At 43.4% G+C, this 72089-nt stretch overlaps 1 protein-coding gene and 1 long non-coding RNA gene across 4 annotated transcripts in view; one reads left to right on the forward strand and one right to left on the reverse strand.

Moving 5' to 3' along the window:
• Nucleotides 1–19289: 19289 nt before the first annotated feature.
• LOC130540686 (uncharacterized) lies at nt 19290–39659 on the reverse strand. The gene is made up of 4 exons (XR_008954678.2): nt 38899–39659; nt 37237–37659; nt 20433–21397; nt 19290–20342 (listed from the first exon to the last, which is right to left on the reverse strand). It is a non-coding gene; the product is annotated as an uncharacterized LOC130540686 (long non-coding RNA).
• Nucleotides 39660–70164: 30505 nt separating this feature from the next.
• Nucleotides 70165–72089, forward strand: part of CCDC60 (coiled-coil domain containing 60) — a 204410-nt gene continuing 202485 nt past the window's right edge. For all 3 annotated transcript variants that reach the window (XM_003832402.4, XM_055096246.1, XM_055096245.1), the window contains exon 1: nt 70165–70763. In XM_003832402.4, the coding sequence (XP_003832450.2) occupies nt 70674–70763 (90 nt within the window). In that variant the 5' untranslated portion in view covers nt 70165–70673. The remainder of the gene's footprint in view (nt 70764–72089) is intronic.

The following is a 72089-nucleotide window of genomic DNA, read 5'->3' on the forward strand; positions in this document are numbered from 1 at the left end:
AACAAATGGAGTTTATAAATGTAACTAATCAGGAAGTTAAAGAGAGGTTAAACCTAATGGATTAATCAAGTTCTTCTGGGAAGTGGGGAGAAAAGGTAGGAGGGAGGGAAGAAAGGAGTAATGGGGCAGGCTTTTGTCTAGACTGATTGCAATTTTGTTATAAAACTTATAACAGCCTGGGTGCGGTGGCTCACGCCTGTAATCTCAGTGCTTTGGGAGGCCGAGGTGGGCAGAACATGAGGTCAAGAGATCGAGACCATCCTGGCCAATATGGTGAAACCCCGTCTCTACTGAAAATACAAAAATTAGCTGGATGTGGTGGTGCACGCCTGTAGTCCCAGCTACTCAGGAGGCTGAGGCAGGAGAATCGCTTGAACCTGGGAGGCGGAGGTTGCAGTGAGCTGAGATTGCGCCACTGCACTCCAGCCTGGTGACCGAGCATGACTCCATCTCAAAGAAAAAAAAAAGTATAACAAAATTTCAGCAATCTCATGTATGTCCGTATGCAACATCAGCCCCTAATCTTGCTCCACAGAGGCAACCACTTTCAGTATTTTAGGCTGCCTTTTCTGGTATTCATTTCCACATTTTAAGTAACACACTGATCTACTATTTATTGAGTTATCAACTGTAAGCATCATCTATTATATTTTCTATTTTTCTATGGAAGAAAAATTTTAATTATTTTACATCATGACCCCTCACTCACATAATCTAACTCTCTCTCTCTTTCTCTCCCCCACCCCAAATTCTTCCTCATAATATCTCAATTTTTGTTTAAACTAATAAATAGTGTTATTATTAGAATCAAGTAAATAATGTTAATTCCTTAGGTAAGTATTGTACTATGATTACATGTCTTTTCTTGTCTTTTGTTTGTTTGTTTTTTCTAGTGATAATAATTGCCTCAAAACCACAACGAGATACCATCTCATGCCAGTCAGAATGGCTAGCATCAAAAACTAAAAAAATAACAGATGTTGATGAGGTTGCAGAGAAAAGAGAAGGCTTATACCTGTTGGTGAGAATGCAAATTAGTTTGACCACTGTGGAAAGCAGTTGGAGAGTTCTCAAAGGGCTAAAAATAGAATTACCATTCAACCCAGCAATCCCATTACTGAGTATATACCCAAAGGAAAATAAACTATTCTACCAAAAAGACACTTGTACCCACATGTTTATCATGGCACTTTTCACAATAGCAAAGACATGGAATCAATCCAGGTGCCCATCAATGATAGATTGAATAAAGAAAATGTGGCACACATACACCATGGAATACTATGCAGCCATAAAAAAAAGAATGAAATCATGTCGTTTGCAGCAGTATGGGTACAGCTGGAGGCCATTGTCCTAAGCAAATTCACAGAAGAACAGAAAACTAAATGCCACAAGTTCTCACTTAAAAATGGGAGCTACGCATTGGGTACACACAGACATAAAGGTGGGAACAATAAACCCTGGGGATGCCAAAAGTGGGGAGGCAGAGAGGGAGGCAAGGGCCAAAAATACTACCTACTGGGCACTATGTTCAGTATGTGGATGCTGGGATCATTAGAAGCCCAAACTTTAGCATTGCACGATATACTCATGTAACAAACCTGCACATGTACTCCCTGAATCTAAAACAATAATAATAATTTCCTCTTGCTTTTATTTACTATGTACTCATTATTAGTTACTCCTAAAATCTACAATGCAAAAATCTCAATACTATTTTTCCACCTGCTCAAAAGCATCATAAAATCTACCAGCTCCTACTTTCCTCCCTCCCTTCTTGCCATCCTTCCTTCCTTTCTCTTCACCCTGCCCCATCCCCTTCTCTCTTCCTCCCTTTCTCACATCCTCCCTACCTCTTTGTCTTTCTTTCCTCATTCTTCTTCTTTCCTTTTCTTTTTTCCTTTCTCCTCCTCTTCCTCCTTCTCCTCAGTGTCCCTTGTTCCTCTTGCTCTCCTTCTCTTTTCCTGGACTCTCCATTCTCCTGCTTCAAAATGAATTGGTTTCATTTAAGGCCTGAAGCATGACTATTGTCTTGGGATTTTCCTTTGTAATTGTCCTGAGGTTTTCACTTCTCTCCTGGATCTCCTATTCAAATATCCTGTCACTTTTTTGGATTTCCCACTTGTTTTCCTGGAACACTTCCTTTAGCAACATTTTGAGAAAGGTACTTAGGAAATATTGGATACTTTGCAGATCTTAAAATATCCTTCTTCCATCCTTGAACTCAACAGACAGTTTCCCTAGATATATAATTGAACATTGAAAATAACATTTACTATGAATACTGAAAGCATTGATGCATTTACTTCAATCTTTGAATATTACTGATGCCAGTAAAATTTTTATTCTCACATACCAAGGTGATATGGTTTGGCTCTGTGTCCCCACCCAAGTCTCGTGTTGAATTATAATCACCAATGTTGGGGGCAGGACCTGATGGGAAGTGATCATGGGGACAGATTTCCCCCTTGCTGTTCTCATGATAGTGAGTTCTCATGAGATCTGGTTGTTTTGAAAGTGTGTAGCTCTTCCCCCCTTCACTTACCCTCTCTCCTGCTGGCCATGTGCTTGCTGCTTCTAATAGCATATGCTCATATGTGTTCACAAAGAGATGGTCTGAAATTGGAACTTATATTTAAATGGGAAGAAGAACATAAAAGTTTGGCAAATTTGCAGCCTGACCATGTGGTGGAAAAGAAAAAACCATTTTCTGGGGAGGAGTTCAAGGCTGCATAAATTTGCATAAGTAAAGAGAAGCCAAATGTTAATAGCCAAGACAATGGGGAAAATGTCAACAAGGCCTTTCAGAGACCTACATGGCAGCCCCTCCTGTCACAGGCCTGGAGGCCTAGGAAGGAAAAATAGTTTGTGGGCTGGGCTCAGGGCCCCTCTGCTCTGTGCCACCTCAGGTCAGGATGCTCTGCATCCCAGCTGCTCCAGCTCCAGCTGTGGCTAAAAGGAGCCAAGGTACAGCTCAGGCCATTGCTTCAGAGGGTGCAAGCCCCAAGTCTTGGCAGCTTCCATGTGGTGTTGGGCCTGCAGGTGCACAGAAGGCAAGAGCTGAGGCTTGGGAGACTGCCTAGATTTCAGAGGATGTATAGAAATGCCTGGATGTTCAGGCAGAAGTCTGCTGCAGGGGCAGAGCCTTCATGGAGAACATCTACTAGGGCAGTGCAGTGGGGAAATGTGGGGTTGGAGCACCCACACAGAGTCCTTACTGGGGCACTGTCTAGTGGAGCTGTGGAAAGAGGGTCACCATCCTTCAGACCCCAGAATGGTAGATTCACCAACAGCTTGCACTGTGTACCTGTTAAAACCACAGGTACTCAATGCCAGCCCATGAAAGCAGCCATGGGGGTTGCACCCTGCAGAGCCACAGGGCAGAGCTGCCCAGGGCCTTGGGAGTCCACCCCTTGCATCAGCATGCCCTGGATGTGAGACACAAAGTCAAAGGAGATGATTTCAGAGCCTTAAGGCTTAATGACAGCCCTGCTGTTTTTTGGACTTGCATGGGGCCTGTAGATGCTTGGTTTTGGCCAACTACTCCCTTTGGAACAGGAGTATTCACTCAATCCCTGTACTTCTATTGTATCTTGAAAGTAACTAACTTGTTTTTGATTTTATAGGTTCATAGGTAGAAGGGACTTGCCTTGTCTCAGATGAGACTTTGGACTAGGACATTTGACCTAATGCTGAAATGAGTTAAGACTTCAGGGGACTGTTGGGAAAGCAGGACTGTGTTTTAAAATATGAGAAGGGCAGGAGATTGATTTGGGAGGGGCCAGGGGTGGAATGATATGATTTGGCTCTGTGTTCCCACCCAAATCTCATGTTGAATTGTAATCCCCAATGTTGGGGGAAGGACCTGGTGGGAGGTGATTGGATCATGTGGGCAGATTTCCCCCTTGCTGTTCTCACAATAGTGAATGAGTTATCATGAGATCTGGTTGTTTTGAAAGTGTGTAGCACTTCTCCCCTTCACTTTCTCTCTCTCCTGCTGGCCATGTGAACATGTGCTTGCTTCCCCTTTGCCCGTTTGCTATGATTGTAAGTTCCTGAGGCCTCTCCAATCACGCTTCCTGTACAGCCTGTGGAACTGTGAGTCAATTAAACCTCTTTTCTTCACAAATTACCCAGTCTGAGGTAATTCTTTATAGCAGTGTGAGAATAGACTAACACACAATATATGTGACCTATGCTATTTTAAAATTTCATTTCTGGTCACCTTTTTTTTTGTTTCTTTTTGAGACAGGGTCTCATTCTGTCACCCAGGCTGAAGTGCAGTGACATGATAATGGCTCACTACAGCCTCAACTTCCTGGGCTCAAGCAATCCTCTGCCTCAGCCTCCTGAGTAACTGAGACTACAGGTGCGTGCCACCACAACTGGCTAATTTTTAATTTTTTATAGAGATGGGGGTCTCACTATGCTGCCCAGGCTGGTCCCATACTCCTGGCCTCATGCAATCCTCTTGCTTCAGCCTCCCAAAGTGCGGAGATTATAGGCGTGTGCCACCATGCCTGGCCTCTAGTCACTTTTAAGATTTTCCTTTTATCCCCTCTGTTTTAAAAATATCATAATGTTGTGCCTTTGTGTGGATATTTTTTCCCCTTTAGGATACAGATTACTCAATAGACCCTCCTAATCTGTAGTCTCATATGCTGTAGTTCTTGGATATTCTCTTGTACTTTGATTATCTCATTCTCTCCACTTTTTTTTTTCTGTTTTCTAACTCTATGACTCACTTACTCCTGTTTTGAATCTCAGACCAAGTCTCTAATTTTCTTACCTCTTCCCTTTTATTTTCCAGCTCTTCATTTTTTGTTCTACTTTATGGGAGATTTCTTCAACTTAACAACATTTCTATTGATTTTTTTAGCAGTATAATTCATTTTATTCTACTTTTAATCATTGTAGGTTGTAAACATACATATAGAAAAGTGCACAGAACAAATATGTAATCTGAATTATTTATAGTAAAACAAACACTCGTGTTCTTTTAAATTATTTCAGTAACTCATTCTTAACTCTCATTATCCCTTTTGGTGATATTCTTTTCTTATTTCATGGATGTAATATCTTCTCTTAACTCTACAAGGATATTAAGTATTTCTTTTGTTTCTATTTTACTTTATTTTCTGTTCCTATGTCATCTCTGCTTTCTCCAAGTTTCTCATTTCTGTTTGTTAACTTTGGTATCTGTATTTTCATGTTACAATTTACTTAAGTCTTGTCCAGTCCTAATATGTCCAGACATATGAATAGATTTAAAAACTAGAAAGCTAATTGGAATGTTTTACCTACAAGCAGGATACTTCAACCAATGGATCTCTTAATTAAGGGTGACTAGATAGGAATCTGTCCCATCTTCTTTGGTGGGTCACCCAAAGGTCAGCACCAAAGAGTATATAGTTGATTCTCCACAATTATTTACTGAACGACTGATATTTAATGCTGTGTTGTTTATACAGTGGAAAATTGAAACTCTGTAGCCTATTTTCTAACTTTGTATTCATGAAAATCTCAAACACAAAAAAGCATAGATAGTCTCATGTACCCATCACATTTGGCCAAGCTTGCTTTGTCAGTATCCCACTCTTGAGAGTATTTTAAAGTAAACCTCTGACAGCAGATCACTCCATCAAAAAGGAAGCCCATTTTGGCCAGCCATGGTGCTCATGCCTGTAATCCCAGCACTTCAGGAGGCCAAGGTGGGAGGATCACCTGAGACCAGGGGGTCAAGGCTGCAGTGAGCCATTATCATGCCACTGCAGTCCAGCCTGGGCAACAGAGTGAGACCCTGTCTCAAAAAAAAAAGAAAAAAAAGAAAAGAAAAGAAAAAGAAAGCCCTTTTTGACCTCTTGCCTTTGCATATGAGAGGAATATCTCTGGTTGGAACACAAGACTGTGGTGACTTTTATTCTTCAGTTACTCCTTGTATTAGTCCATTTTCATGCTGCTGATAAAGACATACCCGAGACTGGGCAATTTACAAAAGAAAGAGGTTTAATGGACTTACAGTTCCACATGGCTGGGGAGGCCTCCCAATCATGGTGGAAAGCAAGGAGAAGCAAGTCACGTCTTACATGGATGGCAGGAGGCAAAAAAAAGAGCATGTGCAGGGAAACTCCCCTTTATAAAACCACCAGATCTCATGAGACTTATTCACTGTCACAAGAACAGCATGGGAAAGATGTGCCCCCGTGATTCAATTATCTCCCACTGGGTCCCTCCCACAACACATGGGAATTCAAGATGAGATTTGGGGTGGACACAGACAAACCATATCACCCCTGGTTCCAGGAGTAGCTCTTAGTCTTTCTCAATAATGCTCCCTGCAGTGATTTCAGGCCTGACCATGGAATGTTCTTTGAAATATTAGTCCCAAGAAAATAATAATCAGTTTCAGAAGAATCGGGACCTATTCTCACCAGGTATGGATATTAAGGACAAAGGGCAATCCTGGTAGCAAAAACTTTTAAAATCTCTATAGCCCTCAGGAAAATCTCTGCTATCAGGACAACTGTCAATGAGATGTTTCAAGCTAAACTCCCAGGAAGAAACTTAAACCAAGTTTTGTGAAGCTTAATCTACAAGCTCACTTTGCACAATCCCCGTTACCTCTTTTGTCATGATAGCAACCCACATTCCATAATAAGTAGTAAAGGCATTATCAGAAGAGACAAGAGGCCTACAAATGTTGACTTCACCCCTAGTCATTCTCAATCCTTATATGTTTTCTTCTTCTTATGGTTACTTGGTATCTTGCGATCTGTAATAATCACCTGTTAGTGTTTGGAAGCATCTCCAGATAAATCAGGATGCTCATAATATCTTGACATCAGGCCAATTCACACCCAAATTTCTCAATGAACCCAATAGTCATGCATAAATCTAAGGAATTTAGTTCAGACTTTCTATCTACATCCCAATCACAAAAGCCTAAGATAAAATTGAGTGGAGGCAGGGCATAGTGGTTCACGCCTGTAATTCCAACACTTTGGGAGGCCGAGGAGGGTGGATTGCTTGAGCTCAGGGGTTTGAGAGCAGCCTGGGCAACATGGGCAACATGGTGAAACCCCATCTCCACAAAAAATTAAAAAATTAGCCACGCATGGTGGCGGACACCTGTGATCCCAGCTAATTGGGAGGCTGAGGTGGGAGGATCACCTGAGCCTGGGAGGCCAAGGCTGCAGTAAGCCCTGATCATACCATTGCACTCCAACCTTGGGTGACAGAGAGAGACCCTGTCTCAAAAAAAAAAGTGAATGGAAAATAGATTATTAGGAACAAACAGCCTCTCAGTTCTTCGATTCTTTAATCATAAAACAGGAGTGATATCATCCCCCTTACCTCTATCTACAGCTCAAGAAAGTTCCTATGAAAGAGTGACCACTAATCAGGCACTAGTCTGTACAGCAACCTGAGTGTTAGTTCCATTTTACAGAGGAGAAAACTGAGGCTCCAACACTCCTAGTACTTTATCCTAGTACTTTATGCCACAGCTAGAAAATATTGGAAGTAAGGTTTGAACCTGAGTCTCTCTTATTCCAAAGCCTTCACTTTTAATCTTTGTGCAGAGAGACTGGATGACGGGCTATGGTGATTTCCATTTGTAATTGAAATGATCAATTTCTCACCAATGTAGCTATTATTACTATTTTCAGCTCTCCTTTCAACCAGACACACCTTATCCCCATTCCAGCTGAACATAGAAACCAATCTTCTAACAGTGGACAAGCTGCAAGACGCAGCTTCTACACCTGCACTTCTCAAATAATCTATTATGAAAGACTGATTTTTTCCCATGCTTCATAAGCCAATGCTTGTGGTCTAAACCCTGTTCAACAAGATGAGTCCACTCATCACACACTTGGATGTTGTACAAATATTGAACTTCTCACAAAGTTTCTAAATGCTTACCCTCAATTACTCTTCATCTCATCCTGGAAAATAACAAATGGTTCATGAACCAGCATGGGCTCTATCAATGTCAGCTGTCATTCATGGATGGAGGGGGCATCCATCACGTGTTCATGCTTTCTAGCATCTATTCCCTCCCCTCCCAGCTTAACCTTCCTAACAGCTCTCAATTCCCATCTGAGAACTCATGTTACTCTGGGGAAGATGGTACCATCCCTGGATGCAGGCATGGGACATGTAACCCAGGAGAAACCAATCAATGGATTTCATCCCTCTGGCCTCAGTGATTGGTTCTGGGGTTGACATGTGACCCAAAATGGTCCAATTGAAGTGAATCTCAAAACAATTCCTTGGAATATTGGAGACAAGATGCTCTCTTCCTCTGGATTTGTGGTGTCTGAGAATGAGATCTCAGCAGCTATTTTTTCTACCATAATGCAAATCTCCCCCAGAGGACAAGGACACAAAGAATGGCAAACCTGAGAAGGCTAGAGAAATGAAGTCACAGCCAAGATCATATCATACACCTCTGGACCAATGCTACAACCCCCCTTACCTCTGAACATTTCTCTGTCTTTTTGTTGTTGTTAAGCCAGTCTGAGTTGGATTTTCTGTCAACAGCAACTGAAAACTTCCTTTTTTATTACTTGGCTGCATATATTTCTTCAACAAGCACCTATTAAGTGCCTACTTTGTATCAAGTACTGAGTTAGGTGTAGATATAGTGCTTCTCACAAAAGATACTGTAAAATGAGTCAGAGGAGGGATGAGTGGTTAATAGAGCTGGAAGCATTTAGACATGTCAACTGGCTCACTTTAAGAGAGTCCTGTGTAATTTTAAGGTAATATTTAAAGCATAGATATTTGCAATTTATTTGCAAATTATTAACTTTGCAAGTAAAAAAAAAATACAGTGATTTTAAGGTTATCCCTGGAAGAAGGACAACCTGACTTCCTTGCATTATGGTATCTGCTAATGTCATAATCTTTACCATTTTTACATACTACCTGTTCATTTTTATTTAATATTATTAAATTGATTCACTTACAGAACTTACATAGATGTATTTCAAGACAAAATTTCTATAATACCACTAAAATGGAAAACTAGTACCACTTTACATGAATAGAAGGCAATCATAAAATAAGTACAATGAAATTATAGAATGTTACTAAATACTGAGAATGGTGACCTGACAAATGCCCTGACCCTGTGGACTGCTGTCTTTTGCCAAAAGGGAAATTAGCAAGTGTCCAAAAGGTGTTAAAGACATGTTAGCACCCCAACTGAGACCTTCTCCTTGTTATGTTTGGAGGGACTAAAAGAACATTGAAAAAAGGGATCAATTTCTCACCAAGTATTTCACTGTTACTTAATGCTGCCTCTGCACACAACTATATATTACCTCCTTTGCACAAAATGTACTGCCCTTACCACTCTTTGAGAAACACTATTTTAACCAAATCTCATTTGATAGCTGAGCAAATCGAAGCCTGGAGAAATAATGGGACTCTCCTAAGGCTTCCTGATTTCCAGCCTGCTCAACTCCCCCGTATTCAATAATATTTTATTACTTTCATTGGATTTATTTTGTGATTACCTTCTAATTAAGGCAAGTGACTCTGGGTTTTTCTTATTTATGGTAATGATATCAAGTTTCCTTTTTAAGTAAGCTTTGGTTGCTTTTAAACCATCCCATTGTTGAGACCAGTTTGAAATAAGGCCCTTAGCAATGCCAATGGCCCCGTGTTCCCATCACTGATATGGGAGTTGGGGCAGGGAAGTGCTGGGTAAAGAAGGGCAGGGTCCCTGGCAAAGGATTCACCCTTGGGCCTGTGCCCACAGACCTAGGTGAGGACAGCCACTCCTGTTTTCATGCCCAAATGGTGCATTTTCTAAGACCACTCTAACCTGCCAAATGCCCCATCCTGTAACTATAAAAACCCCAAGACCCTAGCAGACACAGACACAAACAGCTGGAGGTTGAGAGGAACACACTGGCAGAAGCACACACCAGCAGACACCAGTAGACGCCGGCAGGCCATCTACGGTAGGACAATGCAGAATTCAGTTGGGGGCAGTCGGAGGGGAGTCCAGTTGCTGAGCATTCTGACTCCAGGGGAAGACCACCTTTCCACACCACCTGCTGCTGGCTCTCCATTCATCTGCTGAGAGCTACCTTCACCCAATAAAACCTTGCACCCATCATCCAAGCCCAAGTGTGATCTGATTCTTCCAGGACACTGGGGCAAGAACCTAGGGTAAAGAAAGCCCTCTGTCCTTGTGATAAGGCAGAGGGTCTAATTGAGCTGATTAACACAAGCTGCCTGTGGATGGCTACGCTGAAAGAGCACACTGTACCACACGCCCACTGGGGCTTTGGGAGCTATAAACATTCAACCCTAGATGCTGCTGTGGGGTCGGAGCCCGCGCTTCCCACGACCTGCTCATCTGCATGCTCCCTCTAGGGGTTTAAGCTGTGGGGCACTGAAGAAGAGAGCCACACCCCCATCGCACACCCCGAGAGGGGGATAAGGGAATTTTTCCTGTTTCACCACTACCACTTTACCCCCAGGCAAAGGCAGGCACAGGGATTTATACCATCCTCTACTGCCCCATGCTGGAATCCCTAGATATGCCCCATGATTCAAGTCCTTCCCTCCCCAAGCCTAGGGGAAAAAATAGAAGCTAGGATAAGTGATTCCTCTAAAGCAGGGTTTCTCAATCTCAACACTATTGACCTTTGAGACGCGATAATCTAGCTGCTCTGTAGATGTTGAGCAGCATCCCTGGCCTCTACGCATGAGATGCCAGTAACACACCCCCCACACACAAGTTGTAACAACCAGAAATTTCTCTAGACATTGTCAAGTGTCCCCTGGAAGCAAAGTCACCCCTGGTGAAAAACCATGGGCTTACTCATGGCTGGCAGGTTCCTATCCCAGCCCTCCAAATTTTCACAATAAACTTTAAATGCAGAGCAGTCCTTTGCCACTACAGTTGAGGTAATTTGAGATCACTTTTTTTTTAAGACCAGAATATTTTCTAAGAAAAAAGAAATAATATGAACTCTCCACCAGCCATAAAGTTTACTCTTTTTAGACAATTCATGTACACTCTCCCAGGTGAAGGAAGCTTAAGTGATAGCACCTTCAATGGGTCCCTTACATTTGCCCACTGCTGGGTCCTGTCTTAATATTACTGAGCAGAGCCAATACGTGGCACCTGCTGAAGTGGGCATTCCATTTTCTCATAACCCCTTGCACCTTGACTTTGGACATTTAAAACCAGGTGCATTTCCATGCCTCATTTTAATATTTGGGGTCCATGCACTGACTAAATGCTGTGCCTGAACAAGTTTGAGCAGGACTTAGTGCCCCAGAAAGCAAATGTGCCATTCTTAAAGGAATCGTTGATGTTAAAAAGTCAAGTAAAAGGGATAGCATCAATGAATGAATGAATGAAAATGTGTGTGTATTTTTTTTTTTCTTTTTTTGAGATGGAGTCTCGCTCTGTCACCCAGGCTGGAGTGCCGTGGCACGATCTCGGCTCACTGCAAGCTCTGCCTCCCAGGTTCACGCCATTCTCCTGCCTCAGCCTCTCGAGTAGCTGGGACTAATTGTTTTGTATTTTTAGTAGAGACAGGGTTTCACCTGTGTTAGCCAGGATGGTCTCGATCTCCTGACCTCGTGATCCGCCTGCCTCGGCCTCCCAAAGTGCTGGGATTACAGGCTTGAGCCACCACACCCGGACAACGTTTGTGTATTTATCCATTTATCCATGTAATACGAAATTATAGTAAAATGCTAATGTCATAGTTCGGGTTCCTGTAAAAACAGACTCTGAGACAAGGATTTGGGTTCAAAGAGTTTTTTTGGGAGTGATCCCAGGAAGCATTGTGAAGAAGTGGGGAAGTCAGACAGAGAAGGGAAGATGGCAGTCCAGGATATCTTAATGAGCTGGTCACTCTCCATGGACTGTTGGGGTTTAATCCTTCAGGATACTTCTAGTAGATAATGTAGAATATGCTTCAGAATTGTCCCTCCAAGGATCAAGGAAGCTGGGGTATTTGTCCTCACGGGTTGAGGAACACTCATGAAGTGTCACTCCTCCGGTGCTTTCTACCTGCTCTGAGAGGTATCAAGCACACTACCATGGCCCATGGACACCCTCAGGCTGAGAGATACTGGAAAGCATCACAGCCTACTGGAAGTCATCAGAGCATCCAAGAACTGCGGCAGACAATTGAGGCCTAGGGAGTGCAGGTTGAGTACCAACTGCACCTCCCAACAGCATCTGCCTGGAGTAGGCACATGTGGCTGCAAAAACACTGGGGGGATGAAGGAAAGCTCCCACCCCCTAGTTTAGGCTGCAGGTCTCTGGAATTATTTTAACAGCCTTCTAATAGTCTTCCTGTTCCCCTTTGTCTGCTCTCCACTTGGCAGCCAGAGTGAGCTTCCTGAAACACAAGTCTGATTATTTCACCCTTAAAACTCCTCAGTGCCTGCAAGATAAAGTCCAAACCTTTCAACGCTCTAACTTTATTTACCTCTGTGGACTTATTTCTCAGCATTCCCATGCCTTCTCAGCTGAACCTGAAGTTCCCAAACAGAGCACCTACTAACTCTCAGAACTATGCCAAACATGGGGGATGAGAAGACAATATGATACGATACACTCCCTGCCTTCAGTGATGTCATTGAGAGCTATGATGTGGTCTATCAGGGTCAGGGGGTGGAGGATGTGCAGGAAGAACAAGATGGAAACGAAGAATTCCAGTCCTGCATATACCCAGGAAGCTACCATGGGAGGCACACATTACATAGATGTCATCCATATACAGAGATTTGGTTATTTTAAGATTAACCCTTTCTTGTCTGGAGTTAGCTAAGAGAAAGTCAGGGATGGGAGACAAGGCTGCTAAGTTTGGAAAAAGAATGTCTCCCTGATGTGTGCAACAGGTAGCACAGGGCACTGGGAACAGGGGGATGTACTGGAGGGAACCAAGAGGGAAAAATCAGAGTTGCAGGGCTATGTGTTTTTCTCAGCAGCCTTTACAGCCCCAGATGACAGCCTCTGCAGTCATTGTCTATGGCCCCTCTACAGCCCTCTTGGAACCTTCAGAGCTCAGCAGATGCATAGACCTTCAGCTGATTAGCCTCAGAGGTGACTCGGCGGCTCCAAGAGGCTAGAAGCAAAGAAAGAGCAGGGAGTGTGGAGGTGGATGGGTCTAATTATGCAGGAGCCATTTTCTGTTTACATAAAAATACCTTGTGTAATCAGTGGTGATGAGCAAGAGGAGGAAAGAGCCTGCCTGAGAGTCTGAGGATGTTATGATCAATTAAATACCATCTTTCCAAATGTTCGCAGAGGGGAATTTTAAGATGGAACTGATTTTAATTTGACAAAGAAAACCTGAAGCGCTTTTCCTTGGGGCTCCAAAATGCATGCATATTGGCCTAGCCTGTGTCACTTGCTTCACTAAGAGTATATATTCCCTTCATGTTATTACTCCTGTATTTTCAGGATGAGTAAACAAAACAGAAGAAACTCTCTTTATATGATAAGTGCCTACTCTGTGCCAAGTGTTTTGCAAATATTATTTATAAACATTGAAAACCCCATAAAGGTGGGTGTTACTATTAACTCCACTTTGTGAGCAAGGAAACTGAGACATCAAGAGGGGAAGCGACTTGCAAAATGGAGGTCTAGAGTCAGTTTCACAGCTATGTAAAGTTGGTATGACTTCCATGTATCTATTTCCAAAGTCAGAGGCAGGGATGGGGATCACTACTATCCCACAGGACAGAAGCAGAGCTTGGAGCAAGGCTAAGAAGGTCCTGGACTCTGCCTCCAACTTCACTGTAAGGTTAGGCTGGACTAGATGATTAAAAGCCCCTCAAAACTACTGCAATCTTTGCTTGTCGGTGGGTTTGGACATGGCCTCGTTGCTTATGAGAAGTAGACACTCCTGGCAATAGAGCAAGGTGGAGAGTATGTGCATTTTGGAATCAGACAGGTCCCATTTGCAAGCTGGGTGGCCTTGAGCAAGTTGTTCAACCTCTCTGAGCTCCAATTTTCACACATATGAATGAGAGGTATTTTTTTTTTTCTGAATAATTAGTGCAAGATTCAGTGTGATGATGTCCATTAAGTGTCTGGCACAGAGTGGGTATTTATCAAAGTTATGCACCTTCCTGTTTCCTCCATCGTTCTTTCCAGTTCAACCCCATGCTTGAAGTCCTAATCATGCAGTAATACCTGCCTCATGGAGCTGCACTGTGTTCAGAATGGGTGCAGGTCTGTGAGCCTAGCACAGACACATACAGAGCTCATAGAGCACAATGAATAGTAACACCTATAATAAGAATTATTCTAATTATCATTGTTTAAAAATATACCCCTATCATCCAAAGATAATCCCTGTTAACATTTTCCAATATACCCTTGCAGATATACTGAGTGAGAGATACCATGTTACACATATTCTCTTCCTTACTTCACCCACTTAATTTGCATTGTGAATTTTTTCCTGTGAATAAATATGCAGCTACATCGTTGCTTTAAGAAATTCTGGCTGGGCACGGTGGCTCACACCTGTAATCCCAGCACTTTGGGAGGCTGAGGTGGGCAGATCATTTGAAGTCAGGAGCTCGAGACCATCCTGGCCAACATGGCAAAACCCCGTCTCTACTAAATACAAAAAAATTAGCCAGGTGTGGTGGCGCATGCCTGTAATCCCAGCTACTTGGGAGGCTGAGGCAGGAGAATCTCTTGAACCCGGGAGGTGGAGGTTACAGTGAGCCAAGATCGTGCCATTGCACTCCAGCCTGGGCCACAAGAGGGAAAATCCATCCCCCGCCCAAAAAAAATAAAAAGAAACTCTATAGTATTCTGGTGTGTTTACAAATCCAAACCTTTGTTGTTGGATATTTACGTTTACATTCTTTTTGCTCTTGTAAAGAAAGCTGCAATAAACACCCCTGTAGCTAAACACATTTTTCTTTGTATTCATCAAAGATACTGTTTTAATGCCCAGAATGCAGGAATGTCATAATTTATTTATTTATCTATTCATTTATTTAAACCAGTGTCCTACTGCTGGATATTTAGATTATATACAATTCTTTTGGCTTTCATAAATAATAATATGAATGCCTAGATACCACATCTTTACATCTTATCTGATTATTTCCTTGGGATAAATTCTTAAGAAGGGCAAAGAGTGAGATCAGAAAAAATTTACATTTTTAAGGCTCTTGACACTCTCAGTAAAATCACTCCTGGAAAGGATTACGGGAGTTTATTCACTCACCATCTTACCCAGTCACTTGCATTCATTCAACAAACATTTTCTTTGTTAGGAGAGGCTTCTAACCTTCTTTTTCCTCAGCACAGTCATGCAATGATGCAACTGGGACCCAGCTAGATCTGTACCGGGCAGTCTGGCTCTGCTCCTCTTTAGCCTGTGTGATTTTTGGCAAGTCCCTTCACTTCCCTGAGACCCTGCTACTACCAGCTCACCAGCCTCCAGGTTTATTGTGATGATCACATGAGACACTAGATTTGAGAGGGCTTTAAGGGCTGAACAAACAGAAGGGACTTATTGCTAACACAAAGCAAATTTCTCATGCGGTATTCTCATTATTTTGTTTTTGCACAGAACTTTAGGTTTGCCTTGAGACTTTTTATTAGGTTTCCTTAACTGTCCCCTGCTGTGGTTACCAAGACACAGATCGAATATAATTTCTTAAGGAGGAAACAAGTCCGGAGAGACTCGGTGGCTTTCTCTAGGCGCCATGAGCCTCAGGACTGCTACCGAGCCCTTCGTCAGACTGCTGTCTGGGCCATATTTCCTTTTTCTATATCAGCAACATAAAAATGGCTGTTACCCCAAAAAGATGCAGTTGTATTCATAATGAATCTGATGGTGCCAGCGATTCAAAACATAAAGGCAATTTTCCATTTAGTGCTTTGTAACCAAATAAAATGCAGTGACCCTTTCTTTGTCTTTCCAGAAGATTTGGAATCTTCTCTGAGGGTTGATAAAGAGTAGAGGGAGGAAATAAGATTGTAGATTCCTTGAGCATTCAGATCACTACTTATTTCTGTATGCAGCAGAGCACCTAGCACAGAATGAGGCCCTCTCCAGAGGCAGCAACTGAGCCATAGAATAGGCATTCATCTCAAAGCTTAAAACCCAGGCTGGAATCACAGTAGGTCACTTACTATCTGATCAATTAACACATAACTTATTAGTTGCCTACTAGATGTCAGACATTGCACTAGGTGCTGTGCAGCTTTGAGCAAATTAGTTCACCTCTCTGAGCTTTTGTTTCTTCTCCTGGATAATTACTGGAGAATCTGGAGAAAGGCCTGGTCACACAGTAGAGGTTCAGTGACAAATGACACAGCAACACTTCTTTGTTCAAATGTGTAATTGTGCGTGATTTATAGAGACACCCATGAGGTGCACCCCAAAAACTTTGACAAAGGGAAGTGTGATTGCCCTCCCAGAGTAACTCTTCAAAGCATATAAATAAGGCAGGGAGAATAATTCATGTCACATATGCCTCTGTCATCCTTCCCTCACCCACAGCAGCCATTGCTAATCAAACATGTCGATCTTTGCTGAAATCCTTCTAAAGGAATTTCAGCCAGTTAAAACCAACAGAACAGGGTTGACTAATGTGACGACTAGCCAATCCCAGATTTAGTCCATCAGAGCACAATTATTTTCAGTAATTATCCTCAGGTAATTTTCTTCCTGTAGTTGCTAAAACACAATGCCCCTTTAAAGACAATGTTATAGAAGTACCATTTCCTCTGCACTGAAGGTCATCAAAACAACCCATTTAAAAGTGACCTTGTAACCCATGGGCTGCAGAAGTAGCTTCTTATACATATCAGGAAATGCCACATACCCCTCAAGCTGGAAATCACCCAAAATTGGGTTTATAAAGGACAGGGGTTTTGTTTCAGCTGAATCCAAGTGTCCTTATGTTCTGCCCTTCCTCTCCTCCTCTAGAGAATGTGTTCAGTCTTATGTGAAATTCGCCTTTTCTACTAGATGTTTGACCTTAGACAAGTTGCTTAACCTCTGTGCCTCAGTTTCCTCAACTGTAAAATGGAGCAATTAACAGTATCTGCCTCATAGGGTTGATAAGAACACCAGATTAGATATTATGCGGAAAGCGCGGGCCCATGGCATCTGCTCAGTAAGCTCTAATTATTAGCTATTATTATTAAGCACTTACCAAGTGCTACGCTTCATTGAGCATTAACTGTGTCTTGAAAACAATCCTATGAGGTAGGTTTTGTGTTATTAAAATTGTTAAACCAATTGTTGTTGATTGATTTGCACAAGCACATGGTGTTTGCTGATAGAAAAGCATTTAATGAGAAGCTGGTTTCGTTCCCATGCCCACACGATCTGGAAGCCACAGTCCCGTGATAGAAGAATATTACGTGGTAAATATGACAACGTTAATTGTACATGGCTTTAAACAGGTGGTGCAACAATTACGTGGCAGAGTCAAGATTTGAACTTGTTTCGGTTCCATGCACCATGAGGCCTCCCCTGGTCCCCTTTTCACTACTCTCCCCCTCCACCTACCCCCTCGACACTTTATTAGGAAACAAAGACACAACCATAAGATAAACAAAGCCAGCATGTGTGCTGTTATTGTGTGCCAGGTAATCTCTTATATGTTTACTTCCCTGACTTATGTGATTGTCACAATAGCCCTGTGAGATAGGTATTGTTAGTATTCCCATTTTCCAGGAATCCTAGAGACACTCCGAGAACTAAATGAAATAATGGCACCTGAAAACGGCATTTTTGGCTTAAAGCGCCTCCTGCCACTCACTAGCTGTGGAAACGTAGGTCAGTTACAGAACCTCTGTTTCTGTATCTTGAAGAGTAGTTAGCTCCACCTCACAGGACTGTCATTCATTCATTTGTTCACTAAACATTTATTGAATGTCTAATGCAAAAAATTGTGCTGTATACTGGATCTACACTGGAAACGAAAATGGGCATCACGGCCAGACATGGTGGCTCATCCCTGTAATCCCAGCAATTTGGGAGGCCAAAGTGGGAGGATCACTTGAGCCCAGGAGTTTGAGACCAGCCTGGGCAACATAGTGAAGCCCCATCTCCATAAAATATAAAAAATTAGCCAGGTGGCTGGGCGTGGTGGCTCACACCTGTAATCTCAGCAATTTGGGCGGCCGAGGCGGGTGGATCACTTGAGGTAGGGAGTTTGAGACCAACCTGACCAACGTGGAGAAACCCCATCTGTACTAAAAATACAAAATTAGCGGGACGTGGTGGCGCATGCCTGTAATCCCAGCTACTTGGGAGCCTGAGGCAGAAGAATCGCTCGCACCCAGGAGGCAGAGGTTGCGGTGAGCCGAAATCACCCCATTGCACTCCAGCCAGGGCAACAAGAGTGAAACTCCGTCGCAAAAATAAATAAATAAATAAATAAAATTTAAAAAGTAGCCAGGTGTGGTGGCACACACCTCTAATTTCAGCTACTCGAGAGGCTGACACAGGAGGATGGCTTGAGCCTGGGAGGTCAAGGCTGCAGTGAGCCATGATCGCACTATTGTAATCCAGTCTGGGCAACAGAACAAAACCTTGTCTCAAAAATTAAAAACAAAAAAAAAAAAAACAAGCGTCACCCCTGATCTTAGGGAGCTTCCTGTCTACGATTAAATGAGATTTTTTCTGTATAAAACTCACAGCACAGAGCCTGGCAAACAAAACATGCTCAATACAAGTTAACGTTATTATTAGTATTATTTCTATGGCCCAGTTGGGATTTGAACAAAAGTCTTTTTGACTCCAAAATCTTTTCCATAAAGATAGCGTTTTGTAGGGGGCCTGCTGAGATAGGAATAGAAGGGAACTTAAGGATGTTCAGAACAGACTTCAAATGCTAGATTTTTAATACATAGAGCAGCAAGCTACTGTATATATTATACTTCCAAAGCATTCTTAGATCTTCTCATTCTCTTTCTCATCATCCACCCCAGCCTGATGTGCACATGTCTTTACATTTCCGTAAGCACACCCCTCTCCATGGGAATAAATTTATTTCTCCCCTGAATGTGGACCCCGTGTGTTTGATTTGCTTGGAAAGGTGTGGAAACCACCCAGACACAGTGCTAATGGGATGTGACAGAACTCACAGCTTCTCCAGGCCTGGAAGGAAGAATGTTGACAAAGGGGAGCTTAATGAGCTTCCACCCACATTTCAATTATCCTAACAAGCTGCCAGAGGAATCCCTGTTTGCTGTACTGCATTCTGGAAAGTTTTGACAAGCCCAGGAGGAATCTATCCAGGCTGAAGCTGAGGGTGCCTAAGGAAAAGAAAAACAGTCTTCCTCCGGAAGGGATGTGCATGGATGACAAGGCCAAGCCAGCAGTCAGCTTTGTCCCCTGATATTTGAGAGGGTCCTCTGCTCAAAAAACACTCCCTCATTAGCTACCCAGTACAATGTATCGGTTACCATAATGCTGCGTAACAAACAACCACAAAGCCTCAGCGCGTACGGTAACCATCGATTATTTTCACTCACAAGTCAGTGGGTCAGCTGGGCAGTTCTGATCATCTGAGCTGAGCTTGGTGGGGTTTGCATATATTTCTGTGGTGAGGCTAGGTGGCTCTGCCAATCTTGGTGGGGCTTTCTCACACATCTGGGACAACTGAGCTGATTCTGCTCTTATTCACATAGTCTGTCATTCCGCCCACAGGTTTATTCACAGGACAGCAGGAGGACTCCAAGAGACAGGCCAAAATCATTCAGGGTCTCTTGTTCCCAGGCTCAGAAAAGGTATAATGTTCCTTCTGCCACATTCTGTTGGTCAAAGCAATCACAAGACTAGCCCAAATCCAAGGATTGGGAAATAGACTTCAACCCTTGATGAGAGGGGCTAACAAGCCATGGCAAAGAGTGTGGATACCATTGATGAGGTCCATCAGTGCAGTAAATCTCCCACAACAATGTAAAAGTTACAAAGCACCATGGACTGAACAGCAACTGTATGCATATAACAGGATGCTAAAATGGAATATTTGGGTCTTGGTTTCAGTTGAGGCTCCATGGGCCAAAAACAAAATGAAATGTTCAAATACCTGACATTTCCAACCTTGCAAAGGGTCTAAATGGAAATAGTTTTCTGACTCTTGGTCCAACGGCCATCTCTGAAAAGGCTGAAGTTGGAAACTGGGGAGAGGATTTTTCTGGAGAAAGTAGTCCAGTATGAAGTTAGTCTCAGTCCCCTTGGAAGAGGAGAGAGGCAATGACTCCTGACCACAGCCTTGCCTGGTGAGAGGAACTTACAGGAAATATCTCTAGTTTGCTGTGAATTCCCTGAAGTCTGGGGAGACTGGCATCTGATTGAGACCTGAAAAATGTATAGATTAGTCAGACCATGGCTGGAGTCTATCAAGATCTCAGGATGAGGATTGAGGATAGCACTAGAAGCAGGACTTACCCTGATCCAGGTGCCAAGGATGCATGAGCTTCCCATGAGTCAAGCAGATGTGCAGAAACTGGAATGGAGGTGTCTTAGAAGCATCCCACCTGAAAGGAGTAGAAAGAGGTACTCACAGCTACCACCTGGCATGGGATCTGGGAAAGAGGCACCACAAGAAGGGAACTGAAGAATCCCCACCTGAACACAGTTCTCAGGTGAACAATTGGGGGACTGTGCAGCTTGGACGCCACTAACAGGGACCTCAAAGAATCCACAATACACCTCAAAGAATTGACTCAGCTTTGATCACTTGCCAAACCTGAAGGAAGTTTAAATACCTGCCAGGCAGAGAGCACCAATGCCAAACTGTGACACTACTGGTCAAGAGAGCCCTTATCTGCCCTCACCTCTCCTCCCTCTGCTCCCTTGGGCCTTTGGCTAGCAATCAGAGAAAAGGTGAGGACCTAGGGAAGCCAACCACAAACCCCTTCCCCAACATCTGAGCTGAGAGAGGGGTGACCAGGGCTATTGCTAACCCATACTGATACTACTTCTTTGTTTGAACTAGAAAAAAAAGTGCCCCCTCCAAGAACTGTACCTCCATTTATCTGAAGTTTGTCATTATATAATCTATTTGTTGTCTATTACTGCATAACAAATTTCCCCAAAACTTGGTAGTTTAAAACAGCTATTATCTGACAGTTTCTGTGGGTCAGGAATCCAGGCACAGCTGAGCTGAGTCCACAGGCTCAGGATCTCTCACCAGGTTGCAATCAAGGTATCGGCAGGGCTGCAGTCTCAGCTGAAGGTTTGAACAGGGAATGATCCTCTTCCAAGCTCATGTGAGTGGTTTTTGGAAACATTCAATCACTCCAGGGCTGTTGGCCAGTGGTCATGCTCTCAATTCCTTAATATGTGGGTCTCTCCACAGAGTAACTCACAACAAGGCAGCTAGTTTCTTCAGAATAAGCAAGAGAGAAAAGCTGGAGAGAGGTAGTGCCAGACAAAAGACAGTCTTTTATAATCTAATATTGGAAGTGACATTCCATCATTTTTACTGTATTCTATTCATCAGAACAAAGTCACTAGGTCCAGCCCCAAGGGGGTGTGATTACACAGGATGTGAATACCAGGAGGAGAAGATAATTAGGGGGTTATCACAGAAGTTCATCTACCAATATAATAAATATGCTGATTTTATTAAAGCAACAGACCACTGCCATCGGCCAAAGAACTGTTATAATAAATACATAGATTGACAATGTATATTATATAAACAATACCCACTAGACTTATGTGCTATACAACATGCCAATTATATAAGGTTGTTTAGGAAAGATGCTTTAAAATCTTTTTCAAACTTTTATTGTATAAGTTTTCAAGCACTTATAAAAGTAGGGGATAGGATAACAAAAAAATAATAAAATAAACATGATCATTCTTGTTTCACTTATACCCCAACCCTTTACCCCCAAACCACTAGTTATTGAAAAGCAAATCTCAGACACCACCTTACTTCATCTTTAGTAATTCAGTGTAAATATCCACATATCATATGTACCATTACTCAATTAAGAATACCTTAATTTCATCTACTATTCAGTTACTGTTCAAATTTCTCCAATTATTTCAGAAATGTCTTTTAAAAAAAAACAGTTGGTTTGTCTGAAAGAAGCTTTAACTTTAAATGAAACTTGGAGTTTTAACCATTACTTAAGGGCAGGCATTTTAATTACTGACACAGAACTATTCTGTGAGAAAAAATGACTTCAGGACATTTTATTATCCAGGAATCACCAGCAAAGTGATGGGGGATGCTCAAAATTTTACCCACGGGCAGAGGAAGCTTCAACTCATCAAAGCCTTGCCAATGGACAGTGGAGAAAACAGTGAGGGTGTCTTCTCACACTCAACAGATTCCCGCTTATTCACCAGGTGAGTGACACACAGGCTATCTCTAAGCCTCACTACAGTCCTTTGGGTGGGTGTTATAATCCTCATTTTAACAGATGAAAAACTTAAACATAGGCGAATTAACTCGCCTAAAGTCATACAGCTATTATTGGGTAGAACCTATATTCAAACTCAGGTCTGTCTGACCTCTCCAAGGGGCCATGGAAGTCACCTACCAAGTAACATTGTCATAGTCTTAGGACATTAAGACACTGTGAAAGCCTTTTTTACAGTTGTGACAGACATTAGCAAGAACCAAACCATGTCTTCTATTCATTTTTGTTTCCTGGGACTTGACACAGAACTGGGTACACAATAGGTGCCTAATAAATATAAAGCCTTGAAGCCACCATAGCACAGAACCTTATTTAAAGAAACATCCATTATGGCAGCCAGCCAGTCAGTCTGAAAAACAATTTCCGCCCACTGCCCCATCTACCATCAGCTTTATCTCAACTTGTTTTCTTGGCAATAGTGGCAGGGGTAGAATCAGCTGCAGAGGTTGGGAGCAAGACAGATTCAGGCCCACATTACAGGAACTCACCTGAGAATATTCAATTTCACTGAAACTAGAAACTAGATATTGAGAAGAGTCTGGTGGAGAAGTTCGCAGCATTGTTACTTTTGATAGGACAGCTTTGGCCAATAAACTGGATTCTTTCATTCCATGAATCCCTCTCAAAAGCCATTATCTGTGTCTGAAACTGTCCATACTCCCCACCCGCGTCTCTTTGCCTGACAAACTCCTAATCCTTCAGAGTTCAACAGAAATCTCATTTGCTCAGCGAAGGCTTCTCTGCCTTCCTGGATGAAGTTCCATCCTTCTCATATGTGTACCTATCATGTATTCAGTCCTCTTTCACTTGGAACGACATGCCAGATAAGGAAAAGATTGCATCTATCTTGTACCTGGAACATAGTAGGCATTCAATAAATATTTTTTGACTGATTTTTTTTTAAGCAAGTTTAAAACTGCAATTACAGCAGGGCACGGTGGCTCATGCCTGTAATCCCAGCACTTTGGGAGGCTGAGGTGGGTGGATCACGAGACCAGGAGTTCAAGACCAGCCTGACCAACATGGTGAAACCCCATCTCTACTAAAAATATAAAAATTAGCTGGCCATGGTGGTGCGCGCCTGTAATCCCAGCTACTCAGGAGGCTGAGGTAGGAGAATCGCTTGAACTCGGGAGGTGGAGGATGCAGTGAGCAGACATCACGCCACTGCACTCCAGCCTGGACAACAGAGTGAGACTCCATCTAAAAAAATAAAAATAAAAAAAATAGAAAAAAAATACCACAAACTGCAATTACTGAAGTCTCTTAAAAAATATCACAGAGCACAGAGGCATTCCATTCACACAACAGAGCAAAGCTTAAAATGCACTTCCTTCTTCTCATTGTGTTCCCCACAAAACGCTCCACTACATTCTTCTCTTCTCTTTTATGAACTCCCTAAAATCTCCAAACCTAGCCATGCCCCCTGGCTTGTGTTCCCTATTCTTCTCTTCCCATGCAGCAATTTCTCCTATGAATCTACTGAGCCTTTCTATCTCTTTTGAGTTTTCACATTTATCCATTATCCAGATTCTAGCAAGCAAAGAAAGCCTTCAAACTGACCCAATAATCTTCCCTCCTTGGAAAGTGAGACAGGACCATAAACTCCTAAAGTAATGGATTTATGCCCATTTTTGTTCCCTGCTGTGTTCTCAGTCTTTAACTGATGCTTGATCAAGATTTACTAGTTGAACAATATAGTTCTCTTAAGCTTATCATATATTTTTATTGTTGATGATGAGTAAGTAACAAGAGGTGTTGCCAGAGTGAAAGAAGGGAAGGAAAAGTTTAATAAGGAATCATTTCTCTATTTGGAGGTCTAAGATGGGAAGTCTGCCTGAAGAACCATACCAAGTGGAACACAGCCCCTGGTCATTCCCAGACTAGACGAGCTGCCATGTGCTGCTGAATCAGCAGGAAACAGCACGGGGGGCAAGAGCGAGGTACAGCTCGGCAGCGTGGCAGCAATTTGGCTGACAATTTCCTTCTATGTTTCAGCATAATTGAATTAGCATCCATGGAGACTGTCTCCCAGACATCGGCAAATGCAATACTGTGGAGCAGGCACTGCAATTCATCTGGCATTATGAGGCATTGAATTGCCATTCAATCCCGCACCTCTCCTTGTTGCTTTGTGTGTGCTCGTTAGGGAAAATTACGTGGATGCGACAAGACTGGGAACAATTAAAATCTTCCCACTTAGCCAATTCCCAGCAGTGGTGTCCAAGTTCTTCTGATAGGCACTCAGCTTGCTCAGCTAGTATGCCCAACTTCCTGGACATGCTTTCAAATTTTAAGTAATGGATAAAAATTCATTTTGCTCCAGCTGAGAATAGGAATTGTTAGCACATAGAGGGACAGCCATGATATGAACCAACCAGAACATCATCCATAGTGGATAGTATCAAGACCAGGAGTCCTGGAACTCAGTCCAACTAGGAAGAGTATTTCTCAAGACAAGTCTAGGGCAATGGAGCTGGATGGTGAGTCAAAGTCAAGGGCCAGGGAGACAGCATCCAGCGTTGCATCCAGAGGGCTAACAGAAACTAGATGTTGGGGGTATTAAAGGCAGGATGCAGCGGACAGTGAGGAATAGCATTGAGTAAATGATTCAGAACCAAGCTTCTGAACATCAAGAAAGTGCTAGATTAAACAGAGGCTATGGGTGGCCAATTAAAGAATTGTATTCTGCTGGCTGGAGGGAATGGCTTACAACTGCTAGGGAGCAGAGTGGTGTGAGGAAAAGAGCATATTTTCAGAGTCATATGGATCTTCTGCTTCCTCATTGGAGAAAAAAAGAAACCCATCTTGCAAAGTTAGGAAAGGATTAGAGATGCGCTAGGAATAAAGGTATTATCTGAATAACAGGGCTTTGTCTTAGTTTGAGTTCCACCAGAAAGGGATTGTATTCATCCATTCTCACACTGCTATGAAGAAATACCCAAGACTGGGTAATTTATAAAGGAAAGAGGTTTAATTGACTCACAGTCCCTCATGGCTGGAAAGGCCTCAGGAAACTTACAATCATGGCAGAAGGTGAAACAGGCATCTCTTACATGGTGGCAGGTAAGAGAGGTGAGTGTCGTGCAAAGGGGGAAGTCCCTTTGCCTTGTGACAACTCACTCGCTGTCATGAGAACAGTATGAGGGTAACCACCCCATGACGCAATTACTTCCCACCAGTTCCCTCCCATGACACGTGGGGATTATGGGAACTACAATTCAAGATGAGATTTGGGTGGGGACACAGCCAGACCATATCAGGGATCCTGAGATCAGGATTTGAGTACGAGTACTTTATTTCGGAGGGGAGTGGGATGTATTAGTCTGTTTTCACACTGCTGATAAAGACATACCTGACACTAGGAAGAAAAATAGGTTTAATGGACTCATAGTTCCACGTGGCTGGGGAGGCCTCACAATCATGGCGGAAGGCAAAAGGCACTTCTTACATGGTGGCAAAAAGAGAAAATGAGGCAGAACCGAAAGCGGAAACCCCTTATAAAACCATCAGATCTCATGAGATTTATTCCCAAACATGAGAACAGTATGGGGGAAACTGTCCCCGTGATTCAATGATCTCCCACCGGGTCCCTCCCACAACACATGGGAGTTATGAGAGTACAATTCAAGATGAGATCTGGGTGGGGACAGAGAGCCAAACCATATCATGGGGGAAAAGAGTCAGGGAAGAGGAAAAAAACCTATAAAAGGTTTGTAAAATCAAGCCAACTACCATTTTGGTGGGCATCAAAAATAACTTCCTAGGACCTCTGGGAAACCATGCAGAATACATGCCTCAATGTGCTTCCAACTCAGCAGTGAGGGATCTCGGAGCTTTATATACCAACTCCCATCAGTCATTGGCTGATGACTTCTCCCGGAGGATGTTAATTCCTTGGCACTTCTGGTCTCCTTGGGAATGGGCAGACTGGTCTTCCTCATCTTCAGAGAAAGCCCCCAAGCACAGAGATGACAATACTGAGAGATGGCATTTGCCCTTTCAGGGTTGCTATGATAAATTCTGATGGGGCACTGACCACTTCTACTGCCAGTTTTGGGAGAGAACATGTCACAGAACTCCATCAATTCTATCTAAAAAATCTCCCTTCCAATTTCTTCCCCTCTCCACACTTCAACATCAACCCTCTTATGCCCTCAAATTAGAGGAAAGGCTAAAGGGACATGAAACAAGTTCTGGCCACCTCGTTTGCTGGTTATGTTGAGAGTCTTGGACCTCACTTTGGAGCATTGGGTGAGTTGGCATTTACTGTTTTGTTCTTGGCTTTCTTACAGCGGGGTCCCCAAGCCCTAGGCCACAGTCTGGTAATGGTCCACGGCCTGTTAGGAACAGGGCCACACAGCAGGAAGTGGGCAGGGGGAGAGCGAGTAAAGCTTCATCTGTATTTACAGCTGCTCTGCATCCCTCTCATTACTGCCTGAGCTCCACCTCCTGTCAGATCAGCCGCAGCATTAGATTCTCATAGAAGCACAAACCCTATTGTGAACTGCGCATGCGAGGGATCTAGGTTGTATGCTCCTTATGAGAATCTAGTGCCAGATGATCTGTCACCATCTCCCATCACCCCCAGATCAGACTGTCTAGTTGTAGGAAAACAAACTCAGGGCTCCCACGGACTCTGCATTATGGTGAGTCATATAATAATTTCATTATATATTAAAATGTAATAATAGCAATAAAGTGCACGATAAAAGTAATGTGCTTGAATCATCCTGAAACCATCCCCTGACCCCGTCTGTGGAAAAATTGTCTTCCACGAAACCAGTCCCCGGTGCCAAAAAGTCTGGGGATGGCTGTCTTACAGGACTCAGTCCAAACTGAGACAATGTGTCCCATTTTAATACCAGCAGTAGAAGTGGTCAGTGCCCCGTCAGCATTCACCAGTGCAGAAAGGCCAACTGTCATCTCTCAGGGGAGAGAAGGGGTGCACTCCTCCCACCTGAAGCCTAATGAAAGGGGCTTTGCAGAGAGGCCTTGGAGAGCTTGATTTCTGTCCCCTAATGATTGGGGAACCCTGTAGACTGGAGTCTGACTCATACCTGAGAAATCTAAGGGGCCCAGGGATAGCTGAAGAGGGCTTCAATTTGGCAAGCAACTGCACTTCCACCAAAGGCCAGTGTTTTCTGTGGGGGGCAGGGGATAGAGAGAGAGCATGCACAAACAAGCTGACCTAGGGATATTTGAAAGATGTTTTGCCTGATCTTCTCAGGTATGATGAGCCTCTGTGAAGGTGGGCCATGAAGGACCAAGGCCAGAGGGGATGTCATGCATGACTGGACAGTTGGAATGTGAAGCTTGTGCAGCTCCAGTGCCGGAGAACTACAGGTAAGAGATGTGCATATAGGGTCCCTAAAGATGAACGTGTCCTCAGTGCACTGAACAAAAGCTCTCACTCAAGAGTGTTGCAGACATTCAGCCATGTTCTGCTCTTAGGATGTACATACCCACACGGGCTTGCAGAAACCTAGAGAAAGAGAAAGTCTTTTTCTTTTCTTTTCTTTTCTTTTTTTTTTTTTTTTTTTTTTTTGAGACAGAGTCTCGCTCTGTCGCCCAGGCTGGAGAGCAATGGGGCGATCTCGGCTCACTGCAAGCTCCGCCTCCCGGGTTCACGCCATTCTCCTGCCTCAGCCTCCCAAGTAGCTGGGACTACAGGCGCCCGCCACCGCGCCCAGCTAATTTTTTGTATTTTTAGTAGAGACGGGGTTTCACCGTGTTAGCCAGGATGGTCTCGATCTCCTGACCTCGTGATCCGCCTGCCTCGGCCTCCCAAAGTGCTGGGATTACAGGTGTGAGCCACAGCACCCAACTGGGAAAGGCTTTTTCTAACTTGCACAAGACAGCATCCATTTGCCAAGCTGAGCATACATGAGGCTGTGTCTGATTCCTTTTTTCTAAGCCCTACAAAGATCTTGTGTTTCAAAGCCAATGGAGACAGAGTTTCAAAGTTCACACGAACTCCCCATGAGAGAGTGGCATCCTGTAGGACCCAGCTCACAGCAGCAGTCCCAGTTAAGCGAGACCTTTTTCTACCCCTTGTCTCTTCCCACTGTGCCCTCACCAACCTTAAAGGGTCAAGGGCAGCCTGGCTGAGGAAGAGATTGGAGGGCAAAATTACCACTCTTTTAGAGAAAACTCACGAAGCTGATGGTTCCCATTTCCCACTGCAGCTTCTGCCTGCAGCAAGTCTGAGAAAATGAAGTCAGAGGAGTGACCCTGCACTGGACTGGACACATTAATCACTGAACTAAAGTGTTTTGGGGGACCACAGATGCCAATGACATTTTTATTACCTACACATAACAAATTTGTAGCGAAGGGGCCTGGCTGACATTCATTCAGAGGCAGAGAGGACCGGTTCTGAGATTATAGGGGAGGGGGCAACAAAAGTAGCTTTATGATTGTATCCCACAGCCCTGCTCTTTCAATATACAGCCTATTTAGAGAAAGCGTACAATAAGCATTGTATATGGAAAGCCTCCAAAAGACACTCAATAAGTGGTTGCTCTTGTTATTATGAGCTGTTGTGCAGGTGAAGGTTAAACCAGACTTTCAGAGCTAAATGCCAAGGGGGTTGCACTTGATTATCAGCCCTGAGCTGGACAGTTCAGGAGGAGGAAATGAGTGGCTGAGAGCAAGGTCTACATACCAGAGTGGAGCATGAGGGGCCCCTCCACACCACCACTGCTGGGTCATCAGCCACAGGAAAACTGCATATGTTGTGATCACGATGCTGGCTCCTGGGAGAGCATCTTTCTTGTCCCCGTTGGACAGCAATTCAAGAGGGAGATTTGCTAATTTGTCTTTCTGAAGCTAAACATCAGGGTGGGTTGGGGAGGGAAGTTGGGATGGGAGTCAAGACTGTCTGCTGCCTGCACCAGCATCATAATGCAAAGAGGACTGCTCACCCAGAGCTCAGGTCCCAGGCACAGTACAGACACAGGTAGAACTTCTGTTTCTTTGGGGTTTAGGGAAAGTGCCCTGGAACGCCTCATGCAGATGCCAAAAAAATAAAATCAGAACTAAGACGAAGGGATATCCACACACAACCCATGCATTCACTGGTTTCTTTCTTTACCGAAGGGTAATGGAGATGAGCTGTTTTATTTATACCTGATTCACGTTTCAACAGGGAACTCTTGAGCTAGCTCCTTTTTCTGTAAAACACAGAGCTCCTTGAGAGCAGGGACTGTGTCTCAACTCATCTTTGAATCCCTAGGACCTAACCCAAGGCCTGGGTAATATAACAGAAGGCGAATGGGCTTTAAGCTCATACAAATTAGGGTTTGAATTGCAGCTCTGTTGCTTACTAGCTGTGTGACTTCAGGCAGGTCGCTTCACCTCTCTGAAGTTCAATTTCCTCATCTGAAACATGGAAATAAAAATATCTACCTTCAAGTTTTGGAGAAGCAGAACTACATTTAAATTAAATATGCTGATTATGATAACTGGCCCCCGGAAAAATAGTAATTATCACCATCATCATCATCATCATTATTTTCCTTTGACATCCTCTCAATTCCTCAGTTATGTTCAGACGGTTCTGGTTCTCTTACAGAATTTACTGCAAACATTGCCAGATCATTTATATACTGAAGACACCTCCGAATTTTGGCACAAATCCTTAGTTACACAGTCTGTAAACATAGTCAGAGCTGAAAATACTTTTTCATTATCGGATAAGAAGATTCCTTTCTTGTCCTTTCTGCTGTCTCCTCATGCTCTAGTTCTGCCCCCAGTGGGTCCTGAGAAAGGTAATCTTGCGTGACATGTGAGCTTTATATCTGAAATCAAATTTGGCATCCCAGTTCCCAATGGGGCAAGTGTAGCATTTTCACATATTTCCAAAACGTCAAAGAGAATAGCTGCCCCTTTTGTTTCATGCCAGTTTCCTCCAAATCAGTTTTCTACTCAGTAATTTATCTGAGATTCAGTTGCTCAACCTGTAAAATGGATCTGTAAAGTGATCTAAAAACACTATCCTCACACATAGGAATGCTCTGAAGATGGATGAGTGGCCAGAGAACTCTGCTTACTTACATAGCCACTTTCATCCATCCCCACTGTACCAGGGGAGGAAATCAGTGGGTCTTTCTTTCCCGGCTGCTGGCCAACATTATGTCCAGGCTGAGCTTGATCAGATTTGCTCTGCTGAGCAAAAGGAACCAACTCTAGGACACTTTTCATGAATTCTGATCAAATGCCCCACCCAGCGTAGCTACGGGGTCCTGCTGTGTTCTTACTGTTTAACCGTTTCGGAACTCTATAAGCTACAGAAGACATAGGAGAGAGGAGAGTGTTTCAGGGGGAATGGAGGGACCCGTCGCAGGGTTTGTGACTGGCCATGGTTAGAGACAAGGCGGAAAGGAAGCAAGACAGGACTGCGAGGGTGAAGAAGCTGCAAGTGGAGGTGTCTAAATATCATGCCCTAGGCACCAGGACCGGGGCAGGAAATCAGAACCGAAAAGAGTATCTTTCTCTTGTCTGACTCCATCAAGTGACCACACATGGAAAACTGGATTTCTGGTGTGGAAGGTCCCCAAAAAAGGAAAAAGGAGAGGTGAGCGGGAACAGCCATTGCAGATATCACTTACTGAGCACTGTGCTAGGTGCCTTACATAGAGTATATATTTAATCCTCCCAATAACCCAAGAGGTTGGTATTATTATTATGCTTTTTATACAGAGATGGTAACTGAGACCCAGAGAAGTGCCTTCCTCGACATTCCCCAGCTCACTCTATCTGTCAGGCCTTTAATGTTTCCATCATTAATTCAATCTTCAACCATCACCGACTTAGTGTTAGGCTCTGTGCCAGGCACTAGAAGGGTTCCAATCAGGTAAGCAGAGAGAAGAGAGGAAAAGAATTTCAGACAAAGGGTAAAGGGGTGAACAGAGCACAAAGCCAGAAAGCAGGAGAGTTTTGGAATTCAGAAGGTGCTTAGCATGCTAGGAAGCAAGAGGGTCAGACCCATCTAGAATGTTCCTCAGGGAAATTTTCCCTGTAGTCCCACCTCCTCCCCAGTTCCATTGTCACAGCAACAAGAGAAGCCTGTGGGGTTATGGAGCAACTTTCGCTTTTTTTCCAAAGTTCCAGGAACAATGGTGCCAGCAACCCGTGCCCAAGTCAATCAGAAACAGAAACAGAGCCACAGTCCCTGGGGGGAGCAGGTGTCACCTAATCCCACCAGGAAGATATGTCTCCCTAAATCATGGTTTTCCAGAAACAGTCATGGTGACAACAGCCAGTAACACTTACTGAGCAATTTACCTTGTCCTGAGCTCTTATAGGCATTTCACACACATGAGCCCATTTAACCCTCACTCTATGAGGTAAATAGGTTAATGATCCCCCATTTCACAGATGAGCTAAACGAGGTTCGGGACTTGGAAGTGGCAGAGTCAAGATTCAAATCCAGATTTATCAAACTCTGAAGGCTTTTGCTGAACCCCTGCGCTATGCCATCCCTCCCACCGTCCTGCAACTGTGAGCTCACCCCACTTCTCTATGGACACGGGTTGGCCTACTCCTAAGAGGGCTATGGCAGGAAAACCAGCATGGTAGCCCTGCCCCTTATGAACTAGGTGACCTTGGGCAAGTGACTTCACCTCCCAGAGCCTCAGTCTCCTCATCTGTACAATAGGAACTATATCCTAGAGTTCTTGTGAGCACTTTACACAGGACTTTGTGCATAGGAAATGTGCACACTGGAGATGATCCATCCCTCTTAGGAGTCTCCTACACCATCCTCACTGTTCCATTGGAAAAACAAAGCCAAGCAGACCCTGGAATGGTGAAGAAAAGGCCACAACTGTTTGCAACAACCAGACAGTGAGACCTGGCAGCCAAGGTTGGATTTTGCTCACCTTTTTTTCCCAGAAGGCTGGTCACATGACGACAGGCATTGAATAAATATTTCTTCTGAAAACATACACACACACACACGCACACATACAGACACACACACAGCAGAAAGGAAATACATCAGCATGTTCTCCCTGGTTATCTCTGAGCTGTGGAACTTTATCTTTCTGTTTGCTTATCTGAATTTTCTGATTTTTCTATGTTGAGCATGTACTATTTGTGGCACCGAGATCTTGAAAGACACACATTCCACTATAGATTACCTCTGGGAAATGAAAATGGGAAAACCTAATTAATTAGGAAGGCTTTTTTAAAGCTTTGTGTTCATTCTTCATTTTTGTGTTACTTTTGAAATTTTTTACACTTTCTTTTTAGTTCAAATTTATTTTCTTCTTTTTCTATTCCACCAAAAAGTTTTCCTCTGGATGGAATATTCACAAAGACCCTCTCCCCAGCGCCAAAAGATTACAAGGAAGTGAGCTTCATTCCAGATACGATGGTGGAGTCCAGCTAATCTTTTCTTGTGTCATTGGGAATTTGCTTGCTGTTTGACCCAGATGCTCTACATATGCTCATAAAAACCTTCTGCCAAACTTCATTAGCCATTTAGGCTGCTGTGGTGCTATTCTGAGTACCTTATCTTCTGGCATTAATTTAAAGCAACATTGTCTTACCTCTGTAGGCATGCTTCCATGAGTTAGAGGCTTAAAAAATAGACTGCAATGGATTTTGTCAAAAATTGCCAAAAATCAAAATGTCTGGTTTCATCTCCTATTTCATTTCCAAATGATTAGTAGCAACTGCCCGTAGCACTTAGTAGGAAGGACCCTGAGACCATTCCCAGGTAGAGCAAAAACAATCAAATGGCAAGAATTTAAAAGCACCTGCCAGGCACGGTGGCTCGCCTGTAATCCCAGCACTTTGGGAGGCCAAGGCGGGTGGATCACTTAAGGTCAGGAGTTCAAGACCAGCCTGGCCAACATGGTGAAATCCTGTCTTTACTAAAAACACAAAAATCAGCCGGGCGTGGTGGCGGGTGCCTGTAATCCCAGCTACTCGGGAGGCTGAGGCAGGAGAATTGCTTGAATCGGGAGGCAAAGGTTGCAGTGAGCCGAGACTGCCCCACTGCACTCCAGCCTGGGTCACAGAGCAAGACTGTCTCAAAAAAAAAACACCATACACTATAGCCTTTATGAATTAATGTTTTCTGCTAATGGATTACTGATGTCTGCCATGGCATGAAATCAAGGGCTATTGGCATATCTGATATCCCAAATCTAATAAAACACGTCCTCCTTTCACTCCAAAGAAGCAAACTGGTAGGACTCCCACGTGGTAGAGTGTGGCAATAATACAGCTATTATTTGTGGAGTGCCACTTTGATTTCTTTTTTATTTTTTTATTTTTTTTGAGATGGAGTCTTGCTGTGTCATCCCAGGCTGGAGTGCAGTGGTATGAGCTCGGCTCACTGCAATCTCTGCCTCCTGGGTTCAAGTGATTCTCCTGCCTCAGCCTCCCAAGTAGCCTGGATTACAGGCACCTGCCACCAGGCCCAGTTACTTTTTTTGTATTGGAGTGCCACTTTGAGCAAAGGATTATCCACACCTAACACATCTTATAGCAACTCCTCAGTTATCAGGACAGTTTTGGTTACAAGTATCAGACGGCCAACTCACACTAGCTGAAGCAAAAAGGGTGTGTTTGGGCTCATGTAACTGAGAGGAGAACTGAGTTAGAGCTTAAAATCACAGGAAGAGCTTTAGGACTGACAACAGTGACGGGTTCCAGAAACGACCTCTCTTTATCTTATCTCTGTTTGTATTTGCGTGTTGATCTCTCATTTCATCTTTGCTATGGTTTGAAGGTGTCCCCCAAAGTTCATGTGTTAGAAACTTGATCTCAAATGCAACAATGTTGGGAGGTGGGGCCTAATAAGAGGCAATTGGGTCATGAGGGCTCTGACCTCATGAATGGATTAAGGTTGTTATTTCAAGAGTGGCTTTGTTTTTTTGGTTTGTTTGTTTTTGTTTTTCTTTCTTGTGACAGAGTCTCACTCTATCGCCAGGCTGGAGTGCAATGGCGCAATCTCAGCTCACTGCAAACTCCACCTCCCAGGTTCAAGTGATTCTCCTGCCTCAGCCTCCCAAGTAGTGGGACTACAGGCGAGCACCACCACGCCCAGCTAATTTTTGTATTTTTAGTACAGACAGGGTTTCACCATGTTGGCCAGGATGGTCTCGATCTCTTGACTTCGTGATCTGCCCGCCTCAGCCTCCCAAAGTGCTGTGATTACAGGCGTGAGCCACCGTGCCCGGCCGAGTGGCTTTATTATATCAAGTTCCAGTCCCTCTTGCTCTTGCACTTAATTACCCTTCTTTCATGGGATGACACAGCACAAAGGCCCTTGCCAGATATAGGCCCCACTACTTTGGACTTCTCAGCCTCCAGAACTGTAAGAAATACGTTTCTTTTCTTTATAAATTTCCTGGTCTGTGGTATTGTTATAGCAACACAAAACAGATTAAGACACTCATACTACAAACAGGCCTCTCCCATATGAAGAGGAACATGGTTGCTGTTTTCCCAGTGCATGGAGTGCTAACTTTTCCCAGCATGTGTTTATCAGTCCCAGGTGAAAACTCTGATTGGACTGTTTGGGTCATATGGCCATTCTTTGGACTAATCACTGTTTATTGTCACATAATTTGGTCAGAATTCAGCTATATTCCCATCTTTTTTGGCCAAGGGGTCTGCGTCTACCAATAAAAGAAAGGTTTAGAAAGCTTAACAGTCAGTTAAAAATCAGGGCCACTATGAACAGTTGTGCAGGTTGCATGCTGCACAAGGGCACCACCAGCTGTGTGGATAACGAAGGGATAAAAATCCTGCCTGTGCCCTGCTTACAGAGCAAGCCATAAACACTGGCCCCAGGTACATCTGCTAGAATTGTTCTAATTCATAACATGGTGTCATGCAGGCTAGCATTAGCCCAAGGAAAAAGCAACAGCTACTGAAAGACACTGCAGTCCCTAGGAAGTAAATAATGATTATCCCATTTTTAAGATGAGAAAACAGAGCTCACAGAGGCCAAGTGAATCACCCAAGGCTTTACAGGAGTCTCTCCTTATTCTGAATCCCCAGTAGATGCCTGAAACCATGGATAATACTGAACCCTACATACATATATATTTTTTCCTATAATGCAAACCTATGATAAAGTTTAATTTATAAATTAGGTACAGTAACTAATAATAAAATAGAACAATTATAACAATGTACTGCAATAAGTTATGTGAATGTGGTCTATCTTCTAAATATCTCACTGTACTGTACTCATCTCTGTTCAGACAGCAGCAGACCACAGGTAACTGAAACTGGGAAAAGTAAAACCACAAATAAGGGGGAACTACTGTACAGCAGCAAACAGTAGAGTCAGGATTCGAACCCAGGTCTGTGTGGCTCCAAAGCCTATGTTTTGCCTATCATAACCCACTCAACAACCTGTAAGAGAAATGGGACCCACCAGGCTCCTAACAGCTTGAAGAAGAAGTGAGAGAAGTGGATTCTTGTGCCTCTTCTCTCTGAAAACCCAGTTAACCCCATAGAAACAAACAATCCACTTAAGAAAGCCAACCCAAGCCCAAGACGGAACACTCCAAAAAAAAAAAAACAAAAACAAACTGTGTTTGCAAACAGCTTGAAAGTCATGGTGTTCCACTTAAAAAGGTAATTTCTTGCTTGGAACAGTGAGAAATTAGATGCAATCTGTTTTGATTTCTTTGCAATTTAGGACACGCTTTAGTGACCAATCTGCAGACATGCCAGTATCCTTCTGTCCTGTGGGTATATTGGCTTAGTTTGTGTCTCTGTTCATAAAGGAAGTCTAAATCATCCCACAGGAAGAGTGGCCTAGAATTTATACCACAGGCATGGAGACAGGCTGAGCAGCCTCTTCCTGGATATTATTATTAATAAGAATAAGAATAATTACCATTTACTGGGCTTTTACTGTGTGTCATGTCTGGTGCTGAAAACATCCATCACCACAAAACCTTACTGGGATGGGGTTGGGGGCATATTTTTGGGTACTCAGCATCTGAACACCCTTCCTCTGTAGGAGGAAAATCCCCCACTGGGCAGTTCTTGGTAGGAGCTGGACCTGTCTCCCTCCACAAGAGCAAAAGAGGCTAGAAATCCGTGAGCTCCCCATGATCCTTTCAATATATTTCATTTCTAAAAAATAGACTTTTAAATTCACAACAAAATTGAGAGGAAGATACAGATTTCCCATATATCCCCTTCCCCCAACATCCTCCCCCACTGTCAACATCCCACACAGAGTGGTCCATTTGTTACAAATGACGAACCTACATTGACATATCATCACCCAAAGTCCGTAATAACATGTGCCCACCAGTACAGTCTCATGCAGAGTCGTTTTGCTGCCCTGAAAATCCCACCTACTCATCCCTTCCTCCGCCCTAACACCTGGCAACCCCTAATCCTTTTACTGTCCCCATCATTTTGCCTTTTGCAAAATGTCACATCACTGAAATCATACCATGTGTGGCCTTTTCAGTTGGCTTCTTCCTCTTAGCAATGTGCATTCCATTAAGTTTCCTCCACCTCTTTTCATGCCTTGATGGCTCATTTCTACATTCTATTTTTGCTTACATTCACCAAAGTCTATTTCTGTTGTTAGCATCCAAGCACCCTGCTACAAAAAAAGTGTTGTTATCCCCATTTTACAGATTAAAAAAAAAAAAACAAAACCCTGAGACTCAGCGAGACAAGACTAGGTGGAAGAGTAGAAAAGCTACAAAGGGCAGAGGAAAGCTGCGGGAGGCACAACGCAGGCGGCACAATGCAGTTGGCAGAAGTGCAGTTTTGTAATCAGGAACTTGGATATGAGGGCCGGCTTCATCACTTACCCGCTGGGGGGAGCCTCTGGAAAGTTGCTTAACTTCTCTCAATTTCTTCATCCATAAAGAAACGGGTCTCCATTTCTTCATCCATAAAATTCAGGCTACTGTGCCTGTAACAAGCAATTCTTGAGAGTATTAAAAGAAATCATGTATAGGCCAGGCGTGGTGGCTCACACCCATAACCCCAGCACTTTGGGAGGCCAAGGTGGGTGGATCATTTGAGGCCATGAGTTCGAGACCAGCCTGGCCAACATGGTGAAAACCTGTCTCTACTAAAAATACAAAAATTAGCTGGGCATGGTAACATGTGCCTGTAGTCCCAGCTACTCAGAAGGCCGAGGCAGGAGAATAGCTTGAACCCGGGAGGCGAAGGTTGCAGTGAGCCGAGATCTTGCCACTGTACTCCAGCCTAGGCAACAGAGTGAGACCCTGTCAAAAAAAAAAAGAAAAAAAGAAGAAAGAAAGAAAGAAAGAAGAAGGAAAGAAAGAGAAAGAAAGAAAGAAAGAAAGAAAGAAAGAAAGAAAGAAAGAAAGAAAGAAAAGAAAGAAAGAAAGAAATCATGTATATATTGCACTTAACACGGTGCCTGGCTCAACATGTGTTAGCTGTGGTATCTGTTATTGTTATTATTTGTGTTCTGTGTTCATTAACCTAATTCTATCCTACCCTGTTATAAGCCAGGATCATCTGACCATCTGGAAGGATTCTGTTTGCTCTATTTTGTCCTCTCCTCAACCCCCAGAGTCGCAGGTGAGGGAAAGGAGAGGGTGAGTGACCCTTCTGCCTGGAGATTCTTGACATGAGGTAACTTCTGAAACCAGACATTCCATCTGCTTCTTTCCATATCTCAGGGGAACCCTAGCACAAGGCAGTGGGGGCTCAGCCTGTGCTCATTGATTACGCTAATGATGATGGATTTCCTCCCCTTTGGCACTTGATCAACAGCTACCCAGTGTTTTATCACCATTTCCCAGGGCAGAGCAGGCCACCCCAACCCCTGCTCACGAGGGCCTTTTCTTTCTTACTCCATGTGACCCAGAACAGAGCCCATTAAAGAACTCACTCATTTCTCCACCCTCCACCCCTTTAATTACAAACAGTGCTGAGAGTTGAATAACACAGAACAAAAGACAGATTTATTTACCCCAGGACATAAACAAGATTATCAGAAACAGGCATTCAGAAGCCCTTAGCTCCTGGGAGAATTTTAATTTGCTGACCCCTGGCTCACAGAAATCTTAGGTCTTTTCACATAATTATAAAACCCCGAGAGTTTTGCCTGCTTGAATTAGTTATTGGCACGCATCCCCAACCCGGCCGCTGGCTCTCATTGGCCAATTACAGGCATCTCCACTGGGGCTTTAAACCGGGCTCTTTTGAGACAATGCAGGAAGGCTGAAAGAAATTCTCTTTTCCTTGGTGAAGTTTTCCTACTGGCGGCTTCCTGGAATGACTGAGGTACACAAACAGGAGGGAGGAGGAGGCATAATTACATTGATTAGAACACTTTGGGTTACAAATCACTTAACCCCACATCGAAATGGCATTAAACCAAAAAGGGACTGTATTGTAACTGAAAAGTCCACCATTAAAGTTACCTTCAGGCACAGCTCAATTCAGGGGCTATCACCATGCCAGTGGGCTCAGTCTCTCTCTACATCTCTCACCTGTTTGCCTCTAGGTCATTGGCTTCTTTCTCATGGGAAAAATGGTCCCCAGCCCTCCTAAGCTTCCAACCTATCAGCTCCTAGAATTAAGTCTCACTGGCTCAGTTTTGGTCACGTGCCCAGAGGGAACCAATCACTGTGGCTGGAGGATGAAATACGCTGATTGGCTAGACCTGGGTCATATGCCCAATTTTTTTTTTTTTTTTTTTTTTTTTTTTTTTTTTTTTTTGAGATGGAGTCCCGCTCTGTTGCCCAGGCAGGAGTGCAGTGGCAGGATCATGGCTCACTGCAACCTCCACCTCCAGGGTTCAAGTGATCCTACCATCTCAGTCTCCCGAGTAGCTGCGATTAAATGTGCCTGCACCATCAGCCCGGCTAATGTTTTTGTATTTTTAGTAAAGACAGAGTCTCACCAAGTTGGCCAGATTGGTCTGGATCTCCTGACCTCAAGTGATCTGCCCCCTAGGCCTCCCAAAGTGCTGGGATTACAGGCATGAGCCACCGTGCCCAGCAAGCATACCCTATCTTGTATCTGCGGTGGGACCGATTCTATCTGAACCATATGGGCTAAGGGCATCATGGGGTGAGTCCTCAAAGAAAAGTCAGGGTGTGTACCCAGGAAAAGGGAGACGGATGCTGAGCAGATAAAGGCAATGAAATACTTTGCTTTTATCTATCCATCATAGTATTCCTCTGGGTTAGGGGTTACAGGACACCCCACACTCTTCCTGGAGCAGCTTGGAAGTGGCCATTTTAGCATCTGTTAGGGGTTAAATTGTTTTCTCCCCCTAAATGTATAGCTTGACATCGTAACCCACAGTACTTCAAAATGTGACTGTGACGGTTAATTTTAGGTGATGTGTAGGGGAAAACTCTCCTCAAACTGCGTTTTTCCTCTACTCTTACACTACAACCATCATCAACACAGAAGGCTTCTGTGACCAAATGTGGGGGGCGGTTTCCCCACATACCAAGCAGCGGACACCAGCTGGGTGTCCTCTAATTCAGTTCTGACACCATCTACCTGGAGATAGTATCATATCACAAAGGTTGAGGGCTTAGTCCCCAAGACTGCCTTTCTACACACACACACCAGTTGCAAGTTTGGAACTTCTGGCAGACCGGCTTCAACCCCCACTTTGGATTTGATTAGTCTGCTGGAGTGGCTCACAAAACTCAGGGAAACACCTACTTGCATTTACCAATTTATTATAAAGGATATTGCAAAGGATTCAGATGAAGAGCTGTATAGGGCGAGGTAGGGGTAGTGGTGCAGAGCTTTCGTGCCCCCTGGGCACCACCCTCTGGGAGCCTCCATGTGTTTGTGAACCCCGAAACTTTCAGACAGGTGTCAGTTAATTTAGAAAGTTTATTTTGGCAAGGTTGAGGACTCGCGCCTGTGACACAGCCTCAGGAGGTCCTGACAACATGTGTCCAAGGTGGTCAGAGCACAGTTTGGTTTATACATTTTAGGGAGACATGAAACATCAATCAACATATGTTGTAAGATGAACATTGCTTCCTTCTGGAAAGGTGGAACAACTCGAAGTGGGAAGGGGGCTTCCAGATCATAGGTAGATAAGAGACAAATGGTTGCATTCTTTTAGGTTTCTGATGAGCCTCTCCAAAGGAGGCCATCAGATATATATTTATTTCAGTGAGCAGAAGGGTGACTTTGAATAGAACGAGAGGCAGGTTTGCTGTAAGCAGTTCCCAGCTTGACTTTTCCCTTTAGCTTAGTGGTTTTGGGGGGGCCCAAGATATTTTCTTTTCACATGTTCAACTATCTGGAAGCTCCCCAAACCCTGTCCCTCTTGGGTTTTCTGGAAGCTTCATGATATCACCATTCCTTCCCCTAGGATATAGGGTGGGACCCTCTAATGGGAGGGTCTTAAGATCCATAGTCAGAAAGGTGGGGGAACATTAGAGTGAAAAGAGGGCAGGAGAAAGTCAGAGGCCCACCCACGAGGCTACCCACGAGGCCGACACACACCATTCTTAAAACAGCCTGTAACAAGGGCTATGGGAGTTATGAGCCAGGAACCATGGACGAAAACCAGTACATATTAACACCACAGGGGTCAACTTGGCTGCATTAAGGAATAACTAGAAACCTGGTGAAGCATTATTTTGGGGTATGTCTGTGGAGATATTTCCAGAGGAAATTAGCATGTGAGTCAGTGTGAACTAGATGGGGAAAAGCCATCCTCAGTGTGGGCAGGCACCATCCAATCTGCTAGGGGCCCAGAGAGAACAAAACCAGAGAAAGGCAAATATGTCTATCTGTCTGCTGGACTTAGATCCACTCCTTTTCTCCTGTCTTTGGGCAACTCTAAGTTCCCCAGCCTTTGGACTCCAGGACTTAAACCAGCACCTCTCCCCTCGGATCTCAGGTTCTCAAGCCTTTGACCTCAGACTGTGAGTCACATAATCAGCTTCCCTGGTTCTGAGGCCTTCAGACTTGGACTGAGCCATGCTACCAGAATCCCAGGGTCTCCAGCTTGCAGACAGCTTGTCGTGAGACCTCTCAGTCTCCATAATTGTGTGAGCCAATTCCCCTAATAAATTCCCTCTCATCTATCTATCTGTCTATCTATCCATCCATCCATCCTATTGGTTCTGTCTCTCTGAAGAACTCTGACAAATACAGTGACCCTTAGGTCTTTAAAGAGAGAATCAAGTTAAGTCCTGGTGCAGTGGCTCACACCTATTATCTCAGCACTTTGGGAGGCTGAGGCAGGCAGACTTCTTGAACTCAGGAGTTTGAGACCAGCTTGGCCAACATGGCAAAACTCCATCTCTACTCAAAACACAAAAATTAGCTGGGCGTGGTGGCACATGCCTGTAATCCCAGGTATTTGGGAGGCTGAGGCAGGAGGATCACTTGAACCTGGGAAGTATAGGTTGCAGTGATCCAAGATTGTGCCACTGCACTCCAGCCTGGGCAACAGAATGAGACTCTGTTTCAAAAAAAAAAAAAATAGATAACCAAGTTAAAATAAGGTCATTAGAATAGGTCCTAATCCAATATGACTGGTGTCTGTTTAAGAAGGGGGTATTTGAACACAGATATGCATACAGGGAAAATGTCATGTGGACATGACGATGGCCTTCTACAAGCCAAGTAGACGAGCCTGAAACAGGTTATTCCCTGACAGCTCTCAGAAGGAACCAACCCTACCAACACCTTGATCTTGGACCTCAAGCCTCCAGAACTGTGAGACAGTAAGTTTCTGTTGCATACGCTATCCAGTTGTGGTATTTTGTTACCCAAGCAGCCCAAGGTAATACGGCATCCTTTGAGGAAGAAGTGAGGTGAAGTGTTCAGGTTCCTCAAGAGCCTGGCTCAAGCCTCACTCCATGCCCTGGGAGATTCCAAAGCTCCACTGGGATTCCTGTAAATCCCTGGGGGGTTATGCCACCATGGTCCCTCCTGGTTACAGGCTCCTGTTTCCATATGGGTTTTCTCTGTTAATCACCATTGATTTGGATATGATATTCAGCCCTTTCCCGTAACTGCCACCCAGAAAAAGAATCCATTCATCCAAGACATGTCTGTGCACTTTGCTGAAGTCTGTTGGATTAGGGAGAGGAGGAGGTTAAATGGCAAGTTCACATGAAGCTACGAAATTGAACAATAAGAATCCATGTTCATTCATTCATTCATAAAAAAAAATTATTTATTTATTTATTTATTTATTTATCTGAGACAGGGTCTTGCTCTGTTACCCAGTCTGGAGCGTAGTGGTGTGATCAGTGCTTACTGCAGCCTCAAACTCCCAGGCTCAGGTGATACTCCTGCCTCAGCCTCCTGAGTAGCTGGGACTACAGGAGTGTGCCACCATGCCCAACTAATTTTTGTATTTTTTTTTAGAGACGGGGTTTTGCCATGTTGCCCGAGCTGGCAAAAAAAAAAAATGTTTATTGAAACCCACTTTGTGCCATCACTGAGGCATGAGAAGACGCAGTGAAGAACAAAATAGACAAGATCCATGTCCTCACAGAACTTATATTTTAGTTGGAAACACAGATGATAAACAGGAAAAATAAGCAAGAACATTCCAGATTGTACTAAGTGTCATGAAGAAAATAGCAGGGTTGGGGGCCAGGCATGGTGGCTCATGCCTATAATCCCAGCACTTTGGGAGGCCCAAGGGGGTGGATCACTTGAGGTGAGGAGTTTGAGACCAGCCTGGCCAACATGGTGAAACCTCTTCTCTACTAAAAATACAAAAAAAAAATTAGCCAGGCGTGGTGGCAGGGTCCTGTAATCCCAGCTACTCAGGAGGCTAAGGCAGGAGAATCGCTTGAACCCAGGGGGCAGAGGTTGCAGTGAGCTGAGATGGCACCACTGCACTCCAGCCTGGGTGACAGAGTGAGACTCTCCATCTCAAACAAACAAAAAAGAAAATAGCAGGGTCAGGTGGTGGCAGTTACATGGGAATGAGCACTTTGGAGATGACATTTTTTAGCAAGGGTGAGGGAGTCAGAAAATGACTCTTGGAGGAAAAGAAAGTGGGGGTGACTCTAAAAAAAAAAAGAGAAGGAGTGAGCCATGTGCCAGTGATGGGAAGCTGGGCTCAGATTACAAATGAGGCTGTGATGGTTAATTTCCTGTGTCAGTTTAACTGGGCCACAGGGTGCCCAGATATTTGGTTGAACATTATTGCTGGGTGTGTCTGTGAGAGTGTTTCTGAATGAGCTTAACATTTGAATCAGCAGACTGAGTAAGAAAGCCCTCCCCAGTGTGGGTGGGCTTTCTCTAATCCACTGAAGGCCTGAATAGAATAAAAGGCTGAGGCCCAGTGTGGTGGCTCACACCTGTAATCCCAAAACTTTGGAAGGCCGAGGTGGGAGGATAACTTGACCTCAGAAATTTGAGATCAATGTGGGCATCATAAAGAGACCTTGTCTCTACAAAAAAAATTTTAAAATCAGCCAAGTGTGGTGATGTGCACCTGTAGTCCCAGCTACGTGGTAAGCTGAGGCAGGAGGATCACTTGAGCCGGGGACATAGAGGCTGCAGTGAGCCATGACTGTGTCACTGCACTCCGCCTGGGCAACAAAGTGAGACCCCATCTCAAATAAATAAATAAATAAATAAATATAAAGTTTTTTAAAAAAGAAAAGGCTGAGAAAGAAAGAATTCTCTCTCTCTCTCTCTCTCTCCCTCCCTGATTGTCTCTAAGCTGGGACATCAGTTTTCTTCTGCCTTCAAACTGGGATGTAGACTGGAACTTACACCATCAGCTCTCCTGGTACTCAGGCCTTTGGACTCAGACTGGAACTATGGGATTATACCATCAGTCTTTCTGAGTCTGGACTTCTCGGCTTCATAATCACGTAAGCCAATTCCTTATTATAAATCTACATATGGAGATACACACACACACACACACACACAGAGAGAGAGAGAGAGAGAGAGAGAGACTGTATATCTTCTATTTCTCTGAAAAACCCTGACTAATACAAAGGGCCCCAGGGCAGCATACCCCCTGACAATAGGGCCAGATTTTTCCCAAAGGGAGTGGAAATTTCCACTGCCAGCATTCTGGAATGAGGTCAGACAATGAGGCTGTGGAGAGGCAGACCTTCGACTGGGCCGCGGTGGGCATGGGTTCCAAGAAATTCGTTGCCCTGACCACCCAGGCCCATGCTCTGTGAACGTGTGTGTCCAGTGAAGGCCCTGGGCTCTGAGCACATTGCCTGCAGGAGTAGTTGGGAGCAACACTTCATGCCTCCTTCCCTTCTATCATCCTGGAACTTTCAGTAGACTCAGCATAAAAGCTGCGGCCTGTTCTTTGCTGGTGCTGTAGACAATGAGGAGAGGGTCTGTTCTGGGTCCGAGGGGAGGGGAAGGTGCACCTGGTGGAGCAGCAGCAGCTGGAGGCAGAAGGAGGGGAGCTGAAGCGGGGAGAGAGCCGCGCCTCGTGGGAAATGTGAGGCAGCGGTCCAGAGAGCGCAGCTGGCTACAGTGACAGGCAAGATGGATCTGCGGAGCATGCCCGTGCTCCCCAGCGAGGGAAACCTGGTCGTACAAAGGAAAGTGAAAAGTAGAAAAAAACGAAAACCAGAACAAAACAAAAAAAGCAAACGGAAAGGAAGAAAGGGAAAGGGGAATGGAGAGAATCTTCTGGAAATCGAGTGGGATGGGAACCTGAACATCACAATTAAGGTGTTAAAAGAGAGAGCAGGCCGGGCGCCGTGGCTCACGCCTGTAATCCCAGCATTATGGAAGGCGAAGGCAGGAGAATCACTTGAGCTCAGGAGTTTGAGACCAGCTTGGGCAACATGGCGAAACCCCATCTCTTCAAAAAATGCGAAAATTAGTCAGGTGTGGTGGTGAACGCCTAAGTCCCAGCTATTAGGGAGGTTGAGGTGGGAGGATGGCTTGAGCCCAGGAGGCAGAGGTTGCAGTGAGCCACTGCACTCCAGCCTGGGCAACAGAGCCAGACCTTGTCCCCCCCGCCAAAAAAGAGAGAGAGCAGCAGCACAGATGGGTAAAATTTGAGGTCTACTGGTAAATAATAAAAATACATAAATAAATAAAATAAGAATAAAAACCATTTGCCCAGGTACTGGACTGAGTCCTCTCCATGGCTCAATTAAGTTGTACCTTGCAACATCACTGAGCCCAGTATGATTACTTCACGATATACATGCGGATACTGAGGCTCAGAGAGTCGACATAAATAGCCCCAGGTCACATAGCTAGGAGTTGGTACCGTCACGAGTTAGACTTGGTTGTGTGTGACTCCAACCCTGGGCCCGAGCTTCTTAAGAGGTGCTCTGCAGAACACCAAACCCAAAAGGTCTCCGTATTAAAAAAGCAGGGGATGGGGAGAAAAGGAGATGAGGATCTCCCACCTCCCTTTCTCCTCATTTCAATTCCAAATGGAATTGGAAAATGAGGCATATTACTAGCCACTTGGAATGTTACGACACACACGGCAGCTGTGAGAAGCTATCTTGGTTACCTGCTACTGCATAACCAACCAGCCTGCAAGGGTTAATTTCATGTCAACTTGGCTAGACCATGGTGCTCAGATATTTGGTCAAACATTAGTCTAGATGTTGCTCTCAGGTATCTTTTTAGATGAGGTTAACACTTAAATCCGTAGACTTTGAGTAAAGTAGATTATTCTCCATAATGTGAGTGGGCCTTATCCAATCAGTTGAAGGCCTACAGAGGAAAAAGACTGACCTCTCCAGAAGAAGACGGAATTCTGCCTGCAGTCTGCCTTCAGACTGGAGCTACTGCCAGCCTCCAGAATTGTGTGAGCCAGTTCCTTAAAATAAATCTTTCTATATGGTGGGGTGGAAGGGATTCTCCAAAGAAAGAGAACAATAGGAGATACATATATTCTATTGAATATGTAAATCCTGTAGAGATTATATAGACGGAATTTGATATAGCTCTATATCAAATTATACATAGATTGATATCTATAGACCTATATCAAATTATGTATAGATCTATAGATCTATATATAGATCTATAATCTATATAGATATAGATACAGATATAGATGATATTCTATTGGTCTGCTTCTCTGGCAAACCCTGATAAATTGACAGCCTTAACTTAGTGGCTTAAAACAACATCATTTTATGATGTTCATTAATTCTATGATTCAGGAGTCAAGGAAGGCACTGTGGGGACCTCTTGCCTTTGCTCTAGGATATCTGGAATTTCAACTGGGAAGCCTCAAATGGCTGGGTCTAGAAAGGCTGGACTGAAGGGTTCAAGTCGCTGGTATTATAACTTGTTAATTTTTTATTTTTATTTATTTATTACTTATTTATTTTTTGAGGCAGGGTCTCACTCTGTTGCCCAGGCTGGAGTGCAACGGAGTGATCACAGCTCACTGCAGCCTCAACCTCCATGGGCTCCAGCAATCCTCCCACCTCAGCCTCCAGAGTAGCTGGGATTACAGACACACACCACGTTGCCTGGCTAATTTTTGCATTTTTTGTAGAGACAGAGTTTCGCCATGTTGTTCAGGTTGGTCTCAAACTCCTGAGCTCAAGCGATCCTCCCACCTCAGCCTCCCAAAGTGCTGTGATTATAGGCGTGAGGCATCATGCTTCGTTAGGTAGCTTTTTGTTTTTTTCTTTTCACCCAGGCTAGAGTGCATAATACCATCTCTGCTCACTGCAACCTCCGCCTCCCGGGTTCAAGCGATTCTTCTGCCTCAGCCTCCTGAGTAGCTGGGATTACAGGCACCACAACCATGCCCGGCTAATTTTTGTGTTTTTAGTAGAGACAAGGTTTCACCATGTTGGCCAGGCTGGTCTCGAACTGCTGACCTCAAGTGATCCTCCCACCTTGGCCTCCCAAAGTGATGGAATTACAGGCGTGAGCCACCGCACCTGGCTCAGCTAGGTAGCTTTTTAACTCACCCATCTGGCACTTTGGCAGCATAGCTGAAAGGCTGGGCTTAGCTGGGACTGCAGCCTAGAGACTTTACTGTGCCTCTCAGGGGGATGGCCTCTTGGTATTCAAATCTCTCATATGACAGCTCAATGTTCCAGCAAACAAGGCAGAAGTGGAATGGCCTTTTAGGACCCTGCCTTAAAAGTCACGTAGCCTCATTTCCACCATATTCTATCAGTCCCAGATTCAAGGGAGGGGACAGAGACCCCATCTCTCAATCGGAAGAGTGTAACAGATTTGTAGCCACATGGTAAAACTGCCACAGAGGCCCTGAAGTAAAGAAATCTGTTGAATTTTGCTTAACTCAGCTTTTCTCAAGATTTCACTTAGGTGTTGTTACGGGTTGAATTGTGTCCTCTCTCAAAATCCGTATGTTAAAGTCTTAACCCACAGTAACTCAGAACGTGAGCTATTTTGGAAATAGGGTGGTCACAGATTAAATAGTTAAGGTGAGGTCGCACTAGAGTGGAGTGGGGACCTCAATCAATATGACGGTGTCCTTCTAAAAAGGGGAAATTTAAAGAGACATGCCCACCGGAAAGACACCATAAAAAGAGAAGGCAGAGATTGGGTTTATGCTTTTACAAGTCAAGGTACACCAGAGATCGCCAGCAAATCCCCAGATGCAAGGAGAAAGGCTTGGAACAAATCCTTCCCTCTCAGCCCTCAAAAGAAACCAGCCCTGCCAACACCTTAATCTTGGATTTCTGGCCTCTAGAACTGTAAGACAATACATTTCTGTTGTTTAAGCTACCTAGTTAGTGGTATCTTGTTGCAGCAGCCTGAGCAACTGAATACAAGTTGTCAAACTAAAAAACAGAAAGAAGCTCTCTAAAAGAAAAGATGTTTACTTGGGAATATAGCACAGCAAAGGGAATACATATATCATAGTAAACTATGTGCATATTCAGGGAGGTAAAAGAAGAGAAAGGCTTTTTAAAGGAAAAAAAATGAAGAGGATCACATAACTGTTTAGAAATAATTATCCTTGGCCAGTGTGGTGGTTTATGCCTATAATCCCAGCATTCTGGGAGGCCTAGGTGGGAGGATCACTTAAGCTAGGGAGGTTGAAGCTACAGTGAGCTGTGATTGTGTCACTGCACTCCAACCTGGGTAACAGAGTGAGACCTTGTCAATAAAAGGAAACAGAGAGAGAGAGAGAGAGGAGGGAAGGAGGGAAGGAAGGAGGGAAGGAAGGAAGGAGGGAGGGAGGGAGGGGAGAGAGAGAGAAAGAAAGAGAGAAAGAAGGAGAGAGAAAGAAAGAAAGAAAGAAAGAAAAGAAAAGAGAAAAGAAAAGAAAACAAAAAAGGAAAGAAAGAAAGGAAAGGAAAGAAAGAGAAAAAAGAAATAATTGTCTTTGGCTACAAAGTCCAAGGTTGGACAGGTAATGGCTGAGCAGATGTCCTTTCAAAATATTTTTTCGTGTAAGGTTGCAGTGGCTTTTGTGTGAGGTTGTGGTTTTTATAGTCTTTTGTGATGGTTTTTGTTATCAGGCATACACACTTGAGAACTCTCTCTTCATGGCCTTCCTGGGCTCTATTTGTCAGGATTTTCTTAACACTAGTGACTCCCTGTTGATTCTGACAACTTTCACAAGGTGTTAGCTCCGTTCATTTGTTCATTCACTCACTCATTCAGCCAGATTCAAGGCCCTTCACAGCACGGCCTCTGCCAATCCCCACTTTCACCTCCAACTCCCTTTCTTTCCCCTCACTGAGCTACTTTGTGTCCCCTGAAACTAAAATTTTTGTAAAGATTAAATAAAATATGCAAAAGCCTGGTAAGTAGGAACTCAGCAACAAATAACCATCCCTTTTCTTAGCTGTTTATTCTCTATCAATTGTTTCTTCTTGTTCTGCTGTTCTCGCCCTTGGGTTTTCTTCTCTTGCTGCATCCTGGGCTTCTCTTCCAGACACCTGAGATTCTAGTCTCCTAAAGAGGCTGGAGTCTGACCCCTCCATGCCCATGTAAGCTCCTCCTTCTGGCTCCATGCAGAACTCCCAGGCAGCCCCGTGGATAGGACGAAGGGCTTGCAAGGGCAAGTTCAGGGAAAGAAGACTGGATGTTTCCAGGTTTCATAGAAGCGGCAGAAGAAAGGGAATGCTACCAGAGCCAGGCAGAGAAAACTGCTGAGACCTGGGCAAGACATGGTGTTCAGTCCTGGCTCTAATAATAATTAGCTGTGTGACTGTAGGCAGAGCTCAGAACCTCTTTAGGCCTCGGTTCACCCATTTATGCAGCCCAGATAGCCACAGGGATCCTCTTTCCCTTAAGATCTAGATAAAATGGATAGATACACTTCGTATAAATCATAGAAAATCTGGCACCTTCGGCAAGAATTCTGTGAACTCCCAGCTTTACAGCTCTTCTTTTGGTCTTACTTCTATTTAGGGATCATCTTTCTGTCTCACCCGTGGGGTCCGATTCTGCACTGGGGAAGGCAGAGGAGGAATCCAGTTTCTTTCTTAATCTCCACCAAGCTAACCACTCGCATAAGGTATCTGTGAATGGGCATGTTGTGGTCACATACTGTGCGTGCTGCCCACCACTGAGTCTCCTTATGTGAACCCACTTTTCCAGTAACCACTCCTTCCTTGTCCACTTCAACTCAAGTGGAGGTGGAGGTGACCCCATGGTTAATTCCAAAGGTGAACACATGATACACTCCTGGCCAATCAGAGCATTCCACCCCCCTGGCCACAACAATTGGCTCAAAGATGGTCATGTGATCCTAGGCAATCAAATGACAATTACTTCTGGTCTTTCTGGAAAGAAACTATGTATTGGGAATCAATACAAAGTGAAGTCAAAATAGAAGATATATAAAGTGGCTGGACATGGTGGCTCACATCTATAATCCTAGCACTTTGAGAGGCCGAGCCGTGCGGATCAACTGAGGTCGGGCGTTGGCGACCAGCCTGGCCAACATGGCGAAACCCTGTCTCTACTAAAAATACAAAAATTAGCTGGACGTGGTGGCATGTGCCTGTAATCGCAGTTACACAGGAGGCAGAGGTTGCAGTGAGCCGAGATCGCACTACTGCACTCCAGCCTGGGCAACAGAGTTAAGACTGTCTCAAAAAAAAAAAAAAAAAGAGGAAGCTATATAAAGCGACATAAAGTTTCTTTTTTGTGTGTGTATTTTGTTTATTTATTTACTTTTAAATAATTTTAACTTTTATATTCAGGGACACGTGCAGGTTTGTCACGTGGGTATATTGCATGATACTGAGGTTTGGGGTACCATTGATCCCATCCCCAGGTACTGAGCATAGTACCCAATAGCTAGTTTTTCAATCCTTGCCCCTCTTCCTCCTTCCCCCACCTAATAGTCCCCAATGTCTATTGTTGCCATCTTTATGTCCATGTGTACCCAACATTTGGCTCCCACTTATATGTGAGAACATGAGATATTTGGCTTTCTGTTCCTGTGTTAATTTGCTTTGGATCGTGGCCTCCAGCTGCATCCATGTTGCTGCAAATGACATGATTTTGTTCTTTTTCATGGCTGTATAGTATCCTATGGTGTATATGTACCACATTGTCTTTATCCAGTCCACCACTGATGGGCACCTGGGTTGATTCCTTATCTTTGCTATTGTGAATAGTGCTGTGACGAGGGACGCTAAGTTTCTATGCCATTAATTAGGGCCCTGGATCCAGCCATCCCTGTTGTACTCAATTTCACAAGCAAACAAACATTCCTAACTTAATCTTAATCAAATTGTTCTTAATCCAATTTGAGTTGTTTTTCTATCACTTGCTCCTGAAAGAGACCTCACTAAATGTTAAACCTTACTGAAAATTACTGAAAATTCAGTGGACAGATACATTTACAGCACAGCAAATAATATAAATTCAACATTACATATTCTTGTTTCTAAAGCCCTTTGTCTTGTTAACTCAGGTTCTGCCCTCCCCCTGTGCTACTTGGCTCAGTGCTGTCTATTCCAAATTCCTGTTTATTCCTTGTATAGCTTAGTTCAATTACTCCCTCCTCAGCAGCACCCCTTTCGATAAGCATTTATGAAGATATTTCCCTAAACAAAGAAAATTCCCTCCCTGCAGGGAATTCCCATACCAGCTATTGCTAAAGTTAAATTTTCACTTCTCTGCATATAAAATGAAGAGGCCTGGACAAGACCTCCTCTATGACTCCATACAACTTCAAAACTCTGGAGTTCAAAATATAATAAAGCCATTAAAATTGTGACATAGGAGAATGTTTTCCAAAATGCAAGTCACAATCCATTAATGGATCTTGAAATCAATTTACTGGGTCATAACCAGCATTTTTTTTTAATGAAAGAGAATAAAATAGAAAATAACAGAGTATATCATACATAATGGAAGTGAGAATTGGTTCGTGAAACTTTTATTTTGGTTATAAATATATATGCCCTGTACATACACTGTACTGGATCATAGTTTCAAATGTATTTCTCACAGCGTGTACAACAATTCTGAAAGCCAATGGGGTAAATCAGCACTCACTGAGGGAAAGATGTCATTAAGTTAAAGAGTAATATACTCAATGTGATGCAAGCTTTGTTTAAAAAAAAAAAACAGAAAGGCTAAGCTATACATTAGATATAGAAATACCTGAAAAAATATGGAATTATATATAACAAAAAGCTAAATTATTACGCCTTCAGGAGGAGGGGAATTATGGTATTTTTCCTTTTCGTATGAATATTTTTGGGGTTATCTAATTTTTTTTTTTATAAAGATGGCAGGGTTTTGCCATGTTGCCCAGGATGGTCTCAAACTTGTGAGCTCAGGATCCACTTGCCTCAGCCTCCCAAAGTGCTGGGATTACAGTCGTGAGCCACTGCACCTTGCCGATCTGATTTTTTTAAAGACATATTTTACTTCTACAGTCAAAAAACATTTAAAGCTTGTTTTCATTTTGAAAGATAAGTATTTAGTCACGTATTGTTTAATGACAGGAACGCATTCTGGGAAATGTGTCCTTACGTAATTTAATCATTGTGTGAACATCATAGAGTATACTGACATAAGCCCAAACGCATAGGCCACTCCATACAGAATATATAGCACAGCCCATTACTCCTGGGCTACAAACCTGCATACAGCATGTTATTGTACTGGATACTATAGGCAATTGGAGTACAATGGTAAGCATTTGTGTATCTACACATAGAAAATATGGTATAAAACATAAAAACGGTGCACCTGCATAGGATACTTACCATGCATGGAACTTGCGGGGCTAGAGTTGCTCTGGGTGAGTCAGTGAGTGGTGAGTGAACGTGAAGGACTAGGACACTCGTGTACGCTACTAAAACTTTATAAACACTGTGTGCTTATTTTTTCTTCAATAATAAATTAGGTTTAGCTTATCGTAACTTTTTAACTTTATAAGCTATTAATTTTTTCACTCTTGTAATAACATTTAACTTAAATAACTTTCACCTCTGTACAACCTATTTCACTATACAAAAATATTTACTTTCTTTATATCCTTATTCTGTAAGCTTTTTTAAGCTTAAAAATTTTTGATTTTTACTTTTTAAACCTTTTTTTTTTTTTTTTTTTTGGAGATGGAGTCTCGCTCTGTCGCTCAGGCTGGAGTGCAATGGCGTGATCTCGGCTCACTGCAACTTCTGCCTCCTGAGTTCAAGCTATTCTCCTGCCTCAGTCTCCCGAGTAGCTGAGATTACAGGCGTATGCCACCACGACTGGCTAATTTTTTTTTATTTTTAGTTGAGACAGGGTTTCATCGTGTTAGCCAGGAAGGTCTTGATCTCCTGACCTCGTGATCCACCCGCCTTGGCCTCCCAAAGTGCTGGGATTGCAGGCGTGAGCCACTGCACCGGGCCTACTTTTTAAACCTTTTTCGTTAAAAACTAAGACACAAACACACACATTAGGCTAGGCCTACACGGGGTCAAGCTCCTCAACATCACTGTCTCCCACCTCCACATCCCATCCCATTGGGAGGTCTTCAGGGGCAATGACATGCAGGGAGCTGTCATCTCCTATGATGACAATGCCTTCTTCTGGATACCTCCTGAAAGACCTGCCTGAGGCTGTTTTACAGGTAACTTTTTTTTATAATAAAATATATTATAGTAAACATATAAACCAGTAACATAGTCATTTATTACCATTATCAAGTATTATGTACTGTACATAGTTGTATGTACTATACTTTTATATGAATGGCAATGATATTGTTTACACCGACATCACCACAAACGTGAGCAATGCCTTGTGCTGAAACATTTGATGACTATGACATCACTAGGTGATAGGAATTTTTCAGCTTCATTCTAATCTTAGGAGACCACTGTGGAATATATGGTTTATTATGGATGAAACATCATTTGCAACGCATGACTACACTTCTAAAAACCATCTAAGAAGAGCATCTGAAAGAAATATACACAAATATTAACAGTGCCAATTTCTAGATGTTTTTTTATTTTTGTATTTTTCTCTTTTGTTAACTGTTTGTATTTTCTACATTTCTCACGATAAACAAGTGTTATTGTAAAAGTAACAGGGGGAAAAGTGTGTTTTGTTTTGTTTTGTTTTAATTCCAAGATTCTTCAGTAGGAGAAAGAGGTTTGCAAACAAATCTTGAAAATTCAGAAAACAGGCTGGGTGCGGTGGCTCACACCTGTAATCCCAACACTTTGCGAGGCCAAGGTGGGCGGATCATCTGAAGTCAGGAGTTCAAGACCAGCCTGGCCAACATGGCAAAACCCCGTCTCCACAAAAATACAAAAAATAAGCTGGGCATGATGGTGGGTGCCTGTAATCCCAGCTATTGGGGAGACTGAGGCAGGAGAATCACTTGAACCAGGAGGAGGAGGAGGTTGCAGTGAGCCGAGATCACACCATTGCACTCCCGCCTGGGTGGCAGAGTGAGACTTCATCTCAAAAAAAAAAGAAAAGAAAAAAAAAGGAAAATTCAGAAAACACAGTGAAGGGAAAGAAAGGCTGGGTGGAGCTGGGTGGAGGTGGGTGGGGAGGGTGGAGTAGGAGGATATGCAAATCCTTTGCATTGATTTTCCACATCAGTGAGTTCCTTTTCTCCTTTTAGCTACTATCTGATGAAGGTATATGTGACAATGTACTATTATATATTCCAAATGTCTTATTCCTCAACATCTGTTTGAAAGAGCATAATTTATTGAGAAAGAAGTGTCACTGAAGCTCAGAGAAAGACAGTTTCTACCCAAGTGCCCCAAGTCTGGCGACAGCTAGGCTGGAAACAGTGGTGTGCCTCTGAGACTGTCCTTGAGCAGAATCCAGACAGCGACAGAGGACGAACCAAAAGAGGGGGCAGAGAGAGGCACTCCAAGGAAGATATTGTCAGGAAATTGAAAAATGGCACCACCCCATCCAGATTATCTCAACAATGATGCCTGAAACAAGGTAAAAGTGAAAGTGTTGCCACCCCAATAGTTCATCCAATTGTGAGTTCAAAATCGTAAGTTATAAAAATAAATTAGAAGGAAAAAATGGGAGGGAGAGAGAAAGAAGGGAGAGAGATCAAAAGAAACCAATAGTCGTAAACTAAATTCTTGCCTGTCACGTTTTCAGAAGAGCAGGAAGAAAAGTATCAAAGAAAAGAGATGCATTTGGGACAGAAACACACAAATGTGAACATTCCAACCTTGTCTTGGTGATCAATACAGCAGCCTCACCTAGAACACTCAGCCCTCTGGGGAAGAAACGGTTGTGCCCAAGCTTTGTGCCTGGACTAAGTCATTTGTTCTTACCTCTTCATCTCTGAGGATAACACGTCTCTCTTTGCTTCTGTGTGCAAAATGAATAGAACTGACATTTATTTTTGAGTATTTTTAAAATAATGCACACATGTGGGTTAGAAAAAAAAATCAAACAGTATGAAAGGCAACTAGTTTAAAGTAAGTTACATTCTATGCTAGACATTTTCCGCTTGCTCCCAAATCTACTTTCTACCTCTATGGCACCAACCAGGCTCACATGCCCCCTGGCTTCTATGTGGGTTGAGTCAATAGGAGGCACTGGCAGGAGATTAGAGGAAAGGATCAGGATGTGTCCTGGGCATTTATTTCTCTGGCATTCTTCCTGCAGGGTTGCCTCAGACCAGCTGAATCCTTCAACTAGAGATTACTGCTTCTCTCCAGGAGCCCTCACGTGATCTTTCTCCTGCATGGTGCTGGTAACCACTCCCTCTCCTTGTCCCATGAGGATTAGGAATGGCCACAGCTTCACTGATTCTATCCCTGGGTTACTTCATTGTCTCCTGTGTTCCACCGCACCCATACTTGCGTAAATGGCCCCTTTGTAAATGATCCCTCCTCATATCATCTTAATATAAGTCTGCCATTTGTGTCCTGATGGCGCCCTGACCGACAATACCCTCTCATTCCTCATCCTTCCTCAGTGCGACTGTTCCCCACTTTAAGGTAACCACTGGTACAATTTCTTGTGTATCCTTCTATCCTTCGAAATCTCTCTCTCTAATGCTAATGTATGATATACTTTATTTATATCTTTTTTTTTTTTTGAGACAGAGTTTCACTCTTTTGCCCAGGCTGGAGTGCAGTGGTGTGATCTCGGCTCACTGCAACCTATGCCCCCTGAGTTCCAGCCATTCTCCTACCTCAGCCTCCCAAGTAGCTGGGATTATAGGTGCCCGCCACCATGCCTGGCTAATTTTTGTATTTTTAGTGGAGACAGGATTTCACCATGTTGGCCAGGCTCGTCTCAAACTCCTGACCTTAGGTGATCCACCAGCCTTGACCTCCTAAAGTGCTGGGATTACAGGCATGAGCCACCGCACCTGGCCTATTTATATCCTCTTTTAAGAAAAACTTAATATATCTTGCAGATTGTGCTGAATACTTTTTGCATACCTATTTGCACAACTTCTGCCCAATCCGCTCCCACTTTTCTCCACCTTGCTCTGTGTTTCTGGAGGCTGACCTGTATGGACTTTGTCACTGGAATCCCTTGCCCTGTGGCATCTAGTTGGGCTTTGATGATTGGAGGCCCATTGGCAAGGGAAGGAACTCACAATAGTCAAGAAGTCAGGAGAAAAGTGAGCCTGGGTTGTGGATATCTTCTCCCTCCCTGCCCGGTGGTCATGGATGGCTGCTTTCCTCTTCAGAAGGCTCCTGCTTCTGTTGGCAGCTTATTCTACAGGTTCTCATTCTGCTAACTCTTCCTTTCCTTTGTCCCTTCAGGTCTAGGGGTGGTAACAGCTTCCCACTGTTGCCAGCCTTGAAATACTGCCCAATCTGTTCATTCTGCCTACACCTTTGTAAGTAACCCATCACTTAAACTCTCTTCAATTATTTCTTTATGACTACATCATGTCTCCTTCTGGTGCCCTGATTGACGTCTAGATCATCTCACAGCCATACATAGAGCATGACTTCATGATAATTTTAACAACTGAGTGGTATTCTGTTGTAGGACTATAACATAATTTATTTAACCAGTTCTCTATTAATGGATATTTCAAGTTGGAAGGAGTACTTTTTCACAACCTACTAAGTGCCAGGCGTATTTTTACATAAAACATCTCATTTGGCCCTCACATCCAGGCTGTGGGATAGGTAATACCATTATATCCATTTATGAGAAGAGGGAACTGAGGTTCAGCAAGGCAATGAAAGGGCTCAAGATTATATATGTAGTAAACGTAGATGCAGGATTTAAACCCAGCATTTGATTCAAGCAGACCGGAATCCAAAGCCCATGGGATACTGGATCCTGGTATAAATCTTAAGATTTGCCCTCAATAACAAATGTTGCCATTTGTTTTATTTTTATAGCTTTAATGTATTTTAAAATAAACTTAATTATTAAAGGGTCACATACATATGTACAGAAAAGTACACAAATCAGAATCTACAACATTTAATGTTCACAAAATGAACACACTCATAGAATCACCACCCCAAGCAAGAGACAGAATATTATCAGCAGCACAGCCACTCCCAGGGTCCCCCTCTCAGTTACCATCACCCCCTTTCCCAAAGGTCATATCTATTCTCTTTTCTTCTTGGTTTAATATAATGTTACATCTATCTACTGAGTACTTAACTTTAGTTAGTACACTATATAATTATAGACTTTCTGGCCTGGATGGAGTAATAGAGATTGAATGTACCCTTCTACCTAAAATACTAAAAAATCAAACAATATTTATATTAAATAAGAGTTTTTAGCCAGGCTTGGTGGCTCATGCCTGTAATCCCAGCACTTTGGGAGGCTGTGGCAGGTGGATCACCTGAGGTCAAGAGTTTGAGACCAGTCTGACCAACATGGTGAAACCCCATCTCTACTGAAAATACAAAAATTAGCTGGGTGTGGTGGCAGACACCTGTAATCCCAGCTACCCAGGAGGCTGAGGCAGGAGAATCGCTTGGACCCGGGAGGCAGAGGTTGCAGTGAGCCAAGATTGCACCACTGAACTTCAGCCTGGGCAATAAGTTGAGACTCTGTCTCAAAAAAAAAAAAAAAAAAGTTTTTAGAGCATTGGACACCAGCCAGTGAAGGACAGTAATCTCTGAGAGACAGAAAAAAAACAAGTGCAGCGATCCCTGCAGTTTCTCTGGTTTACAGGCTGGAGGGTTTCCAGACTGCAGCGCAGGAAGAGAAAACAACAGTCTCTGGGCTGAGGCGATGAAGCTGGCAGTTCAGGGAGGCCAAGACCTCTAGAATTTGCAGGAAAAAGTACTAAAGAGGATAGGGTTGCACAGCAAAAGGCAATCCTCAGAAGGTTCCTCTTGAGTCTCCAGCTAAGTACTGACCAGCGCATGCGTGTGAGCAAATTAACGGCGGCCACAGAAGAGCCATCCAAAGAGATTACAGAAAGCAATATCCAGATCTCATGTAGGGCCAGGAGGAGTGTCTGTTCCAGCTCTCCAGACTGGAAAAGCTCACAACTTATGAGGCATCATAAAGGCTTGTCTCAATAACGGGGCAAGATGAGTCCTAAATTAAATCTGCCTAAAAGGGCTTAAAAACAAGACTTGAAAGGATCAAACTTAACTATGTCCCAGAATAAAGCTCATAAGCATACAAAAATATCCAGCACCTAACAAGGTAAAAGTTTCAATGTCTGGCATATGATAAAAAATTACCAGGCATACAAAACATTAGGAAAATATAATCCATAATAATATAAAAGTCAAACAATGAAAACTGACTCTGAAATGACAGCTGTTAATAGACGAGTACATTAAAACTATTAAGTAGCTAGAAGAAAGATTGAACATGTTAAGTAGAGTCATGCAAGTTAAAAAGAAGACTCAAATTGCACCTCTAGAGAGAAAACTACAGCATCTGAGATAAAAATACACTGAATGGGATTGATAAATATTAAAGAGGGAAAGATTAATGAACTTGATGACATAGAAATATCTATTTTCTTGAATATGTTAGTCCCAGTTATTTTAAAGTCTGTGTCTGATAACTCTAATACCTGGATCTTTGGGGGTTTGTTTCTATTGTTTCTTATTGCTCTTGATTTTCTGTTATCTGGGCATATCTCCTAGCATACTGGTAATTTTTTACTGACTGCCAGACAATGTGCATGAAAAAATGTATATATTTATTTTGAAGCTCTGAATAGTATTATCACCTTTCATAAAGGAATAATTTTGATTTCTGACAGTCAGTTATGGAAGAGAGGATCACCTTAATTTAGTCAGGGATTGAGTTGAATTAAAGTTGAGTTTTAGTCTTTGCAAAGGCTGGTCTATTCCCTGTTCACCTTCGTTCTTAGAGTAGAGCCCATCAGTGGATTCCAACTGGAAGGAAAGAAGGAAGGGAGGGAAGGAGGAAGGGAGGCACTTCCGGAGGACAAAGGACTTGGAAACTAATAATGATAGCTACAATTTATTTGTACCTATTTTATGTTATGTTTTATACCTAATACATGTATTAACATATTTTATACGTAATCTATGTTTTAATATATGTTTTATATCTAATATATGTAGATGATAGAGACAGGTACACAGACAGATAGATAGATAATTGTCATTTAACCCCCCAGTGGCCCTACAAGTTTGGTGGAAATTTTAATTTTTAGTCTTCATAATGGAGAGATTGAAGCTTGTATAAGTTAAGAAATTTACCCAAGGTAACAGGGACAACGTATGTGATGAAAAAGCAGAATCTGAACTCAATTCTGATTGGCTTAAATCCCAGGCTTTTCCTCCCCACACCCATAGTGCCTTTCAGCCTAATGCACGCACATCCTCAAGTCTAGCTCTCTTGATTCTACAGTCAAGGTGGCCTACCTCTTATGTGAGAGTCTATTTTAAAATCCCAAATAGGATTTTCAGAGTCTGGGGCAGGAAACTGGGTAGAAAAGAGTTAAGCTAGTCAACTCTTTCCAATGCAGATGACAAAAATTTCAACTCAAATCAATTGAAGGAGGACAGTAAAACCAACCACAGCTGCAACAATAACAAAATGGCGTTCATGGACTCACATAAATAGAATTTGAGGATAGCACTAGCCTCAAGCCCACCTGGATTCAGGCACACAAACACATTTCATTAGAATTCAGTCTCTCTCTTCAATCTGCTTTCTCTCTAACAGAAAGGCTTCTCTTTGTGGCACACACACAGAATGCCCTCAGGCAGAGTATATCTTTCTAGTTCCATGACCTGAAAGGAAGTCCCCTTTCCTCGAATGTCTGACAAAAAAATACTCTGGAAGACAATTCTGATAGACCCAATTTGGGTGACATTCTTACTCCTGATCCAGTCACTGTAGTCAGGAGGAAATAGGGTTTTCTAGTCTATGTGCTTAGGTAGAACCTCACAAGAATCCCAGGATAGGAGTAGAATGGGACCAGTTCCCCAGTGGAAGTGTAGATTCTGAAGAGCAAAAGTGGTCAATGACAACTACATGAGGTCTTGCCTATGTGCTGGCACTAGGCACCCACAATGTCTACAGGTGTAGACATTGAGCTAAAGTCTAGCTCAAGGCTCCAAAACCAACAAAATATCACCATACCTTCAAGATACTGCCCAGTTGTAGAGTCGGGATAAAAACACACCATTTCCTGTCCAGTAATAAGAAGCCAGTTGAACAAGCTGTCGGACAGTCATAAACTGGAACTCCATTCTAGCAAGCATCCATTTAAGAGCCAAATGTAAAATACATCTATAGAAATGGAAGGTGTTTTTATCTTATTATGTGAAAAAGCAGGTTACAAACAGCATGTTTGACAAAGGTGCTTACCCCTAACTGTGTGTTAGACTCCCCCAGGAACTTTATTTTTATGTCATTGAAAATCCAGTGATGCCTAATATCTAATTTTAAGTTACTGACTCTGCAGAGCTGTGCTGCAGTTTTCCTCTGTTATCCCAAACCTCCACTAAAGTCCTACTGTACACCGCCTTTGGAAAATAGCATTTTGAGGGCATAAATAAATTGGGGTGGACAGGGAAATGAAGCTGCAGCCAAGAGGGGTGGTGTATTAGTTTCTTGGAGCTGTTGTAACAAATTGGCACAAACGATGTGGATTAAAACAACAGTATTTCTTGAAGCTAGAAATCCAAAATCAAGACATCAGCAGGGCCATACTCTCTCTCTGAAGGCTCTAGGGAAGGATTCCTTTGCCTCTTCCTTGCTTTTGGTATTTCTTGGCAATCTTTGGTGGGGTTTTGTTACTGTTTTTTGTTCCTTTGTTTATTATTTATTATTATTTTTTTTGAGACAGAATCTAGCTCTGTCACCCAGGTTGGAGTGCAGTGGCGCAATCTCAGCTCACTGCAATCTCTGCCTCCCAGTTTCAGGCGATTACTCACACCTCACTCTACTGAGTAGCTGGGACTACAGGCACGCACCACCACGCCCAGCTAATTTTTGTATTTTTAGTAGAGATGGGGTTTCACCATGTTGGTCAAGCTGGTCTCAAACTCCTGACCTCAAGTGATCTGCTCACCTTGGCCTCCCAAAGTGCTGGAATTACAGGTGTGAGCCACTGTGCCCAGCCTGTTACTGTTTTTTGTTAGTGTTGTTTTATTTGTTTGTTTGTTGGCTTGTAGATGTATCACTCCAATCTCTGCCTCCATCGTCACTTGGCATTCTCCTTGTCATTCTCCTTGTGTGTCTTCTGTCTCTATATCTAAATTTCCCTTTCCTTATAAAGACATAAGTCATTGGGCTGGGGGCCATCTTAATCCATGATAACGTCATCTTAACTGGATCATCTGCAAAAATCCTATTTCCAAATAAGGTCACATGCACAGATCCTGGGGCTGAAGACTCAAACATGTCTTTTTCAGGGTGATATCATTCTACCTATGCAGTTAGGAAACTGGCTGGAGGGTATACTGAACAAGAAATTGTGAGCTACTTGGAAATTCATGGGAATACTTGGAGGGAGGTGCCTTCCTACCTGGGACTGGGGCTTGAGGTGTCTTATTTGGATGTTGAAGTCAAGACTTCCTCCAGAAAGCTGTAGAAGACCATCTTCCAGACAGCTTGGAAATCCCAATTGTCTTTGTTTCTTGGTTACTTGCAGAAGTAACCTCAGGTTGTTCTGCTGAACAACACACACACACACACACAAATACACACTTACCTTTAAGTAAAAGAACATTAAGACAGTGTGACAGAGTGCTGAAATAAATCACTAAGTTTGGAATTGAAAAAACAGGTTCTTGGACAACCTTCACCACTAACAAATTACTACATGCCAGAGCTTGCTTCAATGTCTACATTTGTGAAATGGGATTAATAGTTTCATAAATCCAATCTGGCCTACCTCCCAGGACACTGTGGCATGAAACATATACAAATGGAAAACATCACTCATGGAGGTAGCTTGGATCCCATCCTAAGACTCCAGTAGGACTCCATATTGACTAAGAATAGTCCTGGGGCCACACTTCTTCCTCTGCTACTAGGCCAGGTGATATGGTTTGGATCTGTGTCCCCACCCACATCTCATGTCGAATTAGAATCCCCACTGTTGGAGGTGGGGCCTGGTGGGAGGTGATTGGATCATGGGGGAGGTTTTTCATGGTTTAACACCATCCCTTCTTGGTGCTGTCATCGCATCGCAATAGTGAGTTCTCATGAGACCTGGTTGTTTAAAGGTGTGTGGCATCACCCCCCACCTTGGTCCTGCTCCCACCATGTAAGACACCCACTCCCACTTTGCCTTCCACCGTGAGTAAAAGCTTCCTGAGGCCTCCCCAGAAGCAAATGCTGCCAAGCTTCCTTTACAGCCTGCAGAACTGTGAGGCAATTAAACAAACCTCTTCTTATTTTTAATATAAGTTACCCAGTCTCAGGTATTTATTTATAGCAGTGTGAAAACTGACTAATACACCGGACATACCAAAGTTAAAAAGAAAGGAGAGTAGAAGCAGGTTAACATTACATTTTCTTCTCTTCGGTCTCAAAGATTCAAATTCACCTCTCACCTGGGGCTGTGGTTTGGAGGATAGAGTAGGAATGGGATGTGGGGCCAGAGACCCCACAAGGGCACTGTAGCATGCGGTAATTCTTTAATCTAACAAAGGACAGGAATCCACGAGGTGGTACAAATACACATTATCCAGTGGTATTTCAACCTGGAAACAATTCTTCAATAGATTGCCAGCTACCAGGTGTCAAGGGAGCCCCAAGTTGTACTCTTGCCCTGGGCCCCATAATTTGTAAATCCAGTGCTGACATTTCAGTAAAAATACCCAGAAGGAGTTTTCTGGGTGCTAGATGCAACACACAAAAAAAGCATATTAAAGATATTCCAAAAATGATGACTTTTTCAATAGGTTTTTAATGCCAAACATATGTATTACTGACTGAAATTCAAGTGTTTACCAGATTTCAAGCTTTCTCTTCAGCTGCCCCAGCTGGCGTCTGACACATTCCAAAATTTTTCTTCTGCTTGATATGTCTATTTTTAATCCCTTCAGATACTTTTCTTTTTGGCAAATCGGGAGGAGAGAATGCCTGTCGCTTCACGTCCTTCAGTTAATATTTTGCATAAATCAGTCAGGAATTAAGCATTAAACAATCACTTCATATCTCGGTTGTCAAATATTTCACCATTGGGGGATGTATTTACGTATCTGAAAACATGTTGGCCTCTCCGTGTTTAAGGGAGGTGGAGAATATCAAGAAACTCTTTATGATAAACTTGAGAGCAATGGTAAGAAGGAGATTATGGGACGAGGTGATCAAAGGAGATAGGAACCCCATGTAATGAGATGAGGGAGATGAAAAAATTCAGGTGTCCTGACAACGCGCTATGGCTCAGTGTCAGAGCCTGATTCAAGTCTGACCTCCCCAGATTATTTCAGTCAACACTAACCTAGGTTGGTTCCCCAGGAGCAGACCCAGGGAAACAGCTTGGATATAAGTAGTTTATTGGGAGGCTATCCAGGAAGTACCAGAAGGGGAGTGGGAAAATGAGACAGGAAAAGGAAAAAAGCCAGTGTGGGTTGTTTGGGTGGAGCAGGCAGTGACCGTAGGCAGTGGTGTTTCCTATAAGTCAGTCCTGCAGGAGACCACTGGGGGCAGTGTAGACCATACTCCAGACTTGTCCTACCCAAGGGGTGAGGAGGCAGACTATTTATCCACTAATTCCCATTAGTCGTTGCTTTATGGCTATCCCCATGGGTGTTAACTTCTTGCACTTCTAGCCTGCTCTGCTTAAAGGCAGAATGGACTGGGTGCTGTGGCTCACGCCTGTAATCCCAGCACTTTGGGAGGCCAAGGCAGGCGGATCACAAGGTCAGGAGATCGAGACCATCCTGGCTAACACGGTGAAACCCCTTCTCTACTAAAAATACAAAAAATTAGCCGGGCATGGTGGCATGTGCCTGAAATCCCAGCTACTCGGGAGGCTGAGGCAGGAGAATCACTTGAACCTGGCAGGTGGAGGTTGCAGTGAGCCAAGATGGTGCCACTGTACTCCAGCTTGGTTGACACAGCAAGACTCCATCTAAAAAAAAAAAAAAAAAAGGCAGAATGCATTCCTATAGCCCTGTGGTTCCCAAACTGTGCACCAAAGTGCCCCAGAGTGCCACAGCAAATTCACAGAAGAGGCTACATGTATTTTTAATTTTTAAGGGAAACACGGCAACATCTATTGAATGCCATATGAACTACTAGTGACACATAGTTCAATTTTGAAGGCTACACTGTGCCCCTCTAAGATTTACGTGTTGAAGTTCTAACCCCTAATACCTCAGAAGGTGGCCTTATTTGGAGACAGGGTCTTTACAGATGTCATGACATTAAAACGAGGTCATGAGGTGGGCCCTCATCTGGGCTCTGCAGGGTGAGAGGTCCAGGTTCCCAAAGTGGGTACACTCTTGCCAGGGGACACAGCATGGATTGTATTAACTCTTAGTTACAGCTGCCACCAGACACTTTGAACTCCTTGTGTCCAGGAACCAGCAGGTGAGAAGAGGAGTCACAATTTTGGCAAGGACAATTGACCCTGATCAGCAGTTACACAGATAGGAGCAGGAAGGAACACATATGGAACCTGAGTGATCCGCTTGGGTGCTTCCTAGTAAGTACTCTCTTGATCAGGACTGGGGTCCTTAGAAGAAGGGGAGATCTGGACACAGAAGGGTGCGGAGGAAAGACCATGTGAAGACGCAGGGAGAGGGCTGCCGTCTGCAAGCCAAGGAGAGAGGCCTGAGAAGGAACCAAGCCTGCTGATACCTTGATCCCAAACTTCTGCCACAAAACTGTGAGAAAATAAATGTCCATTGTTTAAGCCTCCCAGTCTGCAGTGCTTTGTTACTGCAGCCTGAGCTGACTAGTGCACTCAGTTTCAACAGTAGATTCCACGACATTCCTTTCATGAAATATCTTTGAAAAAGCTGGATTTGGGGCAGTTGCTGTGATAAAAAGTGAGAACTCCACAAAAATTAACGTCCTACAGAAAATGAAGGTGATGGTATCCAAACTGATTCCAAGGTTCGAGAAGCTGCACAGTGGCCACCAGAGGCACATGACCCACTGGTAAGCAATGGCAGCTATTTAAGAAGCAAATACTGTGCTCACTTCAGCAGCACATATACTAAAAGTGGAAGAATCAAATACAAATACTATTTTCTTTCCATTTATATGTGTTAGTTTTCACGTGATTAGGATGTAAATACTAAGTTGTGCAGGCCTAAGGACTTCATAAATGGGATTCTCAACATGTTTCTTTTAGCTTGGAGGTGGCATGAAAAGAATTACTGGGAAGTAAAGGGTACCAAGAGCCACAAACAGTTGGGAACTTCTGCTGTAGCCAGAGAGGAATGTCTCAGGCAAAATGGCAGCAAGGAGCTGTCCTTAGGAACTACAAGTGTCAAGGGACAATGGGCCGGGTTCTGACAATGACTGCCACCATCACTGCCCCTCTATGCCCATGGAAACTCTAGGAACTAGAAACCACCTTCACAGTGGTCATGGGATCCAGCAGTATCACATATCACCCCACCCAGAAGCAGCTGGTGTCACAGAGTTCTAGATCAGTCTATTGAAGTAAGAATGGGCTATCCTATAGTTTGAAGCATATGCATCAAATCAGACTTCTATACAACTTTGTGTTCCCAATGGGAACCAAGATCTGGGAACCCCAGAGATCCAGGAGCCAATAAGTGGAACCAGGAGTGGTTCCCACTGCCCTCATGCCCAATGAGGCATGAGGGAGTGCGTTCTTTCCATTTCTGCAACTCTGGGCTATGCAGGGTGAGAGGTCCAGGTTCCCAAAGTGGGTACACTCTTGCCAGGGGACACAGCACGGATTGTATTAACTCTTAGCTATAGCTGCCACCAGACACTTTGTGCCCAGGAACCAGCAGGTGAGAAGAGGAGTCACAATTTTAGCAAGGACAATTGACCCTGATCAGTGATTATACAGATGGGGCAGGAAGGAACATATATGGAAACTGAGTGATCCACTTGGGTGCCTCCTAATAAGTACTCTCTTGATCAGTTTTAACTAGGAATGGATACATGCAGCAACCCTGAGACAGTGAGGAGAGCAGATTTACTTAAAGGCTCAGAATTCTCAGGAATAAAGATTTTGGTCACTCCACTACCTAAGCCTAGACCTAGAGAGGGAAGAGCTAAGCGTGAGGGGGAATTTAGAATGTATAGTGAAGAAGGAAAAGAACAAACACCAATTTCAGCCCCCAATGCCAGTTGCAATGATGGAGGCTATAGTTGGTCCCACTAATTTCCCTTTTCTAAGTTTTCTGTCAGGAAAGGATATCCACAGGAGCCAGGAGGGAGGGACTGTTCTTTGGGCATGCATTCTAAAGTGAATCTGTGCAGCTTAAAAGATGACCTGGTAGGGCCATGGAGGTCTGCAGCTGAGATGCCTCACCAAGAGAAAACTGCAGGGAGCATAGTTGACTGACAGATGCTGCATTTTCAATCTACTGTGTACATCCTACACCCAGCTGTTCCTAGATAATCACTGAGCAGAATAGGGGTCCTAGAACCAGGACTTTCCTGTGCAATGGGAGATTCATCCATTGGGCAACTTTGGCTCAGGGTCTCCCTGTCAGCCTGGCTGAGACTTTCTCAGAGCTGTGTCTCAGTGCATGGCTTTTCCTACCCAATCCTTTCTTCCTTCTCCTCTTCAACAGATTCTTCTTATGTACTCCTTCTTCCTTCCCCTTTATCCTTCACAACCATTTTCCTCTATAAATCCCTAGCACATGTAATCTTATTCTGGCATCTTCTTGGAGGATCCCAATTAACACCTTATATACTGTTTCAGTGTGTGTGTGTGTGTGTGTGTGTGTGTGTGTGTAAGAGAGAGAGAGATATTCCTCTCCACCCAGCTAGAGCTAGATTGGGAGATGCCATAAGACCAAAGAGCTTTTCTTACTAACTCTAGTTGGCCCCCCAAAGCACTAAATCGTTCTAGAAAATATTTCTGTTCATACGATTAAAAAAAACAACAGCTAGCATTTATTGAGCATGTATTATGTGCCAACTGTACTAAATGTTTTATGTACATGATACCATTTTCACGAATGTACTATTATCTTCACTCTGTAATGAGAAAACCAAAGCTTTGAGTAGATAAGTTACTTAGTTAAAGTCACACAGCTGGTAAATGGCTGAGTTGGGATTTAGACACCAGCTCAACTAGTACTCCATATAGTCTCTCAATATCGGTTTGGAAAGAGCCTTAAATATCATCTAGTCTGACACCCCCAAGTGATCAAAAATCCAAGAAGCCATATAGCATTTAGTTGAACACCTCTAGTGCTGGGTAGTTCGTTCCCTCTCTAAGGAATATACCCCTTCCTAGACAGAGAAGGGAAATTTGTTATTTTGCTTCATCATCCTGGTAGCAGGTATAAAACTGGCATAACCATTCACTACACATGAGTTTTATACACGTGAAAAATTGAAGCTTGGAGAAGTGAACTTGACCCAGGTCTTATTGGTAACAAATGGCAGAGCCAGGAATTGAACGCATGTCTTTTCAGTTCTAGAGCCCTTCCTATTTCCAGTACTTACATGGCTCTGACAGGTGAGTATTATAAAAACAACAAAGGAAATAAGGGCTAATATTTATTGAGCACTTCCTCCGTGCTAGGCATTGTGCTTTGCATGAGTTATCCCATTTGGTTTTCATCACAGTCCTATGAGAATTATCATTGAAGCTGCTCAGTGGCTAATTCAGTTGGATTCCAGAGGTCACACCTTTTAAAATTATGTTCTGCTGTGTACACATTTCTTCCTATTGAGCCCAAACCTCCTCCTATTCTTTGAGCTAATACAGAACTAGTTGAGTTTCTCTTTGCCAAGCCTGTTCTACAAAATCATATGAAGACAGCTTTTGTCTGTTCTGCTCAGGGCTGAACATTTCCCATCCTGCCTTGTTTTCTCATCCCCTCATCCCCAGCCCTATCTCCCAAACATGATTCCCTTTATCTGCTTCATTCTGAAAGTGTCTGCCGATTGCTTAATGCTTCCCACAAAAGAAGCCGGAGAACCAAAACTTCCTGTGAAAGGGAAGGTCAGGGTCAGTCTTTAGGCAATGGTGAGAAAATAATGACTTTCAGGCACCAGCATCTAGAGTTACTTGGCTAGGTATTTTGCATTCTGTAGAGTGTCATCTTGCAGTAGATGCCTTCTAAAGAGAAGATGAGCTGGGCGCCATGGCTCACACCTGTAATCCCAGCAGATAACTTGAGTTCAGGAGTTTGAGACCAGCCTGGCCAACATGGTGAAACCCCGTCTCTACTAAAAATACAAAAATTAGCCTGGCCTGCCTGGTGGCATGCCCCTGTAATCCCAGCTACTCAGAAGGCTGATGCAGGAGAATCGCTTGAACCCGGGAGGCGGAGGTTGCAGTGAGCCGAGATCACGCCACTGCACTCCAGCCTGGGCAACACAGCAAGACTCTGCCTCAAAAAAAAAGAAAAAGAAAAAGAAAGAAAGAAAGAGAGAAGATGCAGCCATAATGATATCATAATCCCCAGCAGCTCAAGGTTGTTGGATAAAACAGGAATCAGATCGATCCAGTGTGAAACAATGCCAAGGATAAGGCATTCAAATCCAAACATACGAAATAAATCTGCTGCAGGCTGGGAACCTACCCCGTAGGGTTATTGGAAGGATTAAATGAATTAATGTATGCGAAGTGCTTAGTACAGTACCTAGCACAGAGCAAGTGATCAATAAATATCAGTTAGTACTAACATCTGCTGTGAAATGAACCCAGCACGGTGAGAATGCCTGATTCTTCCTCGGGAAGTGATGTCAGGGAATAATAATAGTACCACTTAGCTAGGACTCCCCATGGGCTCAGCCTTCATATGCATCATCCACTTCAATTCTTAACAACCTGTGGCAAAGCTATTATCCCCATTTTAAAGACATAGAAGCCAAACTCAGCAAAGTTAGGCATCTAAGTGGTTAAAAGCTTGCTCTTTAGACTCAAACAGTTCTGGCTTTGAATTTCAGCTGCAGCACATGTGTGACTTTAAACTTGTCATTTAATGTCTCTGTGCTTCAGTTGCTTAGGCTGTAAAATGGGGTAATAAAACACCTTCTTTAAAGAGGTGCTGTATGGATTGAGTCAATATGTGACACTTAGAACAGTGTCTAGCACATCCTAAGCACTCAATAAATGTCATATGCATACATGCCCACACACACAAATACGTATATACACACATATATACATGTCTACATATGTATATTTATATATGTGTATATGTATGTGTGTGCATATATCTATATCTATATACAGCTGTCCCTTTTCTTTGCTCCCACAATACCCTATGATACTTTCCCAGCACATCATAAATCATCCTGCCTTATAACAATGTTTCTTATCTTTTGCTCCCCATCCCAAACATACACACTATAGATTGTGAAGTCCTGAAGGTCTCATTTTTTTAATTTAATTTTTACTTTATTATATTTTATTTTAGCAGAGTCAATAAATCTTTGCTAAATAAATGGAATAACAATATTTCATTTTATGAAATGAAGGGCTTTGAAGGATGAGCAGGAGTTTGTCAGGTGGAAAAACGGGAGAAATAGGCATCTCAGGTTAAGAATTGCAGGACTACAGGCCACCCACCCCAAGGCACAAAAAATTACTAGTGGGTTAGCAGCAGTACAGAGCAGAGTTTGAAAGGAAGGATTCGCTTGTAGTCAGGCAGAGAGAAAGGGTATGGTCCTCAGGCCTAAAAACAGAAACCAATTTGTTTAGAGAATGCAGCTCCGGTGGCAGCCGGCTGCTCTGAGCCGGCGTCCCAGCAACCTGGGAGAGTTCACGACCCCATGACCCCGCCCCCACCAATTCCAGCCAATGAGGAAGCCCTCCTCGGCGTCCCGTTGCCAAGCAACCGCGTTCCCCCCCCCACCCCGCCCAGGGGTTAGCAGTTGCCTACTTTCCCAGCAGTGCGATCAACCCCTCGTTGGGGCCGCCTTAGTTCTCGGCCGCTCTCAGAGGATGGCGATCTGGGAGCCCCTCCATGGGACCCCTCTCACACTTTGTCACTGGAATTTTATTTATTTTTTAGTTCATATTTTATTTTGCTTATAGAAGAGAAAGATATCCCTTCCGAAGAGGAGGAAGCTTACAGAAGTTTATAACCTTTCAAAAAGTAAATAAGTCCAGGCTTGCCTGATTCTGCCCTACCCGGACTTCCTTATCCCGTCTGTGGGAGACCCAGGTGCTTTCTCATTATTCCTCAGAAGGAAACCGCTTTGGAGTTCGTGTAATTGGGACTTGGGGATCAGGGAGAAGTTGCCGAAACCTCTCATACCAGTAACTACTGAAGCAGAAGATTCTGGAAAAATCCTTGTCTTGGGGGCACAGGCTAAAACCTGAAGGATTTTTAAGATGACCAAGGTTCCAGCCACCAAGAAGCTTCAGAGTTCCCCCAACGCGGGGGCTGTCCGGCCCTTTTATGCCTCGGAGAACCTAAGGCAGGTAAGTCTCCCCTCTGCTGAAACCAATCATGTTTTCGAGAACAAGTGAAATAGGAATTAGCTGGGTCAAATGGTATTTCTAGTTCTAGATCCCTGAGGAATCGCCACACTGACTTCCACAATGGTTGAACTAGTTTACAGTCCCACCAACAGTGTAAAAGTGTTCCTATTTCTCCACATCCTCTCCAGCACCTGTTGTTTCCTGACTTTTTAATGATTGCCATTCTAACTGGTGTGAGATGGTATCTCATTGTGGTTTTGATTTGCATTTCTCTGATGGCCAGTGATGATGAGCATTTTTTCATGTGTTTTTTGGCTGCATAAATCTCTTCTTTTGAGAAGTGTCTGTTCATGTCCTTTGCCCACTTTTTGATGGGGTTGTTTGTTTTTTTCTTGTAAATTTGTTTAAGTTCATTGTAGATTCTGGATATTAGCTTTTTGTCAGATGAGTATGTTGCGAAAATTTTCTCCCATTTTGTAGGTTGCCTGTTCACTCTGATGGTACTTTCTTTTGCTGTACAGAAGCTCTTTAGTTTAATTAGATCCCATTTGTCAATTTTGGCTTTTGTTGCCATTGCTTTTGGTGTTTTAGACATGAAGTCCTTGCCCATGCCTATGTCCTGAATGGTATTGCCTAGGTTTTCTTCTAGGGTTTTTATGGTTTTCATGTCCTTTGTAGGGACATGGATGAAATTGGAAATCATCATTCTCAGTAAACTATCGCAAGAACAAAAAACCAAACACCGCATATTCTCACTCATAGGTGGGAATTGAACAATGAGATCACATGGACACAGGAAGGGGAACATCACACTCTGGGGACTGTTGTGGGGAGGGGGGAGGGATAGCTTTGGGAGATATACCTAATGCTAGATGACGAGTTAGTGGGTGCAGCACACCAGCATGGCACATGTATACATATGTAACTAACCTGCACAATGTGCACATGTACCCTAAAACTTAAAGTATAATAAAAAAAAAAGGAATTAGCCTCGAAACCAACAAGGGAGAGGGAGAGAGAGGAGAGTCATGGTGTAATTAAATTGTCGAGACACATTCCCGTTGCTATCAATGGCTGGTTTCTCTTAAAGAATGAAAATGCAAACCAGATCAGTGAGCTGGGCCATCCTATTAGCCAGTAATTCCAAAATGATGGAATAAATCAGCAATGACACTGTAGAACATCAGAAAAAAATTAAGATGAATTGTAGGTTTGCCGTCTGCAGGACTTACTCTCAGAGATCTGCTGGTCTCCAGAAACAGGCATATCCCCTCTCTCTATGGAGAGGCTGCAGAGGGTCAACTTTTGGTGTTCAAAGGCTAGGTT

This window comes from Pan paniscus, chromosome 10 (genome assembly GCF_029289425.2).
Source record: "Pan paniscus chromosome 10, NHGRI_mPanPan1-v2.0_pri, whole genome shotgun sequence".
NCBI lineage: Eukaryota > Metazoa > Chordata > Mammalia > Primates > Hominidae > Pan > Pan paniscus.